A 72,089-nucleotide genomic window follows, 5' to 3' on the forward strand; every position below is an offset into this window, starting at 1 on the left:
CTCACCGAACCACACACAACAATATGTTTTATAACACCAAGTTACTAGTGCGTTTACATATTATCAATGTGCAACCGATTTTCAAGATATAACTCACACATCTCGGTTTCAAGAATATAAGATGTTTTCGTCTCACCAATCACTCGTGATACAATTCATGGAGTGATCCAAGTGAGCGTGGTTTTAATCCAATGCGCAAATCATATTCATAAGCACTCATGAACATTGCAGAAAACATTTGTTTATGTCTAATACTCTTTTAGACAATCCACACACCAATTCACGACAGCCTTCATTCATATCTACTTCCAACATATGAACGACTGTGGCCCGTTCGAATAATTCGATTATTCTTAATAAATTCAATTATTCTGGAAGTCAAAACATGCAAATGTGAAACACAAGAATAATACTAATCCCATATGGCCTCAAACCTTTGAGTATAAATAAAACTCCTTTTATTTATCACCATATCGATTACTCATTATTTGTCGTTTCGGGTAATCAACTTCTTACTTGAATTATTACACTTGTCCCATGCTCTTAGCATGTACACAATGTTTACCTATGGTTCTTACTTTTATGAAGTAGATCAAATTGAACACATTTCCAAACATTCTCATTTCACAACTCCAAATCCTTTTTCATAAGTGTGAGAATATCAAATTCTTATTACTTATAAAATATGCTAGATTCTAACATTCTATGCAATGATCCTTTCGTAATGTCATTGCACCAAAGTCACAAAGACTATTGCCAATGATATTACAAAGTTCTCTATTGGAGATTGTTACAAGACAATTCCTTAGATATGATGTCTCTCACTCAAAGTACATTCCTTTGAACATCCTTTGCATAAAAGTTCCTAATCTTAGACATAGATTTTTTTCAATATTCAATTCCCAATATGGACACGCTTCCATATTTTCCATATGACAACTCATTCTTAATAGAATCTTATCTATTCGTAATGATGTCGATATGGTCCATCCAATATGGAAACATTTCCATAATTTCCATATGACAACTCATAGAATCTTTTCTATGTCGATATGGTCCATCCAATACCATGCTTCCAACTACTCAAAAGGGACTAATCCTCGTCAAACTTTGGATTGTCCTTTGATAGTTGTTTAATTATTTTAGTCAAAACCAATTCTAGTCCCTTTTCCCTCTAAATGCGCTCGACATTTGGAAAATTTTAGAATGGTCAAACATTAAAGCATTTGCAATCGATCCTATACCCGAAGCGTATGGGACACGACGCATAATGTTTTATTTGCTATGTTCTCAAAATTCGAATTGTGAAGAGGAATGCTGTAATCATAATCGAAATTTTAAGAACACACTATGTACCCTTGACTAAATTTATTAACATTTCTCAACGTAATCCTTTAGATTTGAAATGAAGCATAATATTCTCTCCCTTAATTATAGCAAAACAACTTTACAACCCTTACGACTTTGCAAGGTATAACTCTTGTTTTCTATAATTAATATTGCTAACTTGCAATACTTGCAATAATAATCATACAATCATAACATTTATGCTCCCACTATCATGATGATTATTATAAACTTAACACTTATGCTCCCACTAGCTTCGACATGTATTCATAAACATCTTAACTTTCAGAAAAACAATACCTATTGAATTTCATAAGTCCATGTTTCTAATACTTAATGCTTTGATAACCTTTTATCAAGGAATTTTGAACTTATACACCTTTGCCTTAGATAGTTCATATGTGTGTCTAAACAATTAAGACTAACTGCCAAACCTCACAATTCAAATTATGGAAAGGGATACCGTAAGCATAATCGAATTTGAGAATGCAATTTTACAATCACTATCTTCTTAAAATCTTTCTTAGTGAAAGCATTTCCTCATAATCATTTTCATGAAGGAGGAAATCTTATGACACTTAGATTTAAACGGTGTATTTGTTCCTATTCATGTGAATTTGTCAAAACCAAAGTTTACGACAAATTCAAACTCATATGGATCGAACTTTCTTAATCTCGATTTCTTGTCTTATGGTAGCACAGCTGCCCACCATGTCTTCCAAGTAGTTAAGCAGCTCACGTTTTCTTATCAATGTACTTTCCATTGATCAAGGTCCTTGCCTTTTATGCATTCAAATGAGAACTCATAGGACTCACATGCATAATTAACTCGATTGGATTGGCACAGAAACAAAATAATGTCAACACGATAGGTTGTAAACCTCAACTCGTGTGCTAGTGATGATCGATAAGGTTTATTTGATTTGTTCTTGAAACCTTTCAAGACCATTAAGACTCCCACTGACTCCTTGACATATAAGATTCTCTTGTCAAAACATTTCTTGACAAACAAATATTCAAGAGTTAGTGTAGCTTTTATCAAAACTCTTCATAAATTGGTCCTAGTTGGTCTTTGTCTTATCTAAGACATCAGAACTTTCCACATTTGATGAATGTTATAAACCTTCTTAATACTTTTCCACTCAATGTCACAATCTTAACGCTAAGACTTGTTTTGGAACGAAGTATGATTGACTTCTTGATTTAACCATTTCTTCAATCTTTGATTCCTCTTCTAGAACACAGGATTATATGATCACTTATCTTAAATGGCGTATCATCATCATCTCAGTTCCAAGAGACCTTGAAAGAGCTACGATTGTTGATCGGTTCCTGAAGTCATACTTGCAGTTATAGTTATTAGACTTATCCAAGTGGGAGACTGTTAGATATAGTGTCTAAGTCCATAACTATTTTTGGTATGTACTTGACCCGGTTTGGCATGGTCCATTTGGGTTGCATGGCATCATGCCTTTGGATAGGCTAAAATGAGAGAAATAACACTCATGGTTTATTAATATATTATAAGTTCTAATATATTAATAATATTATTTAATTAGTATTGATCAAGAATTAATTTAGAATTAATTAAGTGATCAAGAGGTGACTAATTAAATATATGGGTTGGTTGTGTAAATTATTTATACTTGTATAGTGGGCTAATGCTCCATGGATTATCAAGTTGGGCTAAAACTCATAAGATGCTCCATGGTGGTTATATAACCCATGGGTCATGGAAATGAAAGGTCATGTCAATTAGGGTTTACATGGTGTAATCCAAATTGTAACACGCTATATAAGGACCCTTATGTTCACCAAAATCGGCACGAAAAGCAAGACTGAAGAGGGCTAGCCGATTTCTAGTAGTGTGACATTTCTCTCAAAGTTTATTCCAAGTGTATTTGGTGTTGTGTGAGACATTTGAGGCATCACACTTGGGGTGCTAGGCTCTCAAGGTTTTCCAAGGAATCCAAACTACTACAAGGTATGTTCTCTACCTAACTTTTATATTGAAAAGTTCCCCATGTATGATAGATGGGATTATGAACCTTGGAAATCAATTTTTGCATATATCTTAGTCACACATAAATCCAAGGTTTCTAGGGTTGCATGAACACCTTAGGAGTGTTAGATTGCTCAAAACCCTACTGTGGTATCAGAGCCTAGGCTTGTTTGTTTGATACTTGTTGCAAAATAGCAGAAAAAGTCGAAATTCTTGTTGTCTGCACAGGAGACTCGCCGATTCCATGGGGGGACTCAACGAGTCCAAGCGTATCTGCAACCAACTCGGCGAGTCGGTTCTTGCACTCGACGAGTTGGCTAGGTAGAGTGAATAACACCATAGGGAACATACCTTGTAGTCAAACATAGAATGCTTAAAACCCTACAAAGTCCTGGCTTGGGAAGTGTTTTGCTATGAAGGACCTCAGAGAAGTTGCTTGTATTCTAGGGATAAGGATATTGAGAGACAGGAGTAAAAGACTAATTGGACTTAGTCAGAGTTCCTACTTGGATAAGGTGTTGAAAAGTTTTAACATGATGGATTCCAAGAAAAGTGACTTACCCATCCAAGGCAATACCAAACTGAGTAAAACTCAGAGTCCGAGTACAGAGGCTGAAATAGTTGAGATTATTCGAGTACCATATGCTTCCGCAGTTGGTTCGATCATGTATGCTATGACTTGTACTCGCCTTGATGTGGCATTTGCTTTGAGCATGGTCAGCAGATATCAAGGAAATCCTGGTAAGGCTCACTGGACTGCGGTAAAGAACATTCTCAAGTACCTGCGGAGGACTAAGTATTGATCCCCTCGGTGGGAGTGATGACATGAGAGTAATGTGGTATAGTGACGCCAGCTTTCAGACCATCAGACATAATTTCCGCTCTCAGTCAGGCTGGGTATTTACCCTGAATGGAGGAGCAATAAATGGGAAAAGTTCCAAGCAGGACACTGTAGCTGATTCAACTTGCGAATCAGAGTACATAGCAGCAAGCGAGGCGGCGAAGGATGCAATATGGCTAAAGAACTTCATCGGAGACCTTGGAGTTGTACCAGCTATAAAGGAGCCTATTGAGATTTTCTATGACAGCGATAGTGCGATTCCTTTAGCTAAGGAACCAAGGGATCATGGCAGACCCAGGCACATCGACAAAAAATATCACTTCATAAGACATCGAATAGAAGAAGGGCTCCCTGTAGCAAAGAGGGGATCCTCAGAGGAAAACCCAACAGATCCCCTCATGAAGGGACTGAGTAGGGTTAAGCACTTACAGGATGCGAGGTACATCGGGCTGAAGGACGATTTTAGTTTTAATGACTGTATAGAATTTTAGAAAGTTGTAATAGTTGAAATGTAATTGACATTTGATGATTGAATAAAAGGTGTTTTTTATTTATAAGTAATGTTACTATTTTGTGTAAATCATTTACTATTGTTTCATTTTGCATGTTATGACTTCCAAAATAAATATATTATTCAAACTGTCCACAGCCGATCATACTTTGGAAGTAGGTATTGAGGCGAGACTGTCATGAATTTGGCTTGTAGATTGTCTGAAGTGTATTAGACATAGCAAAGTTTGCTACAACATTCATGAGTGCTCATAAGGTCTGAGTATTGGATTAAACCCACGCTCACTTGAATCACTTCATGGAATTTATCTCGAGTGATCGTGACACGATAATATCATATAAGTCTTCAAACCAAGATATATGAGTTATTGACTATGAGTTGGTTGTACATTGATAGTGCGAAACCGCATTAGTAACTTGATGTTATAAAACACACTATTGTGTATGATTTAACAAGTAGTTAGTACAAGCATATAATGTCGAAGTTTATTTGTTCCTTTTAGTCCTTGGAGGATTAAAAGCGATATCTTGGGCCCCTCGATGATTTTGTTTTGACTTATGTTACGGGCCCGGTCAGAACTCAATTGATGTGTTCGATTAAGTTTTATGTCAAACAAATCGGAAATCGGGAAACAAACAGTCGGACAATTAGTATGACATTGTTCCATGTATTTGTCCAACTGATATCTTGAAAAACATAGGATTATATGATGCCTTGTCTAAATGACATGACAGAATTTGACAGAGGCTTTTAAGAGCTACGATTTCTAGTCGGTTCCTGAACTCGTACTTGCAGCTATAGTTATTAGACTTATCCAAGTGGGAGACTGTTGGATTTAGTGTCTAACCCCATAACTATAATTGGTATGTACTTGACCCGAGAGTAGCATGGTCCATTTGGGTTGCATTTCACCTGAACAATTTGACAGAATGCATTTTTGAGAAGAGGATATTTATGATTTATTAATATATTATAAGTTCTAATATATTAATATGAAATCATATTATTTAATTAGTATTGATCAATAATTCATTTGGAATTAATTTGGTGATCAAAATAGACTAATTAAATGTACGGGGATTGATTTGGTAAATCAATTATTCTTATAGTGTGGACCAATGGTTATTTAGGATGGGTTATAAGTACATGGATAGTCCATGGAGGTTTAACCCATGGAGCCTAAGTAATATGAAAGGTCATGTCCGTTAGGGTTTACATGGATGTAACCCTAGACTTTGCCACACTATAAAAGAAGCCCCTTAGCTCCTAAAATCGACACTAGTGGTTCTAGGAGATCGTAAGAGCCGATTTTTGTGCAAGTCTCTCTCTCTCTCAAGTCTTCCATTGTTGGTGGTGTTTTGTGAAGCATTTGAGGCATCACATTTGGGGCGCTAGGCTCTTAAAGGTCCAAGTTAACAAGCTACAAGAAGAGGTAAGTCATCTAACTAGTTTTTGTTATTCAAGTACCCATGCTTTGTATGTTGGTTAGGACAATGCTTTGGAAAATCAAATTGCATGTATAATTAGAGAAAACATAGATCCAAAGCATTTAGGGTTGCATGTGCACCATAAGGTTGTTAGAGTGCTCAAAACCCATCACATACAATATATATATATATATATATATATATATATATATATAATCATGCTCACACATACAATGATCATAAACAATAGCATACGTTTCAGTTATCGAGCCTCACCCGACATCGAGCCTCGCCCGGTATACATAGCAGCACATAACACATGCAAGGGTCATGCAGACTTCTAGCATCCTAACATAAACAATAAGGGTCGGCATTGGTGCCTTAGACCCGCTAAACTCAGTGAGGAAACTCACCTCGACTGCCGAATCTCACTAAAAAATCCTGGTTGCTGGTCCGACAAATCCCCGAGCTATCAATACCAAAATAACACCCAATTAACATTTAGGTTCCAAACCATATCCAATAATCCATACTCGGGGTAAAAGTACCATTTTACCCCTAACTTTGCTTGGTCCAAGACTAAGGCCCAAAAGCCAATTAATCAACCAAGGCCCAATTATGGCCTAATTTTCCAAATTAGGCCCAAACGCCTTACATGAGCCTTAACCTAAAACCCAGCCATTTTTCCTAGTCCAAAACACTTACACTCGGATGGCCCAATAAGAACTCAAACAACCAAGCCAAAAAGAAAGCCCAAACTCAAAGCCCAACATGCAAAATTTCACCTCGCTGAGTACATGGGGCGTACTCAGCTGTACGCCAAGCGTACATGCAAAAAGACTTGTACGTTGTGCGTACAAACTTGTACGCCCATCGTACATACCCATTAAACCAAATTTCTCTTTAAGCTCTTAATGCTTAAGTCCAAAAGTCTAAATCACAGATCTCAGCCCTAATAAACATCTAGAACCATAAAGTCACTAACTTGGTGACTTTGCATGCCCCATAAAGGCCCAACTTCAAGATATAGCATAATACTTTCACCAAATGGACATAAACTCATGCATGGGGATTCTAAACCCTAAAGGTGCCAACTTTATAGACCTTAAACCTCAGAAACACCAAGAGTGGCAACTCATAGCTCCTGCAGTGGTATTAACAACTATATCTCATTCTTGGGGCCAAAAAGGGACCAAAACTCATATAATAGATCTAAGCCATAAATGAACAAGTTCGTAGCTTTATACCTTAAACAAGTTGGAAATTAAGCAAATAATCAAGATCCACAAGCTCTTCCTTGATCCACCACCTTGCACCAAGCCTCTACTTTTTGAATATGGACCAAAACACACCAAAATGGACACAATGAGCTCAAAACACAAAGGAGATGCTTAGGGCTTTGAATATGAGGCTAAAAGGTCAGAGGAAGTTGAGAAATAAGGGTTTCATGAGCCATAAAGATGATTATATAGTGTCCAACCCCAAAATTAGGGTTTTCATTAAAGCACACATTCGCCCCGCGTGCATGGATGTACGCCTCGTGTACGTGTCCGGAACCCCGTCCAAGCCTCGCATGAGTACGCTAAGCGTACAATGTGGTACGCCCCGCGTACATGCTTTGCAGTTTGTATGCCAAGCGTATCATGTGGTACGCCCCGCGTACAACACAAAGACCAAAATGCAATTAATCAATACACAAGGGGCAATAATGAACATACCAGGATTCCAAGTGTTACATTATATCATCAATACAAAAATGATTTTAAAAATTGAATATAAATAATTTATAAAATAAAAAAATGTTTTATTTTATATGTTTGTAAGCATAAAAAGATAAATGGTTTTGCTTTTGTAAAATGGTTTTGACATTGTATAAATTAAATGTGAATAACAACACCGTGTGCATAGTAGGACATTTTATTTAAGTGAACTATTAACTTTTGATTTTTTCAAAAAGTTAAAAAATTATAAAAGATTTGAAATTATTTTTTACATAAGAATAGATGGTTATTTTTTTAAAATACAACTTTTACCTTTTAAAAATATAAACTAACTTTAATAATCAAGAAATATTAAACAAACCTTTTTAAAACATAAATTAACTTCAAAAATCAAAAAATATTAAACAAACAGGTATTTTTCACTTTTTTGAAGGTGATCGTTTGACTTTTACCCCCTCAAAAAAGTTTTTTTACACAAAATAAAAAAATCAATCCCAAACTCCCGTAAACCAATATGCGTATACAGTAACAATAATCCAAACTCGAAAGCATCAAATTAGACAAAAAAAAATAATGGAGTTTGAATAAACATAAGTAGACAAACTTGAGTCCAATAATTGACTGAATCTCATCTATTGCATAAACATAGAATCACTCAAGAAGAAGAATTCCACAAGAAATTAAAAACTAATTGATTCGTGAGCATCAATTACACATCCGATACACGGTGATATCCGATGAATTTGTATTAAGAGAATCATTCGAGATGAAGAATTCGACAAGAAATTGATAAAAAGTAACTGAATTTGTATTAAGAGGCATCAATTACACATCATATCAATTCAGATTACATAATCTAACTAATAAAAAGCCTACACCCAGAAACGAAAAGATAGCAAATTTCTATCAACCACCAAATCCGTAGAGAGTACGACCTTGGCGCTTCAAAGCATAAACGACATCCATGGCAGTAACAGTTTTCCGGCGAGCATGCTCGGTATATGTGACGGCGTCACGGATGACGTTCTCAAGAAAGATCTTCAAAACTCCACGGGTCTCCTCGTAGATTAACCCACTGATACGCTTAACACCTCCTCGTCTGGCCAGACGGCGGATCGCCGGCTTGGTGATACCTTGGATGTTGTCCCGGAGAACCTTACGATGTCGTTTGGCTCCTCCCTTTCCCAATCCCTTGCCTCCTTTTCCTCTCCCTGACATTTTTTTTCTCTCGCTTTCTCTCTCTAGAAATGAGTTCGATTTTCGCTTGTGTTTGAAACCGGCGTGAGGGTTTCTACTTAAAGGTGGAATATGATCGTATGTTTGTATACATCCGTTGGATGAGATGAAATAAGGGCCATATGAGCCGTACGATTGCAATCCGTGTGATGAGCTATTAGAGCTGTTGATTGGTTCGTTTGACATGTGCTGGATCTAGGTGAGGGTAACTCGGGTCATCCATTGTGCAACGTGCTAAATAAGTGGGTAAGAGTAATTAATATTTTTTTAAAGTGTATTTAAATTGAATAATCGATTAAGGTGTTGTATCATTTTATTTATTGGATTTAACGAGGAAATAATTAGTTTGTGTAGACATATAATGGTGTTTTTTTATTTAATATGTAAACGTAAGCTTAATTGATTTATTATGTTATGTAGTATTTTATTATTTCACGTAAAATGTTTAAAACACTTTTTCGAACTATCCGGGTGTAATATATAAATTTAAAACTAAAATTAGAATATATAAAAAAAATTAACAAACATAAATTAAAAATATAGCAAGGAGTTCAAATGGACAAAAATTACATGTGAATATTTAGAATCGGATTTTGTAATCTTTCTATTGTCAAACCAACCAAACAAAAATATTAGGTGCTTCTAACGAAGGAAATCGTTTGGTAAATAACATTATTTCGGTAGCTCTATATCACTCATGTAGTAATAGGAATGCCCACTATCTTATTAAACATTTTATATATTTCTTTAAATTTAAGAGGTACAACACTTATTGCCTCATGTACAAGTAATTATCCGACACACCTACTAACACATCCGTTTTGATAATTAATATGGGAATTAAACACTATTTCATTTCTCTATTTTTCCCATACTCACAATTATTCACCAAAACCCTAAATCAGTCGTTGTCGCTAAAAACATACCATCGTTCCAGCAACATCACTTATATCACACAACTTTCTTCAATCTCTAGTATCCATCTGTTACCACAACCCTCTTGACGCCTCTGTTACTACCACCCTCCAGACGTCGCGGTTACCACCATCGGTGTCCGCAACCCCCTATGTCGTCGTGCTTCTACCTTATGTTGAGACGAGAAACACTACCCTTATATTGTTGCCAATGTCAGACACCATCACCACCATACATCACACACCATAAACCAGAAAAGCCCTCATCACGAATTAATTCTCACTCCCCCTTTGTCTCATACCACTATCACACCAGCAACGCACCGCCACCCATTTTCCGCCATTGCACCACCAACAGTCATTTATCGACGTCTTTATGCAATATATGTCGTTACACTACTTATCCGTCGACAAACGACCACACAGACGGTCCCTTTTTTTATTCAAAATCTTAAAGATCTTGGTTTGGATTCTAAATTGATGAGACTTTTTTGCAGACAAAAATGCCCCTACGAACTAAATGGTAGAGCCAAGTTGTTAGTCACTTCGGTGTCCTTCAAATCATGAGTGAAGCAGTTCCATCCAGCTACACGGACCCTTACATCGGCTTTGTTAACCAAATTTACCATCCAAAACTGCATGAAATATGAGTGTTTGCTTGAAATCGTTATTTTGAAGAATCTATAAACTTGTTTTGGTTCAACTTATATATGGATTTAAGAATATTACATATTTTGAATTTTTAGTAAGTGTTTTATAGTTCAGTTTGTTTAGATGTGATTAGTGAGGCATAAAGCCCCATATTTGGTACATGAAGATAGCTTATGGTATTGCGATGTGTTTTTTTTTCTTGTTAGTTCTAGATTTTTTTGTTTACCAAAGTAATGTATTTTAAAAAGATATTACCGAAATGGTGCGGTTTAAAAAAAAATATTCCCTCCGTCCCAAAATTATAGTTCATCTTTCTTTTTTGATTTGTCCCAAAATAATAGTCCACTTCTAAAAATAAATTACATTTTTACCAAAATACCTCCCTCATTAGTACTTAACCAACTAAGCATTAAATGCAAAGTAACGACAAAACTGTCATTTTATTATATAAAGTTAGTAGTAATTAATGGTTTTCTTAATCTGTGTATTTTTTGTCTGTGTACAATAATATTGATACGGATGGAGTACCATTTAGGTTAAATTTTATACCAAATCAAAATTAGTAGGTAAAATAAAAAAGAAATGAAATTACTTATCAGGGTTATTAATTTTTCGGTTTGTTTATATCTATGTAACTATTTTTTATACACATCTAGGTAACAAACCTTTTGTAAGTGCTCGTATATGACCATTATAATCATATGTAACATTCTATAGCCGGCCATAATGGTCATATGTAAATACTTTTAAAAAATTTATTACGTGGATGTGTAAAAAAAAAATACTCAGATTTAAAAAACCGAAAATTTAATTACCTTAATATTTTCACTAAAATCAACTTCTCTCGATAACTAAAGAAGGATGTACATACAAAAACGATAATAATAATAATAATAATAATAATAATAATAATAATAATAATAAAAATAAATTCAATAAAATATGTATAGTATAGGAAAGTTGTCATATTAGAATACTTATCAAATCAAATCTAACAATGTTAAATTTATTTACCAAACTAGTTTATAACCCGTGGGAACCACGGTTACAAAATAAATTAAATTTTCATAGTAAAAATTTATAAATTATTTATCAATTACTTTAAATAAATCATTAATTACGAGATATACAAAATTTTTAAGATTATTATAACTTCAAATTTAACATATAATTAGAAAAAGTAAATTTGAATTTTAAAGTGTTGCCTAATATATCTCTTTGACACGTGACATGATATTAATGAAGAGTTGTATTAGAGTGACAAATGTCAAATGAAGATTAAAAATCATTCATTTATTAGAATGTAACAGCCCGGAATTCCACGTATCGTTATATTTATGATTTTTGGGTGTTTTAAGAGGGGACTCGGCGAGTTGGAGCTCAGACTCGCCGAGTAGGATCGCGGATCTGGTCGCGGGTTCGCGACTGGACTCGGCGAGTCCGGATATGGACTTGGCGAGTCCGCGCTGTTTAGCGAAACCCTAACCGTCCAGGTTTGGGACATATATAAGGGGCCTTATGGCCGTCATTGTTCATCCTAGTCCTTTGAGAGAAACCCTAATTCGATTGTGAGCATCTGGAGCAAGGTAGAAGACCATCATTGATCTTGGAAGTGTTATTTTGCAAGAAGGAGGAGACTTGGTTAAGGGAACAACAAGAGAAGCCACATTCTGAGGATTGGGGACACAGAGCAACGTTATTCAGGTAATATTTTCAAGTTGCATTCTTCTATGTTGATGTGTATATGGATTTAGGTTTTATTGAACCCTTTTGTGGCTAGATTGAGTGTTTCCTTAGTCCCCCAAGCGATTGGAACCCTATATTGGGACCCTTGGAAGTCCAGAATGTCCCATGCCTGAGCATTTTGGGAATCAATGGAGGTTTTGGATTAGAATCCTTATGCCTTAGGTCAAAACGTAAATTATGAGTCATGGGGTGTATTATGAGCACCGAAATGAGGGTTTTACGTGATGAACCAGTTTAGGAAGGCCAGACCTGTGAATTGTCGGAGCAGATCTGACCTTAGAAAGCAGTTTGAGCGGTTGCATGGCATGGACTCGCCGAGTCCGATGAACAGACTCGGCGAGTAGCTTGAAGATTGCCTCAGAGTGGTCCTGTCCGGGTTATGAGTTGGATCGGTGAGTCAGGGCGAGTTAGAGAGGGTTAACAGGTGGTCTGAGTCGATCTGGGACTCGCCGAGTTATTCTTCAGACTCGGCGAGTTGAGTCGGGGTGGCCCCGCGATTCTTCTAGGAGGAACTCGTCGAGTCAGGGGGGATACTCGACGTGTAGAAAGGGAATCTTAGAGAATTGGTGAGAACGTGTAGACTCGCCGAGTCGCCCTAGCACTCGCCGAGTCCGGTCAAAGTTGACCGTTGACCGTTGACCAGAGTGGACCTGTGTTGACTTCTTAGGGATAGTCAACATTAGAGATATAAAGTGTTAACTAGGGACATTATGATGTTATAGGAGGATTAGAGCTCGGAGAATCGGGCACGAGGGATTCCCAGGTTGTGAGATATCGAGACACGCGAGGTGAGTCTTCTCACTATACTTTACCTTGAGTAGGTAACCAGAGTTATATGATAGAGTATTTGTATGCTATGTATGTTATGTGTTGCACTGCATTCTTCTATGTGATTTATGTTATGCTTGTTTACAGAGTTAGAACCTGAGGGTTCACAGAGTATGGGTGTACGGACCCACAGAGTTATAGCCTCAAGTGGCTAATATGTGTTATATGGTATTTTGGGGAACTCACTAAGCTTTATGCTTACAGTGTTGGTGTTATTTGTTTCAGGTACTAGTGAGGATCGCGGGAAGGCGCCGGCCTGATCAGTGCACACACGCGGGATTTTTATATTATGTGATCTTGGGGTTTTTATATATGTTATGAAATGAATTACAAACAATGATGTTTATATGAATATTAAATGAAGTTTGTCTTTATTAAATGCGAAAAATTATTTTTAAATTCTTGGTGTTACATAGAACAGGAAGATTTACTACCAGAGGCTAAAAATAATGAAGTTTGCAGTTTATTCTAACTTTTATATTGTTTTTTAGAGAGTGGGAGAGGTTGGTGGCTCGGTATCGAACTCTAATATATATATATATATATATATATATATATATATATATATATATATATATATATATATATATATATATATATAATCAATAGCAATTTGTTACTCTATATGTTAATAGTGTTTTTTTGAATTCATTAAATTTATTTAATGCTAATATGCTATTCAATGTTGTTTTCTTTACCGAAACAAAAACATTTATATCTTCTTAGACCATCTCCAACCCATTTATATTTTTTCCTTCAAAAATAGAGTAAAAATAAGGTAAAAAGTGTTCCTATTTCATTTTTTACCCTATTTTTACCCCTAAAAAGTATATATATTCCTATTATATATTCAATTTTTCCAACTTATATATATTGTCAATCATACCCTTCAACTAATTTGTTTTTAATAAATATGTAATCTATATATTTTTTTTCATTACAATACTATTAAATAAATAAGATTATATTTATAACATCTAATTATAAGCTTTTGTAAAATATGTTACCGTATTTTAAAATTTCAATATGTATTTAAATTTTCATACGAATTTGATAAACAAAAATAAACTTTATATTTATAATTAACTAATATAATTTAATATATAATACAATATTATAAGTATTAAATAATACATTTTAAATTATAATTAGTAGATAAAATAAACTAAAAATGTATAAATATATAAAAAGAATGAGTAAAACTTACAACTCAAAGTTTATCCTCATTTTGGGGAAATGAATAGTATAACACCAAATATGATGTTATACTATTCATTTCCTTCAAAATGGAGGAATAAATAGTAGGGTGAGAATATTAACCGAAAAATCGAACCATAACCAAATTAACCAATATAACTGAATCATTTTAACCGAACCAATACTAAAAGCTATGGTGTGGTTCTAATTTTGATTATTTGAATACATATGGTTCGGTTATTGTTTTCATCTAAAACCGAACCACTATTAACCAAACCGAACCAATAATATTAATATATACTTTTAATATAGTATAATATTAAATACTCCCCGCCCTCTTATCTCATATTTATTGTCCACTTTTGACTTTTGAAGTTTTATTTTTCAAATTTAATCTTAAAAATATTTTTGTTTTTTATATATAATAGTTGATGCAAAATATATTACTTAATTGTGTTTTAAATGTCTTTTCACTTTTATAATTTTTATCAAGTAAATTTATAACATAAATAAAAATACTTAAGGTCAAAGTTGAAGAATAAATACTTTTAAAAGTCAAAAATGAACAATAAATATGGGACGTAAAGAGTATATTATATATAATTATATGAAGAAATAAAAATTTAAAGGTTAATGATTTAGAATTATATATGATAAGTAGTCTTCTACCAATACAATTATATATACACATAATTATTCACTTTTTATAACAATGGACTTTATGTTTTCAATTTTTATAGAGAAGTATTTTTAATTTTATGTCCTCTCGAACCATTATGGTTAAGTACTATTGTAAATATCCCGACTAGGTCCCGATTAATCCCTAGGCGTTACTCAGCCGATTAGAGGGCGCCTATCGATTAATCACTGCATACATAATGAGTGAAAACATTATAAAACGATATAATTTTAACATTTTGAAGAAATTTTATCCCAATGGAAACTATTCGAGGCATGATTAGTGTTGTATTAATCATATTATCCTATTTTGTTATCATATTAGTGATATTTACAAACTTTGATATGATATTAGTCATATTTTTTTTCTAAAATTCAACAAATTAGCAATTAATGGTACCCGATTAATCCCCCGACTAATCTACGCCTAGCCAATTAATCCCTTGACCTCAGTCCACCGACTAGCTAACGTCGAACGATTTTTACAACTTTAATAACCATTAACCGACTGAAATCATTATCCAAAACCAATATCAACCGCTACCCAATGGCTATTGAAATACATTAACCAATTGTAATGGTTATGGTTCGGTTTTGAACAATAAACAAACACAACCGCTTCATACACACCCCTAATAAATAGGGTAGGGTTGGAGAGAAATAGGGAAAGAAAATGGATGAAAAATGGAAAATTGAAGTGGATTGAAGATGCTCTTAAGCTATTTTCGCATATAAGAAGTTATTACTTAGAGGGTGTTTGGTTTTTTATAAACAGTTTATTGATTTATTGGTTATTTAAAAAAACCATTAAGCTTAAAAAATTATTGAATATTGCATAATTGCTTTTTAAACTGAAAATGACAATACTATACGTAATAAACTCTTTTTTTTTTCTTTATTTCTCTTTGCATGTTTTTTTGTAGTTATTTTACAATTATAAAAGACTTCATTTATCTATACCCCTTTCTTGTTTATCCCTACTATTTAATCATCATTCTAATTAATCAGCTTATGATTGCACTTATAATTATTAGTATGTAATGATTAATACTTTTTTATATTTAATTACTAAAATATCTTTTATATTTTAAAATTTATACATAAAACATATTTTATATTTTATTTAGTTTATTTACCAGTAATACATAAATATTAATAATAATCATGATATCGTATCTATAAATCATAAATATTAATAGTAATCATGATTTATGTGATTTATTTTATGTTTGTGTATTAAAAATCTTCAAATATCAATGTATATATGAATTAAAATAAATATAATATTAAAAGGTGTAAATGTAATATTATCAGTATTGATAGAGTGGAATGTAAAATAAAGGATATGAAATTGGTTATGTTATAAACCTTAGCTACTACTCCTTCTTTTCTCTCATCCTCCGATCCCTTTTTTTTCTTATCCTCAAACTGGTGTGTGTTGCTCGCCAATGATGGCAGGAAAACCAGCAACAGCTGACGTTGCTGTTGGTCGTGTGCGGCGGCGGTGAAGCCCGATGGATGATTCAAAATGGTGCACAGGCAGATCCGACAGTGATTCACGATATTCTTTCTCTTTCGCTCGATCTGAATGTTGGTTGGTGGTCGGGATTCTGACGGTAGCCGTAATTGCTCTTATTATGTCTATTTTTCGATCTTAACGGCGATAGCGTTGCCGCCGTTGGTGAGTGGCGGGTGAATGTCGTCGGTGTTAGTTTATTGTTTAAAAGGCTATTTTGTATATTGTTAAGAGTAAATTACATGAATGGTCCTTATGGTTTGGGGTAATTTACACGCTTGGTCCCTAACTAATTTTTTTAACTCGTAAGGTCCCTACTGTTTGTTTTTGTTACGTGCTTAGTCGCTACTATTTATTTTTGTTACACGTTTGATCCTTATCTTACCTAAAAAGACTATTATTTAAATAAGAAAAAATGGTGAAGTAGATAAGGTAAGGTGAGGGGGTGGGATTGAATGTGTGTTTATTTAAATAAATCAAAAAATCAAGGGAAAAATAGTCTTTTTAGGTAAGACAGGGACCAAACGTGTAACAAAAACAAACAGTAGGAACCTTCCGAGTTAAAAAAATAAGTTAGGGACCAAACGCGCAAATTACTTTAAACCATAAGGACTATTCGTGTAATTTACTCTATTGTTAACTAGTTTTTATTTTGATGGTTTATGCCCGAATTAAGTGACGCGCATTTTTCAATATACAATGTACCGGACAGAATGTGATGACATGCATGATATATTTTCAATGTCTTGGAAGTTGTAACAATTTATATTTATTGGTCGAACATATTAAAAAACACAGTTAATGAAGAATTTGAAATCTTTTCATCAGAAAAGTAATAACGAAAGGGATAGGTTTAAAATTTCAGGGATAGGGATAACTTACCCTTATAAAAAAATTTCTTTCATCCTCTCTTTCCATGTATTTTTTTAGTTATTTTACAATTATAAAAAGTTGTTACCATAAAAGTTGATCTTAACATTTTTTTAAAAACACATTTTATCATCACCATAAATCAATAATCAGTTTTGTTCAAAAACACTGAAGTTTAAAAAACAATCCCAAACAGCTATTTTGCTTTTAACAATAACATGTCTTTTTTTTACAAGGATTAACAGAGTCATTATTGCATCCCTTGTTCAATTATTGATTTGATCCTTCCTTTTAAGACAAAATATACAATCTTGTGGTATTTAACTCGATTACAAAAATAACATATCAAAAACACATCAACGAATTCGAGAACGATTACACAAACTGCAACACAGAGTTTCATTGATCAGGTTACAGATCCAGAAAAGTCAAACATACAAATTACTAAATTCTAAGTCCAGATTTGTTTTAAAAAAAATGAGTGATACGTTATATGCAATGACTACATCAAAGAGAAAATACATGATCAGTGAAAGCTATGTAGACCTCTCAACAATTCAATATCTAAATCAATTAACCAAGTATCATCCTACTGCTTTTAGAACCCTAGAAATGATAATACGTTGCTTGATCTGTAAGCAATATTGCATACTCTGATAGAATAATTACACTATTTTCCAGATGCAAATGCCCTAAAAAGTATTCAAATTCAGGACAAAACTAAATTCCATGTGCTAGATATAGATAAATCATTCGAGAAAGAAGAAATTTAAACCATAAATTGACTTGCTATCTGATATTATATTAAGAACTTCAATTACAAGTAATATCACTTCGAATTAAACTCTGGTGTCAAACAAGAACCCTAGAAACCCTAAACTTCTATTAACCACCAAATCCGTAGAGAGTACGGCCTTGGCGCTTCAAAGCATATACGACATCCATGGCGGTGACAGTTTTCCGGCGAGCATGTTCGGTGTATGTGACGGCGTCACGGATGACGTTCTCAAGAAAGATCTTCAAAACTCCACGGGTCTCCTCGTAGATTAAGCCACTGATACGCTTGACACCTCCTCGTCTGGCCAGACGGCGGATCGCCGGCTTGGTGATACCTTGGATGTTGTCCCGGAGAACCTTACGATGTCGTTTAGCTCCTCCCTTTCCCAATCCCTTGCCTCCCTTTCCTCTTCCTGACATTTTTTTATTTTTTTTTTCTCTAAAAATGAAATTGAATTCCGATTGTGATTGTGATTGAAATGTCGTAGATTTGGTAGGGCTTTTGTAAGTAAAGGTGGGAAGGGTATATGTTTTTGTGGCCGTTGGATCCAATAATATACAAGGGATTGTTGGCCGTACGATTGTAATCCGTGTGATCAGCAACAAAACGTTTTGGTTGGTTCGTTTTACTATTGCTTGATCTAGGTAAAGATTATGTCCTGGATAAATTGAAGAGATTTTTTTCACCAATTAACTTCATAAAAGGATAATTGACACAAAAAACATTTTTTTTACATAAAAATTTGATTTTGATATTATGTTTTTTTTTGTGTCAAATTTGACACCGTGTTTTCTAATTTGTTACAATTCTGACCACTTGACCGGTTAACTAGGTTACATGCAGACGTGACATGATAACGTGTAAGTTTGATGACGTGGCATGTTGACATGATATGCTGACATGTCAAAATTAAATTTTTTTCTCACAAAAAACACTAAGTTTTTATTTTTTTCGATTTTGACACTAAGTTTAATTTTTTATTTCAACTTTGACACTATGTTTTTTGTTCCAAAATGAACATTTTTTTTCCAATTTTGTTCAGTGTTGACAATTTTCTATTTGAAATCGTATAAATATTTTTTAATAATTTAAACCGTATAAATATGTTTTTTTTATTTAAAAACCATAGTTTTGTATAAATACATTTTTTTTTACATTCAAACTATATTTTTATGTATAAATATGTATTAGTTATATAAAAATTATATTTTATATTAAATATGCAACTTTAAAATGTGTTTGGAGGTTTGGAGACATGTAGTCGATCAAAACTCGGATATCAAGTTTGCAACCCATCAAATTTTTACATCTTATTAAAAGTTTATGGTTAGTTTGATTCTCATGATATAACTTTTTTTGAATGTAAGAAAAAAACACATTGTATTTAAATAAAAACGTGGTTTTTAAACGAAAAAAAATATGTTTATACGGTTTAAAATGTAATAAAAAAATATATTTACACGGTTTCAAATGGAAAATAAACAAAATTGAACAAAAATTAATAAATGATGTTCGATTGGAACAAAAAAAACATAGTGTCAAAATTGAAATAAAAAATTAAACTTAGTGTCAAAATCGAAAAAAATTGAAAACTTAGTGTTTTTTGTGGGAAAAAAATCAATTTTGACACGTCAGCATATCATGTCAACATGCCACATCATCAAAACTGACACATCATCATGCCACGTCAGCATGTAACCTGGTTAACCGGTCAAATGGTCAGAATTGTAACAAATTAGAAAACACAGTGTCAAAATTGACACAAAAAAAACACGGTGTCAAAATCGAATTTCTATGTAAAAAAAATGTTTTTTGTGCCATTTACCCTTCATAAAATCATAGCTTTACTTTTTTAATAAAAATTGATAAAAGAAACATGATAATTGTTTATATAAAAATATAATAAACCTGAAATCCTTAGATTTTAGTACTTTTGGTTTTTAACCGGTCCTAATAAAAAAATGTATATCTATTGGATTTTATTTTTGATGTATTAACGATAAATGTATAATGTTTTATCGTATAATTTTATTGTATTTTCCTTGTTTGACGGATAAAATGTATGAGGCAGTTTGGTTCGGTTATTGGTTAAAACTGAAACATAACCATTACAATTGGTTATTGTATTTCGATAACCATTGGCAGTGGTTAATATTGGTTTTGGTTAGGGTTTTAGCCGGTTCGGTTTATGAGGTTCAATTTTAGATGAAAACCATAATTGAACCATATGTATTCGGTTAATTAAAATTAAAAACCGCACCATATCTTTTACTAATGGTTTTGTTAAAATGATTTGGTTATATCGGTTAATTTTGTTATGCTTCTGTTTTTTGGTTAACGTGTTCACCCCTAGATTTTATGACAGATAGTGTAATTTTATTGTTATGTTAGTGTAATTAAAATTTTGATCATAAAATAACAATTTACATATTCGGATTGAGGATGTCATTTGAGTCACATACATAAAGGTGTCAGTTCTGTGAAAAATATGATTGGGCATTGGCTTTTTTTTAAGAAAGCTATATCAAACTATGGGTGAGCATAGGCGGGTACCTGACTAAATTTAGTGGAACCAGAACCGCCGGTTCATAAAATGTTAGAACTAAAACCAGAATCGGTTACATCAGTTCCTACAATTTTAGAACCGCTCCCATAACCACCGGAACCGGTTCCGATTCCGGGTACCCGCTTGCTAAAAACTTTTAAACTGTTTTAAGCCAAAGGTAATGGGATTCTTAACATATGCCCATATTTTGAGACCTCACACTCATTGTTTTGAAATTTTTAAAACTTTTTATGTTCACAGCAAGCTCAAATACTCCAACCCGTTTAAAGTTTGCAATTCAAGCCTTATTGTTGTAGTGGGAAATCAATAGGGCGCCTTTTCCTTTATAAGTTAAACAACATTCAAGCATTGTTGCATCAAGCGATATGGGATATTATATCCTACACTTTCAGTTCTCGACTACTCCCTTTACTTTCCTATATTTATGTTATCTAATATTCACAATTTCTGTTGCATTGTTCCATTGCTACTTTAAAGAATTAAAACCAAGACAACTTCATATCTAAGTTTAAAAAAAATGTGAGCGTCATTATCATTCAAATCGGGTATCACAAAAATGTAATGCAATATTACGATAAAGGCCAGTGTAGCTGAACAACTTTGGTGTTGGTTGGGACTGAACTGAAGCCTGAACCAGCTCCCTCGTCTAGGTATCTATCTCAATCTCTCGCCTCCTCGCAGCATCTTGAAGCTCAGCGAGGGTACTACATCGATGGGTAGACATAAACTGACAAATATTCGTCTTGAGCATGCTTAAGTACTGAGTCATCTAAACATGCTCTGAAACAACAAACTCAGGACATAAAAAAGCCCTCTCAGTGAATATCTTGGTGATCTTTGTCACTAACTCGGTCTTCTATCTTGGTATAGCGCCGGTCAAACTCCTCACTCAATGTGATCTTGACCAACCCAAATAGCTATGGAATCACCTCCCTGATCGCCTCTACCAACTCGGCAACAATGATCATGCGGATCTCCTCCTCATGCATACCTGCTCTCCTAGTGCCACCAACACCTGATCCTAAACCTCCAAAAGCCTCCATACTAAGAATATACCAAGGAAATATCAGACATCAAAACATGGTGATCAACACACCAGGCCACACTCCTATTAGTTCCTTAGTAATCTCGATGTTCCTCCTGAATCTCATACGGGTCATGTGCTTTTAGTAGTATGAGCCCATACTACCTTCCACACCTTTCCGTAGTCGATTCATAATTCATCTCAAGGTCATAAGTTAGTGCACTAGATCACTCCTAGGTGTGTTAACACACGCTTCTCCTAAAATTTATAAATAACTTCCTAGGCACTCTTCCTAGTATTATCCTTGCTCTAGCACCACCGGTTACTTTTGTGCATTATTGTTGAACATAATACGAGATCAAACAGACTGTTGAATAATCGACTCAACTCTAAGTCCACAACCAAACAACGAACATGAAGTAAGGCTAAGTCGATCATTCTAAGGCTGTTCAATCCCAACCATATACAACTAATCAACATACACGCAACAATCACAAATCAAGTAATATATATATATATATATATATATATATATATATATATATATATATATATATATACACCAGGCAAGAAACTCCCTATATCATAAAGCATCACATAAATCAGGCATTTCTATCCAACAATTATTAAATAAACCTTACCTTATCCAGTAACATGCTTTCCTAATAGTTCACATATCAAAAACATAAAAACTCAGTACATATAACAAGTATGGGTATTTTGGTAACCGCTCTCTTGTTCGTGCTCTAGTTGACTGTATACACCACATCTTCCTATAAAACCAAAGTTAAGTCAATGTCCATGTTCCTGATCCCAAACCAACAATCAAAAAATAACATGACAAGAGGCCAAGTCCATGTCGCTAACCCAACACTTTTATTATAAATTTGTTTTCAAAGCATTTTATGAAAAATCTCGTATCCTAGTTTGAGATTGGATTCACACAAGTGTTCCTCCAATTCGCTCAAACCAGGGCTCTGATACCAACTTGTAACGTCCCATTTTCTATACCATTTTTTCATTCTATTTAAAGTAAAATTCCCAATTATAAAACCATTTTAAGAAAACCATCTGTTCCCAATTATAATTATTAAAAATCAGAGTATTATAATGAATGCAAAATCCTCAACGTTGCCGATGAGTGTGTACAATATCACCTTCGCCTTCTCATAGCCACCGATGATACATGAAACAATAAACAACTAGTTAAGCATAAAGCTTAGTGATTTTCCCACAAAATACCACATACGATTAACATAAAAGCATGCATAACGGCCCATAACCCCCGGTTTGCATGCCCAATCCCAATCAGTCCTTAGAGTGGAATGCCAACATGCAACGAGTCCAATCAGCCATCGGGCAGGAATACCCAGGTTTTGTTGGCCTACAGCCTCAACGCAACCGTTCTTCCCGATCCCCAGTGCCTACGACTTACAGTTGGCCCACAACGGGTATATTAGCCTACAACACAAAGCAGGACCGCCTCAACCCACTACTACCGTATGTCGACAAATAAATAATTAGGATCAAGTAGGCACATAATATAGGCAAACAAAATGTCACACCCCCAAACCGGAACGGTGGAAACGTTTGGGGGTTGTTAACGTCATGCGTGGTATCATAACAGTTGTATCATAGCAAGCACAGTAAACACAACCAAACATTGAATACATATATGAAAAGGGTTTACACTGTCTTCATACAAAGATTTGTTCTTATCGAAAGTAAAATAGAAAGACGTGACACTAACGCGCCGACTTCTCCAAAACTTCTGGAAGTACCTGTCTACTAATTCTATGAGAATACAAGCAATTTTGAAAGAATATCAGCATAAAGCTGATGAGTTCATAAGCATTTAGTTTTGGTGGGAAAATGTTTCTTTGATCTTTTTGAAAAGTGTTACTCAAGAAAATCCTATATTTTCTTATGAAAAACGTGTTTGAAAGCCCATTCCTTCCATGACTTCCAGATTCATACAAGGTATGTACAATCCAAGGGTCGTGGAATGAATATGAATATTCGTTAGTTGCATGTTAAACAATTTGTTTATGGAAAGCCGAGTTATCCCGAGAAAATCCTATATTTCCCCTAAAAGTTGATGGTTGGTTATCCGTTCTAAACTGAGGTGTACAAGTATCTACCATACTTATATCGATAAACGTAGTTTTCATTTAAAACCCCTGATTACTCCCAGTGAGGTATATTAGCCCTATTACGTAAATAAAACTAATAAAAGAGAACGTGATGAACTAAATCCTGAAGGTACTATTAATACCCACCAGTAATCAAATCGATTATAACTATGAGGTTAGTTCACTTGATTCATTATTACAAAAGTAAATCTCTGCTATCTAGGTTGTGAGTTTTATAACCATAACTGACTGGATATGGCCCGCAACGGACGGTATCCTTTATGACTTTGTCACCCGTAGACCTGTCAGTCCGACTGTAGCTAGCAGCCAGGTGCGGGGTTGTCATTCCCGTATAGATCTATACATAACTCTCACGCTCTCCTTACAGGAGATTATGGTCACAAGTGCTAGTCCTACACTTTGATTCTTGTGGTGAGTGTTACTAAGGACGTGTCTCCAACTTAGACTAAAAAATTTACAAGTAATAACATAGAAAATCCTTTTGTGATTAACGTGAATCATTTATAAAATGATACATTTTGCTACATGATTCATAAGTTCATTGCTCTAGTTTTGAAAACTATTTCTACGAGTTAATTTGTTAATCATTTGGTAAATTGTTTTCCGTGTTAAAAGCATTCTGAAAATATAATTATCTTAAACAAAATAATATACTTTGAGCACAAGTTTCCTTGTACTTTTGCTTATACCCCCCATGAAAACATGAAAAACTCGGAAAAGCGTAGGGGTATGAACTTACATCGGGCGATTTGAATGAAAGATCGATACGGATTGTCGGATGTTCAAGTGAATCCTTGAACGCGATTTGATCCTAATTAACATGTAATGACACATAAAGGAGTCAAATGAAGATATTTCTCTACTAAATGTGATGGAGAACCACTCTAAGAACTTGGGACTACCTACACTAAGTGCTAGAACCTTAAAGGATTGCATAAGGGAGGTGTATGGCCACCTTAAAGGTGTGTACGACCATAAGTGTGCGGCCCAATGGGTGTGCGGTCGTACACTTCTGATGGAAGGTGCTTTTGAGGTGTTTTCAAGGTCCATACTTCCATCCATGAAGTGTTATAGGTCCATACTAAGTTGTAGTACAAGTTTAGGGTCTTAGAAATGAGTTTGTGGTCCTAGGGTGTGTGTGTTGTCGTACACGGGAGTGTGCTGCCGCACACAAGGAGTGTGATACCGCACAAGGGTGTGTGTGATCGTACACAGGTGTGTGTGGTCGTACACCCTACATGATGATGTCCAATAATGCTAATTCTAAGGTGTAGCAAAGCTAGGTTCATGTCCAACTCGAATATAGAAGTCTAACTCTCACTTTGGAGGGTCTTTTAGGTGTGTGAGGCCACCTTATGTGGGTGTGAGGCTACACTCCTTCAAATAGATGATGAACATGACGGGTCTCAATGTTTCAAGGCTTAGATTAAGTGGTTCTTCAAGCACAACAAGCTAAGGGATGGATTACTCGTGTTTTTGAAGCCTTGGGAGGGTTTGTGGTTGAAGAAGCTTGAGAGAAATGGTGTTGTGTGCTACCAAGGTTTTAAATGAATGAAAGGAAAGGGTTCTACCCTTTATATAGGGTGGGTGTGTGGCCATGAGGGGTGTGTACGGCCGTACACCCATGTGTGCGGCCGTACACTCCTCCAAAAGGGGTGTATGGCCCGATTTCGTCACTATATGACTTGCTGATTCGTTCCTAATCTCGACATTGGTTGTACTCAGGTTTAGAAAGCTTAAATGAACTCTTAATCAGTGTTAGGTGTTAAAAGAAACGAGTTTAACTTATATTAACCGACTAGATGTACCAGGTAGAAGTTTCGGGTTGTCACATCATCCCCCCGTTAGAGAGAATTTCATCCCGAAATTCAAGAATAAAGATGTCACTCCTGGACTTGGAAATGTTAGGGGTACTTCTGTTTCCTTGGATTCTCGTCCTCCCAAGTGAAATCAGGTTCCCGCTTGGCATTCCAGCGGACCTTCACTATCAGGACGTGACGTTATTTCACTCGCTTGACTTCTCAATTCGTGTGTCCAATGAAACGTAGACTCTTGTCTAGCTCGATACCGTCAAGTGAAAATCGCAAGTGTTTCATCGGACAGACACTTCTTTGGTCCGACATGAGGAAGACGGGATGAACACTGCTAAGCGCTCGAGGTAACTGGAGTTTGTATACTACGGGACCGATCCTAGAAAGCATCTCAGACGGTCCAACGTACTCTTGGATTTAGCTTGCTACGATTTTCGGAGTGTATCAGGCTTTTCTAGGGTGAGACTTTTAAATGGACAGGGTCACCAACTTGGAATTCCAAGGGTTTTTGTCTCTTATCGGCGTAGCCCTTTCGTACGACCCCTTTTCAGTCGCCTTCGTATGATTTCAGAACTCGTGAGGGTACTGTCGTGGACTTGAGTCTTGACTAGTTGCGTGTCGCCCACCTCAACCCAGCACATAGGGGATCTATACTTACGACCATAGAGGGCTTCGAACGACGCAACCATGATGTTGGAAAGGTCGTCATTGTTGCAAGAAAGTTCCATTAAGGGTAGATGATTGTCCCACGACGTATCTACAATCAGGACCTCACCATAGGACAATATCTTAAACCCTAAGTCCATTAAGTCCTAAATGTGACCAAAACTCAAACATGAGGCTAAGAACACTCAAGCTAAGACCTTTTTCTCACTAGCTCATAAATTCATGACCAAATGGGAACCATATCAAACTCTGGAGTTCCTCATACTTCAAGAGCACTCAAGAATGGGACGAAATCATCAAAAAATGGGCTTAAACATCAAACAAGAAACACAAAGGTCAAGATATGAACTTTATACCTCCAATAACTCATAAATGTGAAGAAGATCTTGGATCCAAGCTTGATCATTGCTTCCTTGCACCAAAATGAACCACCTTCTTCTTCAAGTTTTACCAAATGATGGAAAAAACCTCAAGATGTAGCCACCAAGCTCATTTCCATGGAAGAGAGGCTAGGGTTTCGAGATGAAGGAATGGAGGCTGAAGAAGATGACCTAAAATGGGGGTTAAGATGCTTAAAGATGGATGAAACCCTAATATACTTGGGCTTGGGCCTGAACAGGCGACACACCATGGCCATCCATTGCCACGCCGCGGTGACCCTCAAAAAACGCGTTCAATAATATCACATGTCGTGGGCATCCAAGCCCCACATCGTGGCTGAGGGTCTACTCCAAAAATCCTAATTTGATTCCTCAAGTCTTGCCACACATTCTTTGGAAAACGGGATGTTACATGCGATATAAGCTAAATAGAGATTATGAACACGGTGTAGGTATTCAGGGAGCTGGACAACCATTCGACAACTTCAGTGGATTTATTTTGTTCCATGCTATTTCAGGTGAGTTCTTATGAACTTACTTATCATTCGGACTATGTGATATTGTATGTGAGTTCTCATGAACGTACTTATTATATGGACTATGTGATGTTATATGTAACATCTCAAAAATCATAAAAAAAAAATTAAAAAACAACCCATTTCAACCATAAAGTGTTTACAAAACCATTGTTTTAAAAGTATAAACATCATCAGAGTTTTTCCCAAGACCCAATATCATAAAAATAGGAAGATGTGAATGATCACGCCTTTGCTTTCCCGCGATCATCAGAAGTACCTGAAACAATGAACTAAAACTATAAGCCATAGCTTAGCGAGTTCCCCCAAAGTACCATCACGCAACACATAACAAATACATATCAACATGCTGGGTCTACAGCCTCCTGGTCGGATTACCCCGACCCATAACCTCCTGGTTGGATTACCCTACATATCACGTACTGGGTCCACAACCTTGAGGTTGGATTACACTAGCCGACAACCTCCCGGTTGGAATAGCCTGGCCCATAACCTCCTGGTTGGATTGCCCCGGTCTGTTAATTGACAACACAAAACAGTAGTTTCAACCACAACATAACATGTCGACATATAACAAATAACAAACATATTGAGCAGGCAAATAACCATACAACCAGTGTTCATAACAGTCCTACAAATCTACCAATAAAATGCCTATCAGCAGCTATCACATAATCATATAGGTTTATCGCATACTCCACATATAATCAATCAATATATAACAGGATATCAATAAAATGGGTCAGCCTTGATCCCTTCAACCCGCAAGTACAGTGAGGAAAACTTATCTCACAGTCTGAAAAAGATCATTGAACAGGACACAACTCTGAATATCAGCTCAAACAGTAACATATTCATCAGATAATGACCATTGTCAATAACCACTCAAAATACCCCAAAATACCCTTTGGTCAACTTGGTCAACATTGGTCAAAGTCAAAAAGTTAAATTAGGTTAATACAACTTGAAACACTCTAAATTTTCAGAGCAAATTTTCATTTAAAAAATTTCACACAAAACATAGTTTAACATTTCTCATGCCAAATTTGAAATTTTCCCAAACACAAAACATCATAAATTGTTTGTCAAATATCCCAGAATCCACATAAACACAAATCATCAAGCTGGTGTGTACAATCATGTCGGCGCCTTCCCGCTATCCTCAGATGTACCTGAAACACATTTTACACAAACACGGTAAGCACTAAGCTTAGTGGGTTCCCCAAAATACCACATACACAAATAATTAACTTCTTAGGGCTATGTCTCGATAAGGACCCTCCGGTTATAAGTCTCGGTGAGGACCCTTTGGTCTCACGTCTTGGTATGGACCCTCCGATCATATGTCTCAATGAAGACCCTCCAGTCTCACGACTCGGTATGGACCCTCTGGTCATAACTCAAAATATGCACATGATAATGTAACAACACAAATCACAAAGACATAATTCACAATAACACATATCTCAGTATAAGCAAATAGGACCCTTTGGTTAATAACACGAATAAGACCCTTCGGTTACACATAGATTACCACACAGGTAAGTATAGTGAGAAGACTTGCTTCGCAAGTAAAGCAAGTAAATCCTTCACCCAAACTGTTGGTCTAGTCTCTGCCTAACATATGTCACATATACCTCTAATTAATAATTGACATGAACAACCCTTAAAATGTTAGACCAAGTTCCTCTACTAAACCTCAGGAAGGTAAAAGACCATTTTGCCCCTCAAAAGTCCACATCTTGACCAAAACCCCAAAAGTAAAAGAAAGTCAACGCTCAGCGCGTACACTTGGCGTACATCCGTCTAAGTTGGGCGTACAACTATTTTGGATATTCAGATTTTTGGATTGATTTTAAGTTAAACCGAATTATTTTTAGATTTCGGATTGGTTTTGGTTTATAAAATAATAACCGAATAGTCCATAAAAACTGAATAACAACTTATTATTTATTTTTAATATCTATATTTAATCATTTAAAAATTTATAAAATTATACTTTTAATTATTATAAATTTTCAACCAGTATAGTACCTTACTATGTCATTCTTATCAAAAGTTTTTTATCAACGAAATGTCTTAATAGTTGTTTATAAATTATATTTCATAACTAAAAAGTTTTATTTAGTTACTTTTAAAGAGTTGACTAATACTTAATTTATTCATTATTAAAATGTATTGCCTTTTAAAAACCGCATTGTAAAAACCGATCTAACCGAACTATTATTTGGTTGGATCGGATGAGATTTGAATTTAGTTTGAACTATTCGGATCCGTGTTTTCAAAACTGAAATCCATTTAGATTTAGGGGATGTTTGGATAGGGAAAAAATAGGCCGTTTATTAGTTATTGCTTAATCCCACCGCAATAAGCAAATTTAATTGTTTGGATAGGAGTCTATAAAAATCAGCTTATTGCGGTAGGAATAAGCAAACTAAGCTGATTTTAATAAGCAAGAAGGTGAATGCTTATTGCTTATTGCTTGTTTTACTCAAAGCTGTTTTGTTTGCCAAACACTTAAAATGTTTATTGCTTATTGCTTATTCCCACCGCAATAAGTAAATAAACAATAAGCTAATAACTAATTATCCTAGCACCCCCTTACTTGATCGTATCGGATCAAACCGATCCATCCAAACGAACACTCCTAGATATAATAAGTTTCTCCATAAAACTATATATATATATATATATATATATATATATATATATATATATATATATATATATATATATATATATATATATATATATATATTATGGAGGGAAAATGACTTCTAAGGGTAACGAAGTATTAGACTTGTACAAAAAATACCATTGAACTTTTTCTTTGTACACATATCACCAATCAACTATAGCTTCTGTACACATATGACCATTAAACTTCACATTTGTTCAAAAAATACCATTATGTTACCGGTAATAGTAGGTTACCAGCCATGTAACATGCCGTGTGGCTGCTGACGTAGGTTTTATTATATATTATGTACACATTATACCATTAAACTATTTTTTGTACACATTATACCATTAAACTTTTTTTTGTGTACATTTTACCGTTAAACTTTTTGTACACATTTTACCATTAATCTTATATAATTTATTCAAAAAATATCAATTCAAAAAATACATATTTTTACATAAAATGGGTTTTCCATCACCTATTGTAACTCCCTAATTTTGTAAGGTTTGGGGGAAACCGTTTGTTTTTTACAATGATACTAAGGACTTTTTTTTACAATTACATTGTAATTTATGTTGGTCATACATCAATTGAAACCCACAAGGTTTGAACTTGTGACTTTTATCTGGAGCGGCAAAGAAATACTCAATTGTTCATTATTTTAGCTAATGTCTAATAAACATATTCTTATAAGTCATTTTCTTAGGAAACTACGTTTGAGGCATACTTATAAACTCATGAAACATTTTGTACATGTTCCCTTACTATAATCTCCCATCTTCTTGATTAAGGTTGATAATTAAAAAAGTGCATTAAAATTATGTGGTTGTTTACCGATAGGAAAATGACTTATAATGATAAGTTACTAAAATTTAGAAAATCAGTAAAATCCACATCAGGTGATGGGAAACCTACTTTTATGTAATAATATGTATTTTTTGAAATGATATTTTTTTCAATAAATTATATAACATTAATGGTAAATGTGTACAAAAAAAAGTTTAATGGTATAATGTGTACAAAAAAAAGTTTAATGGTATATTGTGTACATAATAAACAGTAAAATCCACGTCAGCAGCCACATGACATGCCACGTAGCATGCTACGTGGCTAATGACCTATTATTACCTGTAATATAATGGTATTTTTTGAACAAATATGAAGTTTAATGGTCATATATGTACAAAAGTTATAGTTGATTGGTGATGTGTGTACCAAAAAAAATTCAATGGTATTTTTTGTATAAATCTAATACTTTGTTAACCTTACAAGTCATACATTTTTCCCATATTATGGATGGTGTGCAGTGAGGCCACCACAGCATGACCACCGAGAGCCTTGGGTGTTTGTTCAAAACAAATTTCATTTTGCTTTCTGCTAAATTGAGGAAGGAGCTAGTTTTTTTGTTTCATTTTGATCCATTATTTTTCTTCGGTTTCTAGTACACTTAGAAAAAGGTAAACAATATTGGTTACTTTGGTTTCAAAAAAAGGGCTTTGATGTGTTTATCACTTTATTTGATAATTTCTAGCATCTTTTCGAATATAATTTTCATGTACTCAAAACCAAAATTAATGGCTAACGCTTCCGGAAATCACAAGAAGTTAATTTTCCACAGCAATCTTGCAAACCTTGAAAACGAATTACCATATCGAATTTGTGCACAGATGAGCAAATCACTCAGTAAGTTCACAACATTGTCTGAGTTTTCAAATAAAAGCTATAACCTGGATTACAACTTCAATGCAACTACATGAATTACAACACTCTTGTCAAATAGTTCAACAGTTTTACCGATGCACGTGTAAAAGCTCTGCTAAATCGAAATGTAAACAAACTGAAGATTAATTGTGGCTTAGCCCTAAATCAAATACAGATTCCAGTCACTGAATTAGAGGTATCAAAGACAAATGTCATGTATTGCATAAGCATATAATCATACAGAAAAAATGAATTGGAATATTGGATAAGTGATATTGTATTAATAGCTTCAATTACAAGTAATACCACTTCGGATTACAGATAAGCCAACAAAGCAACAAGAACCCTAGAAAGTAGAAACCGTAAAATTCTCTTAACCACCAAATCCGTAGAGAGTACGGCCTTGGCGCTTCAAAGCGTAAACAACATCCATGGCGGTGACAGTTTTCCGGCGAGCGTGTTCGGTGTATGTGACGGCGTCACGGATGACGTTCTCAAGAAAGATCTTCAAAACACCACGGGTCTCCTCGTATATTAACCCACTGATACGCTTGACACCTCCTCGTCTGGCTAGACGGCGGATCGCCGGCTTGGTGATGCCTTGGATGTTGTCCCGGAGAACCTTACGATGACGTTTGGCTCCACCCTTTCCCAATCCCTTGCCTCCTTTTCCTCTTCCTGACATGTTTTCTCTCTACTTTTCTCTCGTTAGAAATGAATTTGATTTTTGTTTGTGTTTGCGCTTAAAATGGATTTGAGGATTTATAGAATATTGGGGTTTGAGTTTGAAAGGAAGTATGTATTCGTCCGTTGGATTAGATTAAATAGGAAGCATAGATAGCCGCAGGATTATAATCTGTGTGATGATAAATAAGACGCTTTGATTGGTTAGCTTTAACAGTGTTGGATCCAGGTTAGGGTAGTCCAGGTCATCTGTGGAATAGTAAATTAATTTATATGTTTAATTTACAAAGAACAATGAATCAATATATAGTCATTTTTTTAATTATATTTTTTTAAATAGTTAAAGAATTTAAAATTTTGTGTGTATATATATATATATATATATATATATATATATATATATATATATATATATATATATATATATATATATATATATATATATGTAAAAGTATAACAAAATTAATTTTTTTTAAATGGAAAATCTAATCTTCTTAACGGAAAAAATGTTGAAATTTATGACCGTTTTTATCCAAACATTTTCGAAAAAATGTTCGGTTTTACTTTTTTACCGTTGGTAACAGGTTTTACATGTTACCATTATATTAAATTCGTAAAAAAAACCCCTTAAGTTTATCATTTTTTCCGTTTTTACCCTTAAATTTATAATTTTTTTTACACTTTACCGTAAGTATATTTTTTCATAATATACATATTCATGCAGAAAAATCGTATTTATATATGAAAAAATATTTAATTAAATATTGTATTTATATTTTTTTAATGATATATATATATATATATATATATATATATATATATATATATATTTTGTTTGTGTGTGTTTGTGTGCTTTTGCATGGTTATATCATTTAAAAAGATAAATAATATTTTTAGAATTATGAATATGTGTTTTATAGATATAGTTTTTAGAAGTGTAAATACATATTTTTACATTTTTATTTATTAATATGTATCTATACTTCTAAAAATATATGTATATACTTATATAAACATGTTTATGAATGAACAAGTTTTTTTATTGATATGTATATTTGTAAATACATAAAAATACGTATTTATAGTTCTAAAAACATATTAATTTGTTTTTTTACATCTTAAATGGTTTATCCAAGAAAAAAACCCATACACACATGATATATATATATATATATATATATATATATATATATATATATATATATAATTAACATTAAAAAAATGCAAATACACTATTTAATTAAAAAAATTTCGTTTATAAATATGATTTTTCTGCTTGAATACGTATAATATGAAAAAAAAAATGGGGTAAAAGTGTTAAAAAAAAAACTATAAACTTAAGGGTAAAAACGTATAAAAAATTATAAACTTAAGGGTTTTTTTTTGCGAAGTTAATATAATGGTAACCTGTTATCACCGGTAAAAAGGTAAAACCGTACATTTTTTGGAAAATGTTATGGTAAAAACGGACATAAAATTTAACTTTGGGCAAAACAAAAAAAAAAACCCTGAAAACTTGAGGGGTTTTATGACATTAGCCCAAAAAACATAAATAAATATTGTATTTTAAACAAGTTTCACCGTAAAATCAAAGTTTATTTTACAACAACATATGAGTCCTAAGTCAAAGTTCATTTCATGAAGGTTCACAATAAATTAAGATGTTTCACAACAGATTTTACGATATGTCATATAGTTTAGGATGGGGGAGTCGTGGTGCACTTCTTGAGATCTAGTTCCATTTGTCATTGTTTTTTGTGTAAGGGCATTAGGGCGCAGAGATGGAGAGAGTGACATTTTAGGAGGAGAGATAGAGTAGAGAGACTAGGTAACGGGGTGCAAAACTTATTTGATATTTTGTCATGCCACACACACGGAGCAATATTTGTCAAGATCCACTCCCAACCTTGTAGTAAAATACATAAATTGTCCGTGTGATTTGGTTTAAACATATTGGTTTTGTCCTTATAAATAAATTTTCATTCGGACGATCCGTGTGGTTTGGTTTTGTTTCAATTTTGATCCATAAAACATGAAATTACTAAGTTTCCTTTTATTGATTCCTTTGAAATTTTATTTTATTTTTCTGTTTATTAGAATAAATGTTAATATAATATTTTGAAAAGTCACACCCTTGCCCTTTTGTAACATCTCAATGTTTAGGTACTTCTAAGTTCATCCATATAATTATATTTCATGTCAAATTGGTCCCTAAGTCCAAGAATTATGTTTTGAAGCCCTAGTGGCAATTTTGTAAATTGGGCAGGAGGACTACGCCAAGCGTAGACGACAAGACGCGCCCTAGTACGTTGAGCGTACACTTATGCACGCGGGGCATACTAATTTCAGGAGGAAACCCTAATTTTTAGGGTTTGGGTGGTATTTAAGCAACATTATGGCTCATTTCTCCCCACCTTTTCAACCCCTACATCCTTTGAAACGTATTTGCAAGCCATATCCCCCTTAGTGTGTTTTAAGGTTGAGAGGGAAATCAGGTTAAGCTTTTGGAGTCATTAGTGTCGGGATTTCAGGAAGCGTTCATCTAGTCTCTAGTGGTTGTGCGACCTTTGGAGTGGGCTGGTGACTGATAGCTAGCAAGATTAGGAATTGGTAGTTAGCGTGTCTATCATGTTAGGGAGGAAGGAATGGAAATCCTCCAATTTTCGCGTGCCGTGAAGACTTAGTCGAAGCAAAGTGGGGGAGAAACGATCATGTACTCAGAAGCAGAAGCAGTTTTGAAAATGGGATAAGTTCCGCAATCTTGTTAGGGAGAAAGATGCCCCAAGCGGCAGTATGAATTGAGGATAATGTGAATTTGAAGTTCGAAAAATTTGCCAATAGTGAGATCACATTCTCGGGATGTCTGATAGCAGGTTTCAGAAAAATTAGGTTGGGAATTTTAGTCAGGACATGAGTACAACTTGGGGTACTAGATCGTGCCTGTATACACGATTATGGGGGGTGTTTAAATTAGTAGTCAGTGAAAGACTGTGGTCACGTGGAAAGTGTTGTAAGACTGTGGCCTGTGGGATAGTCGTAGCATTCACTAGTAGCCAGTCGGCGAGGGAGGTGTTGTAAGACTGCGGGTTAGCCGTAGCATTAATCAGTGGCCAAATAGCATGAGAAGTGTGGCAAGATTGCGGGGTGTCCCAAGTGTAACATCCCGAAATTCAGGTACAACTATTTAACCCTTCTCTTTTGCCAAGTTGTCAAGATTAGCCCTTGAGTGGAAAGTGTAGCAAATGAGTACGTTGGGCGTACTGGGGAGTACGCTGCGCGTACTCATGCGCTTCATTTAGACGCGGACTCGCCTAGGTACGCTGGGCGTAGCGGGTCCAAATGCAAACCCTAATTTTTGGCTTGTGTACTATATAAGGAATGTTAAGGCTTTATCCTCAACCACCATATCAGAGAGTGAAACCCTAAGAGAGCATTTCATTCGTCCTAAAGCTTGTGTGTGAGTGTTTTGAGCTAAAAGTGACTTTGTGTGTTAGTGAAGAAGAAGGAGAGGAGCTTGTGGAGGTTTGGGTTTGAAGTGCAAGTTTAGATCTGAGTTCTTCAGAGGGAGGAGCTTCAATTAGAGGTAAAAAGCCCATAACTTTCCTCTTTATTTTGGTTTGGTGTTGCATGGACCATTTCTAGGGTTAAAGTCCCAAAGGTGGAGACTTTATGAGCATAAGGGACTCCATGGACCTAGATTTGTCCCATTTCAGTGATATATGTGTTGTAGATCCATAAAAATTCCAACTTGGTCGTTGTTATGGAGTCATGCTTGAGTTATGAGCTTTTTAGTGTTGTAAATGGAATGTTATGGGTGTTGGTGACCTTTACAACCATGCAAAGGCTTAAAGTCACCAACTTTATGGATTAAGAGGTTTAGGGGTGGTCAGATCTGAAAGTTGGACGTGGGTCTTAACCGTTTAAGACCCCAAAAGCTAAGGAGTCTGAAAATGGGAGTTAAGCGGGGTGTAATCCCAATACGCGTAGCATAGGGGGTCGCGTTCCCCGTTTTTGTGAGGTTTCCGGGTACGCCCAACGTACAAGTGTGGTACGTGCAGCGTAACCCGGAGAGTTGACTTTTGGTTGACTTTTAGGGTTTGGTCAATATTATGGTCATTGAGCCATGAGAGGGGTAAATGGTCTTTTACCCTTCTGAGAGTGATAAGAGAGGGATTAGTCTAGCCTTCAGAGTTGTATTGATTAGAGTGCTTATTCCATGTGATTAGGCGGAGGCTAGACCAGATTCTTACCGAGTTACCCGAGGTGAGTCTTTTCACTATACTTTACCTAGAGTGGTAATTAGAGTTATATGACAGAGTATATTGTATGTTATTTATGTGATTGTGATGCACTGCATTATTTCTATGTGATTCATGTCGTGTATGTTTCAGAGTTTACAAAGTTAGAACCGAAAGGTTCACAGAGTTAGAACCGGAAGGTTCACAGAGTTAGGACCAGAGGGTCCATAGAGTCAGGACCGGAGGGTCCACGGAGTTATAGCCTCGAGTGGCTATTATGTGTTATATGTGGTATTTTGGGGAACTCACTAAGCATTTATGCTTACAGTGTGGTGTTATGTGTTTCAGGTACCAGTGAGGATCGCGGGAAGGCGTCGACATGATCAGTACACACATGAGGAGTTTTTATACATTATGATCTTGGGTTGTGTTTCCATGGATTGATATATGTGATACAATGACATTTTTATAATATTTATTAATGAAAGTGTGATTTTAAAATGTGAAAAATTGTTTGAAATTTTTGGTGTTACAAGTTGGTATCGGAGTCTTGGTTTGAGGGATTCATGTGCACCTTCGGGCGTATTTGAACTCAAATTGAGGATTTGAGAGATTTTTCAAAATAAAATAACAAAATTTTCTCAACAAGTAAAAAGTTTTTGAAAAGAGCAGAGCAGAGTAGTGTGTACGATCAGCCAGCTCCCAAACGGTGATTTCCTAAAATACATTTATATTATGTATTATGAGATATGAGATAATATGTTATGCATGCTAGAGTAGGCTAGGTATTCTTATTAGGGATAGAGTTGTCTGATTTGTGATGCCTTAGCCTAGGGGTTTTGCTACTAGGAGATGCTTGAGAGTGAGTAGATAGCAACGGGGAGCTTATTAGAGATCTGCTAGAGAGTAGAGTACTTGGGACTTGGGATCCTAGGAGGAGGACTTGGGGTGAATATTGATTCGGTGTGGACGGTAGTATTGGTCCCGTACTACCGAAGGCACCAGATCAGTGCACAGCCCAAGTAAGAATCCTTAGGGTACCAAGGATCGAGTAGGAATGGGATATCGAGTGTGAGTACACTCGAGCGAGTCTCTGCTATTTTGTGTTGTATTTCAGAGAGACATCATGGTTGGGATGCGCCACACACCTGAGAGCAGTGGTGTTAGCCATGAGGAGATTTGCAGGTTGATTCACGAGGAGGTGGTTGCTTCCATCCGAGCCGAGATACCAGAGATGTTTGGGTCTTTCAAGACCACCCTTATCGAGACTTTTGACGAGCGTTACGCTACTCTTACTGATGCTGCTGTTGCTGCGGCCACCACAACCGTTGCTGCTGCAAGGCCACAAAGGGGGTGACTTGTTGCTGTACCGAGAGTTCAGCAACATGAAGCCACCAGAGTTTGATGGGACGCAGGATCCGATCCCTGCGATGAGATGGATTTCTGATATTGAGGGTTGCTTCTATACGTGTTCTCGTCCAGAGCATCTGAGAGTTCGGTTCGTACTGAACCAGCTTCGCTTGGGGGCGAAGGATTGGTGGAAGTTTGTGACAACGCACTATTCTTCTGCAGAGCTTACCGTGGTGACCTGGGAGAGGTTCACCGCTATGCTTCGTGATGAGTACGTTCCCCCGATGGAAAGGGAACGTTTGGCCCAGGAGCTCTTGACCCTCAAGCAAGGTACCGAGTCTGTTACAGTGATCACCAGGATGTTCCATGAGGGGCGATGTTCTGCCCTGAGCACGTGTCTTCCGAGCAGGCACGCATGAGTCGATATTTGAGCATCTTAAAGAGAGACATCCACGAGTTCGTGGCAGACTCGTCGTACCGGACATCTGCCGAGCTTCGGGCAAATGCCCGAAAGAGGGAGATTGAGCTCGAGACCCAGGCCAGGGAGGAGGCTGATGGGTTTTGGTCCTAAGAACATCCTATGTGCTCATACAAACCCTAACACTTGGATCTAGGTTTCTCTATTGTACATGGAAGTTATCCAAGACTATAAACCCTAATTCTAGCATATAAGTAATCATATTAACATGAGAATAGGTTTATAATATTACCTTGATTGTTATGTAGCAATAACAATCAAATTCCTCCTTGTATTGACTTTAGAAAGCATAGAGTCACAATTGTCACTCCTTTAATGGTTCACAAACACCATAAGCAAGAGGATGAAGAGGAGAGAGGATGGAGGCTGCCCAAAAACGTCTACAAACCCTAGAATAAGTCATAGCCACGTTTTTGGTCATAAGGGATCTCTTTATATAGGAGGCAATTAGGGTTATCTAACAAGGAAACCCTAATTTGGATGCTTAAGCCCTAAGCAACCCATGGAGCCCTTTCCTTAAGGCCTTGGACGATTTCATATGGGCTTCCCCCATAGAATTTGTCCACCTTATAATATAAGGCAATCCATGGCCCAAATTGCAATTATCTTATAATTACAATTCCAGTCTCTTAAGTTTAATTATTCTCTTTTAGTCACAAAACTAATTACTAATTAATTATTGACTAATATTAATTAAACAATATGATTTCTCCTTTAATATATTATTCTCATAATATATTAATAAATCATATTTAATCCTTTCTCTCCATAATTCATCCTATCAAGTTGCTTTGGTGAAGGCAACCCAAAAGGACCATGCACCATCGGGTCAAGTACATACCAAAATAGTTATGGACTTAGACACTAATCCCACAGTCTCCCACTTGGATAAGTCTAATAACTATTATACGTATGACTTTAGATCCTGATCTGCAATCGTAGCTTTCCAAAGCCGCTGTCAACTCTGATCCTATCAGATACGCGTGTCCTTAGATAAGGGATCATATATTCCTCCATTCTAGATATCATATGAGATATGATTTCAAATCATTCTCTTTGTACTATATCTCGATTCCCGATTTATGACGACTGACTAATTGAACAAATCAAATTAGCCCTAGCCCGACCGAGCATTTACGTTTGTCATCACAAAATCATCGAGGGGCCCAAAGATATCGCTTTTATCCTACTTTGGATAAAAGGAACGTATAAACTTTGATACAATGCTTGCTTGCACTCACTCACCAAATCACACACAACAATATGTTTTATAACACCAAGTTACTAGTGCGTTTACATATTATCAATGTGCAACCGATTTGCAAGATACAACTCACACATCTCGGTTTCAAGAATATAAGATGTTATCGTCTCACCAATCACTCGTGATACAATTCATGGAGTGATCCAAGTGAGCGTGGGTTTAATCCAATGCTCAAATCATATTCATAAGCACTCATGAACGTTGCAGCAAACATTTGCTTATGTCTAATACTCTTTCAGACAATCCACACACCAATTCACGACAGTCTTCATTCATATCTACTTCCAACATATGAACGACTGTGGCCCGTTCGAATAATTCGATTATTCTTAATAAATTCAATTATTCTGGAAGCTAAAACATGCAAATGTGAAACACAAGAATAATACTAATCCCATATGGCCTCAAACCTTTGAGTACAAATAAAACTTCTTTTATTTATCACCATATCGATTACTCATTATTTGTCGTTTCGGGTAATCAACTTCTTACTTGAATTATTACACTTGTCCCATGCTCTTAGCATGCACACAATGTTTACCTATGGTTCTTACTTTTGTGAAACAGATCAAATTGAACACATTTCCAATCATTCTCATTTCACAACTCCAAATCCTTTTTCATAAGCGTGAGAATATCAAATTCTTGTTACTTATAAAATATGCTAGATTCTATGTAACATCCCCCCTCTGAAACGTATCACAATATTGTCCGCTTTGGGCCATTCGGCACGAGGACTTCCCAGGGGGTCACCCATCGTGGTACTACTCCCGCCCGAGCACGCTTAACTGCAGAGTTCTTATGGGATCTGCTGCCCTCACGGCTTTAAAACACGTTGTTATAGGGAAAGTATCCACACCCCTTATAAGGAATGCTTAGTTCTCCTTCCCAGCTGATGTGGGATCAGATCTAACCCACTTTAACCCCCCCATTATAGGGTTCGACGTCCCCGTCGAACACATCGACCCGTGCCCTGGCTCTGATACCATTTGTAACATCCCCCTCTAGCACGTATCACAATATTGTCCGCTTTGGGAAGTCCTCATGCCGAGTGGCCCAAAGTGGACAATATTGTGATACGTGCTAGAGGGGGATGTTACATTCTAACATTCTATGCAATGATCCTTTTGTAATGTCACTGCACCAAAGTCACAAAGACTATTGCCAATGATATTACAAAGTCCTCTATCGGACATTGTTACAAGACAATTCCTTAGATATGATGTCTCTTACTCAAAGTACATTCCTTTGAACATCCTTTTGCATAAATGTTTCTAATCTAGACATAGATTTTCAATATTCAATTCCCAATATGGACACGCTTCCATATTTTCCATATGACAACTCATTCTTAATAGAATCTTATCTATTCGTAATGATGTCGATATGGTCCATCCTGTATGGAAAATATCATTTGTAATGATATTTTCCATAATTTCCATATGACAACTCATTCTTAATAGAATCTTTTCTATTCATAATAATGTCGATATGGTCCATCCAATACCATGCTTCCAACTACTCACAAGCGACCAATCCTCGTCAAACTTTGGATTATCCTTTGATAGTTGTTTAATTATTTTAGTCAAAACCAATTCTAGTCCCTTTTCCCTCTAAATGTGCTCGACATTTGGAAAATTTTAGAATGGTCAAACATTAAAGCATTTGCAATCGATCCTATACCTGAAGCGTATGGGACACGACGCATGATGTTTTATTTGCTATGTTCTCAAAATTCGAATTGTGAAGAGGAATGCCGTAATCATAATCGAAATTTTAAGAACACAGTATGTACCCTTGACTAAATTTATTAACATTTCTCAACCTAATCCTTTAGATTTGAAATGAAGCATAATATTCTCTCCCTTAATTATAGCAAAACAACTTTACAACCCTTACGACTTTGCAAGGTATAACTCTTGTTTTCTATAATTAATATTGCCAACTTGCAATACGTGCCTTAATAATCATACAATCATAACATTTATGCTCCCACTATCATGATGATTATTATAAAACATAACACTTATGCTCCCACTAGCTTCGACATGTATTCATAAACATTTTAACTTCCAGAAAAACAATACCTATTGAATTTCTTAAGTCCATGTTTCTAATACTTAATGCTTTGATAATATTTTATCAAGGCCTCTTAAACTTATACACCTTTGCCTTAGATAGTTTATATGTGTGTCTAAACATTTAAGACTAATTTCCAAACCTCACAATTCAAATTATGGAAAGGGATACCGTAACCATAATCAAATTCGAAAATGCAATTTTACAATCACTATCTTCTTAAAATCTTTTTTAGTGAAAGTATTTCCTCACAATCATTTTCATGAAGGAGGAAATCTTATGACACTTAGATTTAAACGGTGTATGTGTTCCTATCCATGTGAATTTGTTAAAACCAAAGTTTACGACAAATTCAAACTTATATGGATCGAACTTCCTTGATCTCGATTTCTTGCCTTATGGTAGCACAGCTGCCCACCATGTCTTCCAAGTAGTTAAGCAGCTCACCTTTTGCTATCAATGTACCTTTCATTGATCAAGATCCTTGCCTTTTATGCATTCAAATGAGAACTCATAGGACTCACATGCATAATTAACTCAACTGGAACAACACATAAACAAAATATTGTCAACACGATATGTTGTAAACCTCAACTCGTGTGCTAGTGATGATCGATAAGGTCTATTTGATTTGTTCTTGAAACCTTTCAAGACCATTAAGACTCCTACTGACTCCTTGACATATAAGATTCTCTTGTCAACAACCATTTCTTGACAAACAAATATTCAAGAGTTAGTGTAGCTTTTATCAAACACTTCATAAATTGGTCCTAGTTGGTCTTTGTCTTATCCAAGACATCACAAATTTCCACATTTGATGAATGTTACAAACCTTCTTAATACTTTTCACTCAATGTCACAATCTTAACTTTAAGACTTGTTATTAGAACGAAGTATGATTGACTTCTTGATTTAACCATTTCTTCAATCCTTGATTCCTCTTCTTAAACATACAATTGTACCAAGACTCACTTAGAGGATCAATTGAGATATGGTTCTTAATCATTAAGACCTATCATAAAGCATAAAAGCTACTCTCCCTTCTTCTTAGAATGGAAAAACTTTTATCTTTCTGCCTACTTGATTCTTCTTATTCGTTTTGCTATTGATTTAAACTTTTTCAATCAATTCATAATTACACTTAATCTTGTAAGTATAATCATATTTACTAAACCTTTAGTGAATCATGACGAATATCATTGTTACTCTTATGGTGGACTTGATCAACACGCAACTTTGTGTACTTAATCTCCTAATCCTTCACTTGACACTTTGTCAATGAATTAGTCTAATTTCCAAATATGAACTTTCTCATTCATCATGCAACCAAGTTGCGTGATTCCAAATTTCTGTCCAATTGAAACTTGGGTGATGAGAAACTCTCCCTATTTGGTAAATTCTCGACTTTCCATAAATAACATAATAAGAACCAAATTTATTATTGTTAATAATAGAAACATTTTAACATCAATTTTTCATACACGCCATTGCAAGGATAAATAAATAAAATTTAAAATCAAAATTTATTCTATTGCGGAAAAAATTGTCCTTACAATGCAATTCATTGAAAAACTATGCTAATACATCTTTCTTAGCAATCTAATTCTAACTCTAAGTAGTAGCTCAAGAATCTAATCTTCGAGAAATGCGATCGAAATCCATTCCTTCACGGTTAGATTCTGCTCACTTCTTCCCTTAAGCTTCCTTTCTTTTCTTCGATCCTACAAAACATCAATTGTAATCTTATCACATTATGTATTAAGGATCTAGAATAAAAGCTTAAAAGAGTTAGTTAATGGATTTTACCTATATTAGAGTCATATGTTTCGACTCTCCCATCTCTTAGGTAAATGGGGCAGCTTCGTCTCCAATGCCCTTTCTCTTGGCAATAAAAGCAAGTTGACTCTTTTGGAACATGACACGAAACTACTTCAGACATTGCCTTTCTCTTATGATCAAACTTTTCGATCATAGCATGTCTTTCGTTGCCATTGTCTATATCCATAGAGGTCTTGAAGGCAGATTCACCAATCAACTTTGCTTTTCTATTGCGCCAAACCATTGCTGATTCAGCAGCAATAAGCATATAGGTGAGATCTATAAGGGTCACGTCGCGGTTTATCATATAGTACTCTCTTAAGAACTCACTATATGAGTTAGGAAGTGACTGAAGAACCCAATCAACAGCCAACAGATCCCATCATTCTTAACTTATCAATGTGTGACTTCATCCCTAGGACGTGTGCACACACCGACTTTCCTTCTTTATGTTTACTTGCTAAAAGGGCTTGAGTGATCTTGAACTTTTCAAGCCTTTGAACTTGTGGGTTAGGGAGAATAATTGGAGGAGGTGGAGGAAGTGAAACATGATTTCTTGTTCCTTGATCGAATCGTGGAATATCATCTTCATGTGGAATGCTTGTTCCACGGGATTTGGGAAGACCATAGTTGTCGAACTTTGACATCTACAAAACAAGAGAAAAACGAATTCAAGTTAGTTGATTGATTGAGTCCTTAGTAAATCACTCAAATGAGATACTAAGGCTAGGACCCAACACAATATTCTACAACTCGGGAGAGGGATGCCGTAACCCAAATTGCAGAACATTTGAAGGTAAGTGAATGACGATTCACTAATTTCCACCATGAAAAACGAAAAAAAAAATTAAGTTTTAAATCTATGAAAACTCCTAGATCCTATGAGATTCATTGAACATTTCAATGGCATGTATAAATCTCGATATGCCCCTCTAGTTCGTGACTGGGATGCCGAGGATCATAAAGCGGGTGTGAATAACCATGCAAATTTACATGGTGCCCTCACATGTTACAATCACCTATTCGATGTGCCGGTAAACCACACACGCTCCATCGGACTATGACAAACATTGAGTCACCCTTTGCTACCTTTGCTTAGATCCATTCAGTGTGCCGGTTAACCACACACGCTCCACTAACGTCTTCGCAAAGGCACAAAGTGTAATTTCATGAAATTGCATCAATTCACTTTTGTCTAAAGTAACTAAGATAAAGAATTTTATGAAAACATTTAGCTACTTTTGTACTTTATTATACTTATAATGGAAGGTTTTGTCCTATCCTACCCGTTCGGCTAACGACCCTCCACTAGTCAAGAGTGCGGTGGGTAAGAGTGGATATCCATTCAATCGCCATTTTATAGGCAATTTCCTTAAACACCCCTTATAGACCAGCTTCGTGAATGAGGCCTACTAACGGTAAGACTGACTTTTACTTATACATATGTATAATGTTAGACTTTTAATGTTATATATAGTATAGGGTGTATTTTACACTTTTAAAATATTAGGTGGTCAAATTTAACAATTATACTTTTAATTCAATAAAATTTTAAACCAAAAACTTTATCGATTTATTAAACCTCTTTTAATTATACACCTTAATTAATTAATAAAACCATAAGGGTGTGATTTGAACTTTTTCAAAACAATACTAGGGTTTTAGAATTTAACATTCCTAATTAAACTTTTAATCAACTTTTAAATTCCAAAGCTTGACGGCAAGTTTTGAAACATTTCAAAACATTAGGGTTTAGAATTTAAATATACATCAAAATTAAACTATTAATCAAGATTTAAATTCCAAAACTTGAGGGCAAGTTTTGAAACCTTTTTCAAAACATTAGGGTTTCAACTATTTAAATTTCAAAACAACAAAACTTTTTGGGTTCAAATTTAAACTATAAAACCTAAAAGGGAAAATATGAAACATTTCATAACATAAGGATCAAATAACAAATAATCTAAATTAACATTTAATCACATAATTATCCATATTTGATTTATTTAATGATTTTTTGCAAAACAATTTACCAATTTAATCAAAATAATTAATCAATTATCACATAAGGAAACAAATATTTTATTAATTGATAAATATCTTCAATTAGATCAAGAATATAGTCAAATATATCATAAAATCAGATTTATATTGATCTAATGTGATAAGGTAACAATCCATAAGCAAAAACAGCAAGAAATTGCGAAATATGCTCCATCTGACGAGTTGACTCGTCGAGTCTGCATGGACTCGGCGAGTCCAGCCTCCAGAAACCAAAAAATCGAATTTTTCAAACAAATGAAGCATCAATACAATAGAAACCAGTCTAGGCTCTGATACCACTGATGGGTTTTGGTCCTAAGAACATCCTATGTGCTCATACAAACCCTAACGCTTGGATCTTGGTTTCTCTATTGTACATGCAAGTTATCCAAGACTATAAACCCTAATTCTAGCATATAAGTAATCATATTAACATGAGAATAGGTTTATAATATTACCTTGATTTTTATGTAGCAATAACAATCAAATTCCTCCTTGTATTGACTTTAGAAAGCATAGAGTCACAATTGTCACTCCTCTAATGGTTCACAAACACCATAAGCAAGAGGATGAAGAGGAGAGAGGATGGAGGCTGCCCAAAAACATCTACAAACCGTAGAATAAGTCTTAGCCACGTTTTTGGTCATAAGGGATCTCTTTATATAGGAGGCAATTAGGGTTATCTAACAAGGAAACCCTAATTTGGATGCTTAAGCCCTAAGCAACCCATGGAGCCCTTTCCTTAAGGCCTTGGACGATTTCATATGGGCTTCCCCCATAGAATTTGTCCACCTTATAATATAAGGCAATCCATGGCCCAAATTGCAATTATCTTATAATTACAATTCCAGTCTCTTAAGTTTAATTATTCTCTTTTAGTCACAAAACTAATTACTAATTAATTATTGACTAATATTAATTAAACAATATGATTTCTCCTTTAATATATTATTCTCATAATATATTAATAAATCATATTTAATCCTTTCTCTCCATAATTCATCCTATCAAGTTGCTTTGGTGAAGGCAACCCAAAAGGACCATGCACCATCGGGTCAAGTACATACCAAAATAGTTATGGACTTAGACACTAATCCAACAGAGGCGGAGTCTCAGGGGAGGGGTCGGCGACCGACACAGTCCCAGCCGGCAGCCAAGCGGGCCAAGCCCGCTGATTCGAGATCAGGGAACCAGAAGGGCCGCACTTGTGACAAGTGCGACAAGAGTCATGAGGGGGTTTGTAGAGCAGGGTCTTGCTACAAGTGTGGAAAGGAACGACACATGGCCAAGCATTGCTCTAAGGGGTTTGCAGTCTGTTTTCACTGTAACCAGACCAGACATCGGAAGGCCGAGTGTCCACAGTTGCGGGGGTCAGCATAGGGAGCATCACACGGATCTGCCCTGCTGCCATACGAGCTACAGAGAGTCGTCCAGTGAAGGTTGAGGCACCGAAGGCTCGCGGGAGAGCCCTCCAGTTGACAACGGAGGAGGTCTGCGCAGCGCCTGATGTTGTGGCTGGTATGTATTCTTTCATCTATTTATTTTGAGTTGTGGTGTTATGCTTATATTATGTTATGCGTAGGTACATTTCTTGTTAGTTCTATACCTGCTTTGGTGTTATTTGACTCGGGTGCGGGTCGGTCTTTTGTGTCGTTAGCCTTTAATCAGCACATCAGTATCTTTCGAGAGGCGTTGAGTTGGCCTTTGTGAGTTTCCATAGCTGACAAGAGAGCGGTGTATTCCAATGATGTGATTCGAGGATGTGTACTCGAGATCTTCGGCGTTGAGTTTCCGATTGATCTGGTCCTGATTGCGATGGGAGATATCTGTGTCATCGTGGGCATGGACTGGTTGAGCAGGTTTGGAGCGGTTATCGACTGCGAGCGATAGCTGGTGGCCATACGATACCCTAGTGGGGTAGTTCTTACGGTTTATGGCGAGGGTACCCGTTCTGGGTCAGCATTTTGTTCGGCCGCTAGAGCGAGGCAGAGCCTACAGCAGGGTTGTAGCGGGTTTGTGGCTTATGTGGTGGATACGAGAGTAGATGTAGAGAGACCGAGGTCAGTCGATGAGGTCCCGATAGTGCGTGAGTTCCCAGATGTTTTTCCCGAGGACTTGCTGGGAGTGCCTCCCGAGAGGCAGGTTGTGTTTCGTATCGATTTGGTCCCGGAGGCAGCGCCCTATCGCCTTGCGCCACCAGAGATGTAGGAATTATCCTCATAGCTGCAGGAGCTGCTGGGGAAGGGGTTTATTCAGCCGAGTAGCTCACCGTGGGGAGCGTCGATCCTTCTTGTCAAGAAGAAGGATGGTTCACACCGGATGTGCACTGATTACCGGGAGTTGAACAAGCTGACGGGCAAGCTTGGGCCTCGGTATATTGGGTCGTTCAGGGTTACCATGAGGGTAGGCAGATTAGCATATCGTTTGGAGCTACCTGCGGAGTTGATCCAGATTCATGATACCTTCCACGTGTCTCGGCTAAGGAAGTGTATAGCCGACGAGTCGACAGTGGTGTTGTTGGAGGATATCCAGGTGCACACGAGTCTGAATTATGTTGAGAGACCAATCGCGATATTGGACCGGAAGATCAAGGTTCTGAGGAACAAGGAGGTGCCTCTGGTTCAGGTCCAGTGGCAACATCGGAGGGGGTCCGAGCTGACTTGGGAGCCAGAGTCCGAGATGCGGGAGCAGCATCCAGAGTTATTTTCAGCATGAGACTTCGAGGGCAAAGTCTCGTTCTAGTGGGGGAGAATTGTAACATCCCGAAATTCAGGCACAACTATTTAACCCTTCTCTTTTGCCAAGTTGTCAAGATTAGCCCTTGAGTGGAAAGTGTAGAAAATGAGTACGTTGGGCGTACTGGGGAGTACGCTGCGCGTACTCATGCGCTTAATTTGGATGCGGACTCGCCTAGGTACGTTGGGCGTACCCAGGGTTACACGGGGCGTAGCGGGTCCAGATGCAAACCCTAATTTTTGGCTTGTGCACTATATAAGGAATGTTAAGGCTTTATCCTCGGCCACCATATCAGAGAGTGAAACCCTAAGAGAGCATTTCCTTCGTCGTAAAACTTGTGTGTGAGTGTTTTGAGCTAAAAGTGCCTTTGTGTGTTAGTGAAGAAGAAGGAGAGGAGCTTGTGGAGGCTTGGGTTTGAAGTGCAAGTTTGGATCTGAGTTCTTTAGAGGGAGGAGCTTCAATTAGAGGTAAAAAGCCCAGAACTTTCCTCTTTATTTTGGTTTGGTGTTGCATGGACCATTTCTAGGGTTAAAGTCCCAAAGGTGGAGACTTTATGAGCATAAGGGACTCCATGGACCTAGATTTGTCCCATTTCAGTGATATATGTGTTGTAGATCCATAAAAATTCCAACTTGGTCGTTGTTATGGAGTCATGCTTGAGTTATGAGCTTTTTAGTGTTGTAAATGGAATGTTATGGGTGTTGGTGACCTTTACAACCATGCAAAGGCTTAAAGTCACCAACTTTATGGATTAAGAGGTTTAGGGGTGGTCAGATCTGAAAGTTGGACGTGGGTCTTAACCGTTTAAGACCCCAAAAGCTAAGGAGTCTGAAAATGGGAGTTAAGCGGGGTGTAATCCCAATACGCGTAGCATAGGGGGTCGCGTTCCCCGTTTTTGTGAGGTTTCCGGGTACGCCCAACGTACAAGTGTGGTACGTGCAGCGTAACCCGGAGAGTTGACTTTTGGTTGACTTTTAGGGTTTGGTCAATATTATGGTCATTGAGCCATGAGAGGGGTAAAATGGTCTTTTACCCTTCTGAGAGTGCTAAGAGAGGGATTAGTCTATCCTTGAGAGTTGTATTGATTAGAGTGGTTATTCCATGTGATTAGGCGGAGGCTAAACTAGATTCTTACCGAGTTCGAGATTTACCGAGTTACCCGATGTAAGTCTTATCACTATACTTTACCTAGAGTGGTAATTAGAGTTATATGACAAAGTATCTTGTATGTTATTTATGTGATTGTGATGCACTGCATTATTTCTATGTGATTCATGCCGTGTATGTTTCAAAGTTTACAGAGTTAGAACCGGAAGGTTCACAGAGTTAGAACCGGAAGGTTCACAGAGTTAGGACCAGAGGGTCCACAGAGTCAGGACCGGAAGGTCCACGGAGTTATAGCCTCGAGTGGCTATTATGTGTTATATGTGGTATTTTGGGGAACTCACTAAACATTTATGCTTACAGTGTGGTGTTATGTGTTTCAGGTACCAGTGAGGATTGCGGCAAGACACCGACATGATCAGTACACACATGAGGAGTTTTTATACATTATGATCTTGGGATGTGTTTCCATGGATTGATATGTGATACAATGACATTTTTATAATATTTATGAATGAAAGTGTGTTTTTAAAATGTGAAAAATTGTTTGAAAATTTCGGTGTTACACCAAGACTTCAAATCAGCGATTGGTAGGTCGGCAAGACTGTGCGGGAGAGGGAGATTTGTTTGGAGCACATTGTGAAGAGAAGGTCAGATCATATGCATACCTTGGAGGGTCCCGGGAATAGACCCAAGACTTCAGATCATCGATTGGTAGGTCGGCAGGGCCGAAGTCAGTGCAACACGTGCGGGAAACTGCACGAGGGAGTGTGTCATTCCAGAGATTCAGGCTGCTATAACTGTGGCAGGGATGGTCACGTCAACAGGGACTGCCCATAGGGGGCAAGCCCATTATGTTTTCACTGCAATCAGGTGGGCCACAAGAAGGCCGACGATGAGGGGAGGAACAGGGAGTGCAACTGCCCCGACTACTTTGATTTGTGATTTTGGGAAAAACTCTGATATTAAACATGTTTTGAAAACTAAATTGTAAAAAATGATGATTGTGGATTGGTTTTAAAAAGTTTAAATTTTTCATGAATTTTGTAGATGTTACACCTTTCACACAAATCCTAGCTCAACCTTACGCTTTCGTCGGCTTATTCCACCATCATAAGGACCATTCTATACCATCTCCAAAGATATTGATTCCCCTTCACCCTCACCCTTTCACGAAAATCCTATCTCATTTTTCAACCTTTGACTGACGTTTCACAGACTATGCCAAGTTAAACCATTCCACAAGGATCGTCCGAGTAAATTTATTTTTATAGAGACAACTTACATATTGAACCAAACCAAAACAAATGGTTTTATGAATAAAGTACCCATTTTCAAATGTGTAAAATTAATTAAAGAAAAACTAAAAACTAAAAGCTCATAAAAACTATTTGAATTATCTTTTAGATTTAGAGTTTTTTTGTTTTAATAAAAAACTAAAAGATTTTGCTAATATTTTTTACTGAGTTTTTTTTAATCTAAAAGTTAAACGCTTTTAAAAATATACATGTCAAACACACCCAACTGCCATAAACAATTATAAAAAGTAAATCGAAAATAATATTATTAGTGTAAGAATATTAATGAACAAAATAACTTTATTGTTACAAAAATACTAATAAACTTTTTTATTTGAAATTCTTTAATAAAAAAAGTTCAAATGTGTATTATTGTGAATGCTTTAAACATAATAAACTATGTTTATTTTAAAGATATTAATGAAAATTTTCAATTGAACTTTTTAGGGAAAACTCTTCGTCATTACGAGGTTTGTTAATAAACTTTTTTCATTTGAAATTCTTTAGTGAAAAACTTTATTAAATGTTCTTTTATTGACAATGCTTTAAACATGCTAAGTAATGTTTAACTTGGTCACCCTTGCGGGTTTGTTAGGTTAAAAAGGGTCGTGACATTCCATGTCTCCAACATTTGTTATCATATAGACATCACGTAGAATGTTGCCATTTCATGTCTCTATTAGAGAGTGGTGTCATCTAATGCCATCGAATCATAAGAGAAGAGAGGGATGCTAGTAACACATTGAATAAAGGAAAATTATGCATGATCATGCAGATGCCGATCAATTCACGACTATTAATGATGTGGTTATTGCAGGGAGATGTATCGGTGGCAATCAAAGCCACGACCGATGCTGAAGGACTATAGGGAGTGGTGTCGACACCATTGAGCTCCAACTCAGCATTCTTCGCCTCCACCTCACTTTGTCGAGGGAATTTGCCAAATAGCCAAAAAACAAGCAAAAGGAGAGAAAGAAGAAGAAAGAGTACTGGTGAAAGAGGTGAAAGAGTATGGTGTGCAACAAGGCCACCTCATAGCCATGGGTGTTTGTGAAGATTTCAAAACAAGCGTCATTTTACTTTCTGCTAAATCAATATGTTATTTTTTGTATCATTTTGATGCATTATTGTTCTTGGGTTTCCGGTCCACCGACAAAAAGATATACAATATTGGTTACTTCGGCATAACAACTCGGATTTTTGAAAGTCAATGTGTTTATTACTTTATTTGGTAATTTCCAACTATTAGTGTGAATCTAAACCGAGTTAAAATCACGTGATTGTCTTAGGGTTATTTTAGTCACTTTATGTTTGATTTAGTAAAAACCATGAACGACACTAACTTGATTAGTGGGTAGAAGTTCTAATTTTTTTAGGATAGTTTTTAGCTATGTATTTATTTCCTTCTATTGTTGAATGATGGAAGAGAAATTCATAAGTGCTCCGTTTTTCTTTTTCCTCTTTTCTCTCATATACAATAGCAACACAACATATCATATTGTTTTGCTTTAGCCTATTTGTTCAATCCCATTTGGTTGAACAGGTCGGAAGGGTATGATCCTACACCCTAGTATAAGAGCTAACCAGGATCAGCTATGGTGTGTTCAAGTTCTGATGTAGCGTTAATGGCTCATAGTGGTGTTGACAGATGAAGGTTCGGCTGTGGTGGTTCGATCCCATAGATGGCAGCAAACGACTGTCAAGGAAGAAAACAAACAGCAAGGGTGATCACGTTTGGTGATTAGAAGAAAGAAGCGGCAGAAACTTGTCATATGTTAGCAGGCAAGAACGAAGAAACAAGCATCAAAGAGCAATCACCTTTGATTGAGAAAGAAGTTTGGTAGAAAAGTTTAGATTAAGAGGGAGAATGTTAGTGTTAATTCAAACCAAGTCAAAATCATGTGATTGTCTTAGAAGTTCCAAATTTTTTTATGATAGTTTTAGCTATTTATTTGTTTCCTCTATTGCTGAATAATGGAGGAGAAATTCTTAAAGTGCTCAGTTTTTCAGCTTCCTCTTTTCTCTCGTATACAGTAACAACACAGCATATCAAAGAAAAATAATGGTTAATGCTTCCACAAAGCACAATGGAATACAAATTATAGGTAATATTCTACAGCTATCTTGCAAACCTAAATAGCAAATTTCCTTGCTGAATTTGTAAACAGATTGAACGACCCAGTCATTAAATTAACACCCTTTAAGTTATCACATCCAACAAAAACTTCACACCCTTTAAGTTATCAAATAAAAGGTGTGATGCGGATAACAATTTCAATGTACATACACGCATTCTGCAAAATACTAGAAACACAAATTTCTTACGTTTGAAATTTTAGGCAGACAGAAGAGAAGTGTGATTAACAGATTACCCAACTTTCTGGTCAAGTGATTCTAACAGTTTTCCTGAAGCATACATAAACCTCTAAATCAAATACAGATTCTAGCCACTGAATTAGAGGTGAAAAAAAGACAAATATCATGTATTGCATAAGCATATAATCATACAGAAAAGATGAATTGGATAAGTGATATTGTATTAATAGCTTCAATTACAGGTAATACCACTTCCGATTACAGATAACAAAACAAAGAAAACCTCGGTGCCAAACGAGAGAAACCGCAAAATTCTATTAACCACCAAATCCGTAAAGAGTACGGCCTTGGCGCTTCAAAGCATAAACGACATCCATAGCGGTAACAGTTTTCCGGCGAGCATGTTCTGTGTATGTGACAGCGTCACGGATGACATTTTCAAGAAAAATCTTCAAAACTCCACGGGTCTCCTCGTAGATTAACCCACTGATACGCTTGACACCTCCTCGTCTGGCCAGACGGCGGATCGCCGGCTTGGTGATACCCTGAATGTTGTCCCGGAGAACCTTACGATGACGTTTGGCTCCACCCTTTCCCAATCCCTTGCCTCCTTTTCCTCTTCCTGACATGTTTTCTCTCTACTTTTCTCTCGTTAGAAATGAATTTGATTTTTGTTTGTGTTTGCGCTTAAAATGGATTTGAGGATTTATAGAATATTGGGGTTTGAGTTTGAAAGGAAGTATGTATTCGTCCGTTGGATTAGATTAAATAGGAAGCATAGATAGCCGCAGGATTATAATCTGTGTGATGATAAACAAGACGCTTTGATTGGTTTGCTTTAACAGTGAAGTTAGAATAGTCCAGGTCATCTGTGGAACAGTGTTAAATTAATTTATATGTGCAATTTACAAAGAACAATGATATAGTCATTTTTTTTAATTAGTATTTTTTTAAATAGTTACAGAATTTAAATTTTTTTGTATATATATGTAAAATTGTGATATAATTAAATTTTTTTAAACAGAAAATCTAATATTCTTAAACAATATAAATAAGTAAAAAAACATAAATATGGTATTTTAAAAAGAATACATAACATGAGGTTTAATTAAATATTTTTAGTGTAAAAATACATATAATATTATAAAAAAAAACAATTAGTTCTCTAAGGAAATCTTAGTGCATTCTTATGACTAAGAAGAGGGATCTTGAATTGTTGAAATGGTTAAATCAAGAAGATGAGTCATACTTCGTTCCAATACAAGTCTTAGAGTCATACTCCAAGATTGTAATTTGAGTGACATGTCTTAAAGAAGGTTTAAAACACTTATCAAATGTAAGAGTAAAGGTTTTCTACTCTTGTACATTTGAAATTGGTAAGTTGTGATGTTTTGGATAAAACAAAGACCAACTTAGGCCAATTGGGTAAAGTGTTTTTCTTGATTAGAATCTGCACTATCTCTTGGATGTTTGACAAGGGAGTCTTATATGTCAAGAGGACAGTGGGAGTCTTAAAGGTCTTGAAAGTCTCAAGAAATAATCAAGAATAAAACCTGAAGTTCTTCACTAGCACACGACTTGAGGTTTATAACCTATCGTGTTGACATATCTGTGCCCATTCCAGTTAAAGTTGGCTTTGCATATGAGTTCTTAGAGTTCTCAGTTTGTTGCATAACAACTTGGAAGCAATGGCAGGCCCTTGAGCTGCCAGGTGGCAAGAAGTTAAGATTGAGTTCAATCCATATGGTTTTGGATTTGTCATTATCTTTGTCTTGTGATTATGGTTTGACAAATTCATATGGGTAGGAACTCATACACCATATAAATCTAAGTGTCATAAGGTTTCTCTCCGATTCATGAAAATGATGGTGAGGAAACGCTTTCACTAAGTAGATTTTACGAAGATATCAATTGTGTTATTTGCATTTTCAAAAGTCGTTAGTGGAGCGCGTGTGGTTAACCGGCACACTAACATGGACTTGTGAGAAATGGCAAATGCCTAAGCAATTGAGACCATGATTACGGTATCCCTTTTCATGGTTCTTGAAATTGCTTAGACACACAGGTGAGCTATCTACGGAAAGGGTGTGTGAATCTAAATTTCAGACTGTCCAGCTGATTTCTAAGTACATGTCAAAGCTAGTGGGAGCATAAGTGTTATGCTAATAATCATCATGTTAGTGGGAGCATGATAATTATGATAAGTATTGCAAGTTAGCAATGTTAATTATAGAAAACAAAAGTTTCAATTGGGAAAAAGTTGTTTTGCTATAATTAAGGGAGAGGAAATTATGCTTCATCTCAAATCTATAAGCTTAGATCGTGAGGTTTTAATCATTTAGTCAAGGATATATATGAATTTCATGTTGGAATGGCTCAACATAAGGAAATTCTGTATATAGGTCCATTATTTGCGTTCTAAAATTCGATTATGATTACGGCATCCCTTTTCATAATCTGAATTATGAGAACTTGGCAAATTGAAATGGAAATATTATAGCAAAAGACTGGTTTAGTCTTTATGTAAGACATCATGAATCGTGTCCCATATGCTTCGGATATAGGATCGATTACATGTGCTATATTCATCCGTTCTAAAATTTTCCAAATGCCTGGGGCATTAAGAAGGGAAAAGGTTTAGAACTGGATATGACTAAAAGGATTAAACAATTGTCGAGGACAATCTAAGGTTTACCAAAGATTGGTTGCTCAAGGACAGTTGGAAGTATAGTGATAATTCTGGAAGGACCATATTGAAATAATCTGTAAGGAGGCAAATCTTGTTCAGAAGTGATAGTCAAAATGGAATCTGGAAATGTTTCAAAGTTAGAATTTTTCAATCTGTTTAAGATTAGGAAACTTAATGCAAGAAGGATGTTCCCAAGGAGCTGATCTCCTTTGGAATGGTCTGTAATGGTTGTTGTCAAGTCCTTCTGACTTTGTGCATAATCATTACAAGAGGTTCAATGCATGTAAGTTTAGAATCTAACAGATTTCAGTAAATGGCATGAATTTGGAATTCTTGCATTTGCAGTAAGGATTTGGGAGTGTGAAAAGAGAATCATTGAAGTTATGTTCAATTGATCTAGTTCACAAAGTAAAGATCATAGACAAACATAGTATGCATACTTGGTGTGTGGCATGACTAGTGTTTAGAAAAACATAGTGTACATGCTTGGAGCATGGGACAACTATTGTTTTAAATTCAAGAATAAAGTTGATAGCTGAAACAGTATACAATGAATAATGTGCAATCATATGGTGATAAATAAAAGGTGTTTTATTTATGTTCATAGGTTTTGATACCATACTGGATTCAATTATTAGTGTGTTTCACTTTGCATGTTTTGACTTCCCGAATAAACTGGGTTATTCTTCCGGAATGACTAAGTTATTCAAACCATCCACAGTTGGTCATATGTTGGAAGTAGATATGAATTAAGACTGTCATGGGTTGGCTTGTAGAGGTCTAAGGTGTTGGACAAAGGGCTACAACACTCATGAGTGCTCATAAGTTCTGAGTATTGGATTCAACCCGCGCTCATTGGAATCACTTCATGGATTTTATCACGAGTGATCATGAGACGATAATATCTTATATTCTTCAAACCTAGAGATATGAGTTGTTACTATGAGTTGGTTGTACATTGATTGCACGAAAACGCATTTGGTAACTCGGTGCTATAAAACGTGCCTTTGTGTATGATTCAACAAGTAGTAGAACAAGCCATATGAGTCGAAGTTTATCCATTCCTTTTACCTTCGGGATAAAAGCGATATCTGTGGGCCCCTCGATGATTTGATGATGACAAATGGAAGTGCTCGGCCGGGCCAGGACTGATTTGATTTGTTCAATTAGTCAGTCGTCATAAATCGGAAATCGGGAAACAACAAATGGACAGAGAGAATGATTATAATCCATGTCTCAGTCCATATGATATCTAGAATGGAGGAATATATGATCCCTTATCTAATGGACAAGTTCGTTGACAAGATCAGAGTTCGACAACGACTTTAAGAGCTACGATTGCTAGTTAGGTTTGAAGTCATACGCAATAATAGTTTTAGACTTATCCAAGTGGGAGACTGTTGGATTAATGTCTAAGTCCATAACTATATTTGGTATGTACTTAACCCGACCCGGCATGGTCCATTTGGGTTGCACTTCACCGACACAATTTATATGGATAATCTTTTGAGAATAGTATGTTTATGATTAATATTAATATATTATAAGTTCTAATATATTAATATGGAATCATATTATTTAATTAGTATTGATCAAGAATTAATTTATAATTAATTAAGTGATCAAAAGGAACTAATTAAATATGGACTCTTATATATATGGAATGGGCCAAGTTCATTTAGGTTGGGCTAAGCTTTGATGGATAGTCCATGGAGTGTTTAACCCATGGATCCTAGGAAATGAAAGGCCATGGGTATTAGGGTTTAACCCTAATCCTCCACACTATATAAAGATGTCCTTGGTTGGTGAAATTGGCACTAGTGTGGATACACTAAGAGGGCTAGCCGATTTTACTAAGAGAGAACCAAGTATTCATATTCTCTAAAGTCTTCCAAGGTGTCTTGGTGATTTGTGATTCCACTTGAGGCTTCCACGCTATTGGGGCTAAGCTCTTAAAGCTTGAAGACATCAAGCTACATCAAAAGGTATGTCCTCTAACTAGTACTTTGTAGATTAAGAACATCATAATATGCTAGTTAGGATTAAAGCCTTGGAAAGTTCTTATTTGCATGTATAATAGAGAAAACATAGATCCAAGGTATTTAGGGTTGCATGTACACTTAGGAAGTGTTAGAATGCTCAAAACCCAACAATTGGGCCGTGTGAGGACCCATTTATTATTGGGCTTTGGTGGGGCCAAAGGGCTTAGGGTATTAATGGGCTGTTAGGTGGTCTATCTTTAGACCCAATGAGTAAGAGGTTGGACTTAGCTCATAATTGAGATTTATTGTGGGTTTGGCACAGAGTTAGAGTCCGGTACGTAGCAGCAGTGATTATAGGAGTTGTTCTTCATCCGATGTGAGTCTTCTCACTATACTTTACCTAGAGTTGTAATTAGAGTTATGTGACAGAGCATTTTGTATGTTATTTTTATGATGTGATACACTGCATTATTTCTATGTGATTTATGTTGTGTATGTTCCAGAGTTTACAAAGTTAGAACCAAAAGGTTCACAGAGTTAGGACCAGAGGGTCCACAGAGTTATAGTCTCGAGTGGCTAATATGTGTTATATGTGGTATTTTGGGGAATTCACTAAGCTTCGTGCTTACCGTGTTATGTGTTTCAGGTTTTCTTATTTGGATCGCGGGACGACATGTCACACCCCCGAACCAGACGGCGGAAACGTCCGAGGGCTGTTGTGACTCAATTGAATACCATCACAGTGAATATACATGAAACATAACATCATTCATCACCATGCATTGAAACAGTACAACTGGTAGTGTTTACATTTAGTATATTGTTTCATAACATTACATTCCCAAAAGGTAGATTGTTCGATATTAGTTAAACAAACAACAAGACATCACTGAGTACATTTTTCCCTTCGATTTACCTGTTACATGAGAATACAAGTATTTTGAAAAACGTCAACATATGAAATGTTGGTGAGTTCATAAGTAATGTTTGAAATATAATGTTTTGTATTGTTTTGAAAACCACCAGAAAATCCGATATTTTCTGAAAAGAGTATCGTGTAAAAAGTGTGAAGATCCGTAAGTATGCTTGTTTGTTTCTATAAATGAAAAAAAAAATTGTTAGACCTGGTATGCATCTTGTAGGTGTATGAATTGAAAACCCTAGGAAAACCTGATGTTTTCCTAATACTTTGAATTACGCGTTTTATATTTTGTTATACCGTTGTGACGTGTGTATTCGATAATTCCAGGTGACATTGGATTAATTATGGGTTGTGATTTGTTATAAACACGCATTAATGAAAACGACTAGTTTACGACTATACAAACGATCCCTTAGGCGTCGTCTGTACTATTCACTTAATCCAACCACCCTAACTTCTCATAGCCCCATAACCGAGGAGAAAAGAGGGCGCGAAGCCCCCGCTATTTCCATAAGTCGTTCAAGGCTATCGTGAATGCGAAAGGCCCTTGGCCCGAATCGCATTGGTGAATTCTTGACTTTGCTAGCAGTACCAAAAGACCCTTGGGGTCCAACAGCACAAAAGCCAGTGAAAGTCCTTTTACATGGATTTAGGTCATATAAGACCCAACAACATGTAAGCGAGTTTCCTTCGGGCCTAAAGATCATGTCATTGGGCTAGCTAGGCCCAACAAACACGATTTGAAACTTTCGGGCCCAAAGATGGTGTATCGACGTCTGGTGAATTCCCGCGTGTGTATTGACTTCCCGTAATTTCAGCGTGTGTATTGTAGTATCGTCGTGTATAGATTTTTGATTCATTATTGATTCGAGACCGAATCAATTCGTTTGGTGAATTCTCGACTTTACTAGCAGTACCAGAGGACCCTTGGGGCCCAACAGCACAAAGCCTGTAAAGGTCCTTTTACACGTAATTAGGTCATAAAAGACCCAACTACATGTAAGCGAGTTTCCTTCGGGCCTAAAGATCATGTCATTGGGCTAGCTAGGCCCAACAAACATGATTTGAAACTTTCGGGCCCAAAGATGGTGTATCGACGTATGGTGTATTCCCACATGTGTATTTGACTTCCCGAAATTTCCGCGTGTGTATTGAAGTATTGTCGTGTTATTAATTTCGGATTCGTTATTGATTCGAGACCGAATCAATTCGTTTGATAACGATTTTGGTGTTGAAGTTGTATTATATTTCACCGATAGTCGAGGTACTAGTATTTCATCATGTCGGGTTTATTGTTTAAAACATTAGAAATTTACTTTTTGCAGCCCCTTTTCTTTTGGATAAATTTACACTTTTGACCCTTTGTATAAAAGAATTTCTATTTTAGTCCTTAAACCATTTTTCTTGACACTTTAGTATCAAAACTTGTAGAAAAGGTATTTTTCAGCTCAAAGTTATTTGAAAAACAGTTTTAGTCCCTCAAAATGAAGTTTTCTCGGCTGAAACCTTTATTTTCGCAATCTTTACACTTTTGGCCCAAAATAGAAATTTTTTGCATCTTTGGTCCCTTTTAAATATGAAAAGTATTTTTAACCCTTGAAAAGGACTTGGAGCACTAGTAGTCCCCTGTTTTACAGAAAAGTACAGTTTCAGCCCCTCTAATTTGAAAATCTCGCAATTTGGGCTTTATTGGGCCGAAAAGTTCATTTTTTTGGCCCATTATGCTTAAAAATTCACATTTTAATCCTTCAAAAGAGTAAATTTCCAGAAAATACACTCTTGAAACTGTTTTGACTCATCTCAACCATCAGAATTTGTATTTTGTCATTTTGGGCCCTTTAACTTAATATTTTTAACATTTAAAGTCCAAAGATGAGATTTTAGCCCAAAGAAGTTCATATTAACCAACTTGGTTATTTTTCTAGAGTTGATTTGTATGAAATAATGTAATTTATACTTATTTCATTCAACATAATGTAGATCTCGGTTTTGAGTTCTTTTTTACTAGATCCAACACCATAATCACTTAAGAACATGTAAATAAACACAAAAATCACACAAAGCATACATAAACTCATAAATCTACACATTTGCTTGTATTCTCCCCCCACAAAACATATAAAAACCGAAAAATAGGGGGTATGAAGCTCACCTTGTTTGAAGATTTCGGATTTTGATGACTAAATGAAGAGATTTTTGGGTCTTAGCACACCTTTGTTGTGGATCTCGAGTTTATGAAGCTTCTAAGGTGTGATCATGGAATAAAACCATGTGAGAAGGAGTTTTTCATGTTAAGATGAAAGAATATACTTTTGTTTGACAATAACTTACCAAGTTAGAGAAAAACTTGCAATGATCCTCTTGATTCACACTTGTATTACTCGAAATTTTGAAGGGAAAAAGGTGAGTAAATTTCCTTGAGTTTGAGAGTAAAATGGAAGAGATCTTTGAAAGTTAAATGATGGTGGTGGTGGCCGAGAGTATGAAGAATAGGGAAAGAAGGAGATTATGTAGAAGTGTGGTAGCATGGAAGCATGGGATTTATTGTTACATGGTGGGTAATGTGCCTAGAGATCCTATAGTCCATAATGAGGTGTCTTTGTATGAATTAGTTAGATTTATTCATTTTTTTTATATAAGTTGGGCCTAGAATGGGCTTGACAAAATGATAGAATGGTTTTGGGCTCCTTTCTTGACTTGGTTTGAAGTTATGAAGCTCAAAAAAAAGAAAATTTTCGGCCCATTGGGCCCTTAAGTGTGTTCACGGCCCAATGTAGATCAAAGGGAGGAATTATCGGCCCAATAAGGTCCAATAAAGAATTCATAGTCCATAACGAATTTGAACATGAATTTCTAGGGTTTCCAACCCTTAGTTGAACATATGAGATGTATTTGAATGAGTATGAAGTAGAGTATTCACTTAGAGTACAAGTTATTACACTAGGTGAATGATTGTATAAGAGTAGAATTTCCTAGCAAAATGCTAGTTGTGACACGGCACCGGCTTGATTGTACACACCAGAGAAAGAGTTAAGAGGATCCTGGATTATCATTTTATTAAACATGGAGTTATGTTTTTATGATTTAATAATGATGTTTTGTGAAATATGTACCGAGAATTATAATTTTTCAAAAGAAAATTTGTTTTGAAATTTACGGTGTTAAAAAATAATATTCACATGTCAATTCTTAGATTTTTCAAATTTTAAAATTGAAAAGCCACATAATATTTATATATTCATATATGTAAAATATTAATGTCATAAATATTATATTAAATTGTAATTAATACATTTCTTTATTTCTTATTTGAAAATTTTGTTTGAAAAAATATTTATTGTTTACACTTCAATATTTAATTTCTTTTTAATTCATCCCGTGTAATACACGGGTTTTACACCTAGTTTATTATAAACTTGTGTTTGTCGCACAACATTTGATAACTTTTGTGAGCTTTTAGCTTTTGGATTTTTAGAGTTTTTTTTCATTTGGTTTTTATGTGATTTTTATATTTTTAAGAATAACAATTGTTTTTTACATAGACTTTTGCACAATTAAAAACTAAGTCTCCGATTAGTTTTGTCATACATGTTTTAAATGCAAACATGTCTATTTATCATATAAGACGTCTTGTAAATAAAATGTATCATTTTTTTTAACAACTAAATCATCGAAGCTCTTTTAAAAAATTAAAAACTACGGTGTTTTGGCTATCAGAGCCGTATCAGGAACCAGATTAATCCGGAACTCAATCTGCCTTTCCGGAGGCACCCTATGAAAATTGTCATTTACCTACCTTCAAATATTATGCAATTGGATTACGGCATCCCTATTCGTAATTGTAGAATATTGTGTTGGGTCTAGCCTTAATATTTTCATATTGGGTGTAATATTAAGGATTTTTCATCTAATCTAAACTTTGTTCTTCTTCTTTTTCAGATGTCTAACCCAAACAATGCTTCCACACCAATTCCTTTAGGCTCTTTCTCCCTAACGAACCTTTGTGGGAGGGTATTTTTTATGGCTCGAATTTCAATGATTGGATTCGTAACATCAGAATGGCTATTTGTTATGAGGACAAAGAATATGTCTTTGATAAAGAGCTAAATGAGATTGATGTCACCACTGCTAATCCTGAACAAATCATTGAACACACCACTCATGAGAGGGATGCGACAAAGGTGTCGTGTCTTATGATTGCAACCATGACTGTTGAGCTGCAAAAGTCATACGAGGACTACTATACCTATGAAATGTATCATGATTTGATGGAAAGATACCATCAAAGTGCTCAGCAGGAAAGGTATGAGATCATTGCCTCCATGATCACAACCAAAATGAAGGATGGTGAACCCATCACGGCCCAGTTGCAGAAGATGCAGAGATATGTGGATCGCTTGCTGAAATTGAATGTCAATTTTGATGAAGAGTTGGTCATATATATAATTCTACGCTCCTTACCTTCTTGTTATGATCAGTTTCGTATGACCTATCATATGAACAAGGAGGAGGTCACTCTTAGCAAGCTCCAAGACCTTTTAAGGACTGCAGAAAGCAACCTTAAAGGCAAATCGGTTGTGTCTACTCCTACTACTACTTCTGCCTCTGTTCTGGCAATAGGACATGGTTGACAATGTACCAGGTCGCAAGACAGTCGAGTGCAAATGGATCTTCAAGAAGAAGACCGACATGGATGGTAATGTACACACTTATAAGGCGCGACGGGTTGCAAAGGGATTTTCTCAAACTCCAGGAGTTGATTATGATGAGACCTTTTCACCAGTAGCGAAGATTAAGTCTATTAGGGTTATGTTAGCCATTGTTGCATTTCATGTTTATGAAATATGGCAAATGGATGCCAAAACCGCTTTCCTCAATGGAAAGTTGGCTGAGGATGTTTACATGAGTAAGCTAGAGGGTTTTGTCAGTACAAAGTACCATAATAGAGTGTGTAAGCTTGGGAAATCCATCTATGGATTAAAGCAAGCACCTCGCAGATGGAACCTTTGCTTCAATGAGAAGGTCAAAGAGTTTGGCTTTTCGAGGAGTGAAGATGTATCTTGTGTATATGTCAAGGCTAGTGGTGTTGGGTTTTGAGCAATCTAACACTCCTAAGTGTACATGCAACCCTAAATACCTTGGATCTATGTTTTCTCTATTATACATGCAAATATCAACTTTCCAAGGTATTGTTCTATTCTAGCATACAAAACTTTGAATAACGCAAGTTAGAATAACATACTTTTTGTTGGTGCTTGTCTTCATGAAGCTTGAGTTCCTAGTGCCCCAAGTGTGACACCTCAAATGGTTCACACAACACCATAAGCACTTGGAATAACTTAGAGAGAAATTAGAACACTTCAAGAATCGGCTTGCCCTCTATGCATATCATACTCCAGATTTTCCCAAGAAAGAGATCATTATATAGTGTGTTACAACTAGGGTAGACCCTAATTGTCATGGCTATCCATTTCCATGGATCCATGGGTTCAAATATACCATGGAGCATCCAATGGGTTTTAGCCCAACTTGATAATCCATGGAGCATTAGCCCACTATATAAGTATGGATGATTTACACAATCAACCCATATATTTAATTAGTCTTCTTTTGATCACATAATTAATTCTAAATTAATTATTGATCAATACTAATTAAATAATCTTATTAGTATATTAGAACTTATAATATATTAATAAACCTTAAGTGTTGTTTCTCTCATTTTAGTTTATCTAAGTGCGTGATTCCATGCAACCCAAATGGACCATGCCGGGTCGGGTCAAGTCTTACCAATTATAGTTATGGACTTAGACATTAATCCAACAGTATCCCACTTGGATAAGTCTAAAACTATTATTTCAAGTATGACTTCAGAACCCGACTAGCAATCGTAGCTCTCAAAAGCTTCTGTCGATCTCTGACCTTGTCGATGAACTCTGACCTCTGTCAACGACTTGTCCATTAGATAAGTGATCATATATTCCTCCATTCTAGATATCATATGGACTGAGGCATGGATTATAATCATTCTCTCTGTCCATTTGTTGTTTCCCAATTTCTGATTTATGACGACTGACTAATTGAAGAATTTTTGGAGCATCAAAGTTAAAGTATGAAGTTCAAAGATCAAAAATTCTGAAGAAATTCAAAAGTTGAAGATACCCAAAAATTAAAGATCAAATGTCAAAGAAGTGAAAAATTCGAAAAGAGCTCCATAGTGGTATCATAAATTGTAATTGTCTAGATTATGTATGTTTGGGTTGATCAACCAAAAATACCTTGAGGTTAGGAGGTTTTCTGCGGATGGATTCGGAGGGATGCATAAAATGAGCATTGTTCGAAAAAAGTGAGCGAATGTTTATGAGGATTGTGAGTATTTAGAGTATGGGGGGTTCCTTAGGAAAAATTTTAGACACAAATGCATGCGTTGCGGTCTTGGCATAATGGCTGGGTTCGATTGGGATTGTCTTATGTAATATTAGTGTACTAAAATTCAGTTTTGCTTGGGGGCAAGCAAAAGTCAAGTGTGGGGTATTTTGATATGGACATATTTAGTCATAAAAATCATGCATGATCTTAATACTTTACGTTAATTTTATCTCAAATAATGAACCAAAGGTGCTTAATTAGCTTAAATATTTCATTTTCAGCAATAAAGATATGCTCGGAAGGAAAAGGAAGCGGAACTAGCGATTGGAAGCTTGGATCTTGGATTTTGAAGAAAGAAGGATGTTGCTGGACAACTTGACCCCTTGTCAGTGTTTTGGCCATACCTCATGAACCGTAACTCCGATTGACGAGATTCAAAATGTTCTGAAAACTAGACACAATTTCGGACGACTTTCGTGTTTTGAGAAAATGCTGATTCCAAACGTACTCGGCGAGTAGGCCATCAACTCGCTGAGTTGGTCAGAAGTTTCGCGATTCTTGACTTTGCCTTGCTGTACATGGGATTTTAAGTGACGAGTAGGTCACTGGACTCGCCGAGTAGCCTCTGTTTTGTGAAAATCTATATAAAGGGACTTTCAGATCGATACCCTAGGATATAGAGAAACCCTTGGAGGCCAATTGTCGACTAAAGGTGCTGCTGGAGCGTGGGAAGCAAGGGAATCAACCCTACATTCAATTTTAAGGAGAATCAAGGCAAAATCAAGTTTACTCTTTACCTAATCTCTTGTTTGAACTATGTTTTTACCAATTGATTTCGTTTTTGAGCTTGTTTCTGCTGTAATCATGAGCTAAAAACTCATAACTTCTGTTTAGGTAGATGAATTTGTGAACATGGATTGATTATTTGATTAGGATTAATTTTAATTGGTGATTATGTTTTATTAAGCTTGTTAAAGAACCTTATGTGTTAACAATAACTATTCTTCTGTTAATAAATTAGTAATTAAGTTGTATGAACATCTCTTAGTTGCTAATTTCATATGATTTACGTGACCACACAGTTGTATGTCTAGGAATAACAAATGTGAAACTATAATTAACTTGAAGATAGGTAAGTTAATGTGTGAGCTTGTGTGATACACCATCAACAAGAGGTTAATTGAATCACCAATTTGATTAGCTAATTACAAGTCTTTCTAAACCCGAATCAACAAACTAGGAAATTCAATAATTTAGACAACTGGCCATTGCTTGAATTAATATGTTTTCTAAGGATTAGCTATAGCGAATGTGAATCTAATCACTTTAGTCGGTAACCAATGAAGAATTAATCCGATATATTTACCATAAAATCACCCATGGGAACAAATGATTCGAACCTAAACAAAAGGCCTTTTTAATCATTGAATTTAGTTGATCTTTGTTTTCTTAGCTATTAGTTGCTTAGTTTGCGTGTTAGTAAAGTATTTAAGTTTCTAGTCTTGCAAAACTAGAGAAAACTCTTTTTTTTACTTGTTTTATTTAGATAATATTAGCATTTATTTTAATTGTTTACCGTTCCCTGTGTTCGATACCCTACTTGCTTGAACTATATTACTAATCGATAGGTACACTGCCTTTCGTGTGTTTATTTTGTGTCTAAGTTAGTAGAATTAAAACTAGTTTGTTTCACACACATCACCTAATTATTCTGGAAGTCAAAACATGCAAAATGAAACACAAAATAATACTAGTCCTATATGGCCTCAACACTTTGAGCGTAAATAAAACACCTTTTATCTAAGCACCATATTGATCACTCATTATTCATGTTTCGATTAATCAACTTAATACTTGAATTGAAACAGTAGTGATGCCATGCTCCAAGCATGCATAATATGTTTCTCTAAACAATAGTTATGTCATACTCCAAGTATGCATACTATGTTTACATATGGTCATCTCTTTGTGAAATGTATATCAATTGAACATGACTTCAATGATTCTCATTTCACAATCCCAATCCTTATTGTAAATGTAAGAATACCAAGTTCTTGTCATTTACCGTAATCTATGCAATGATCCTCTTGTAATGATATTCACACAAGTCACAAAGACTTGGCAACAAAAATTACAAAGTATTCCAATGGAAAGCAATTCCATGGAGATGAAGTCTCAAATTCAAAGTACATTCCTTTGAACATCCTTCTTTGCATTAAGTTCTTTAATCTTACACAGATTCAAAGAATAACTTCCACTTATGGAAACAATTCCATATTCCCATCTTGACCATCACTTTTGAACAAGAGTTGCCTCTTTCCAAAATATGTCAATATGATCCTTACTCTATACTTCCAATTGTCCATGAGTAACCAAACTTTGGAAAACCCCAAATTGTTCTCGACAATTTCTTAATCATCTTTGTCATATCCAGTTCTAATCCCTTTTCCCTTCTTAACGCCCTAAGCATTAGGAAAATTTAGAATGGATGAATATTATAACACATGCAATCGATCCTATATCCGAAGCATATGGGATACGATTCATGCTATAAAATTTTTATTTTCCATGTTCTCATAATTCGAACTACGAAGAGGGATGCCGTAATCATAATCGAATTTTGAGAAAACAACATATATAGAAATTCCTTATGTTGAACCATTCCAACCTAACATTCATATATATTCTTGACTAAAGTTGATTAAAATCTCAATCTAAGCTTGTAGAATTGGAATGAAGTATTGATATGGGCTTATTTAGTCATAGAAATCATTCATTATCTTATTAATTATTGTTGATATTATATCATTTAATGGACAAAAGATACTTAATTAGCTTAATATTTCAATTTCAGCAATAAAAGACATGCTCGGGTGAAAAAGGAATAGGATTTGAGTGATTGGAAGCTTGGAGATCGAAGACTGAAGAAAGAAGGATGTTGCTGGACAGTTTGACCCATCGTTAGTGTTTTCTCCATATCTCATGAAACGTAACTCCAATTGACGAGATTCAAAATGTTCTGAAAACTAGACACAATTTTGGATGACTTTCGTGTTTTGAGAAAATGTTGATTCCAAGTAAACTCGACGAGTTTTTACCAAAAACTCGACGAGTTGGTTGGAATATTCTCGATTTAAGGATGCCTTGCCGTACACGTTGTATATGCGGATTATCGAAAAACCTCGACGAGTTTTTGGTGAAAACTCGTCGAGTTGACGCTGTTTTCAAAATTTATATATAAAAACTCTTCTCATTCGAACCCTAACTTTTTGTGGAGGCTAGTTGCGACTTTTGAAGATTAGAAGGGTTCTTGGAGCTGCTATTTTCGAGATTGTAACCTAAGAAACAATTTAGAAGAGAATCAAAGGCAAATAATCACTCTTCTTTTTTTAATCTTTGTTTTGAACCATGTTTGAATCATTAGATTTTGATTTTAGGTTATTACTTGCTTTAGATATGAGCTAAAAGCTTTTTACTTCTGTTTGGATGAGATAATCTTATGAGTATGGTTTGATTGAGTGGTTGAATTGATATTAATTTGGTTATTCATCTTGTTAAGCTTATTACAGATCCTTATGTATTGATGATAAATGTTTTTAGTTAACAAATAAGTGATTGAGTTGCATGAATATCTTCTTGATTACTTGATTCATATAGTTTTATGAATATAAGATTGCATGCCTAGGAATAGTGAATATGAAACTAGGGTTAACTATAAAATATGTAAATCAATGTGTGAGCATGTGTGATGAACAACCATACATGAATTGATTGAATTAAACCAATTTGATTAATTATTATTATAAGTCTTACTTGATACGAACTGAACACTAGGAAACTTGTTAATTTAGTCACTTGATCACTGTTTGAATTAACTTGTCTACTAAAGGATTGGTAATAATGAACATGAACCCAATCACATTAGGAATCGGTAACCATTGACATATTAATTCATTGCACCTGCCACGAAATCAACCATAGGAATAAGTGAATCGAATCTAAGCAAAAGTCTCTTTTATCATTGAATCTAGTTGTCCTTTCTTGTTCTTCTTAGTTGTTAATTGTCTTTGTTTGAAAGTTAATTGATTGATTAAGTTTCTAGTCTTGCAAAACTAGAGAAACCCCCTCTTTTATTAATTGTTTTTAATTAGGTAATACTAGTACTTAATTTGATTGTTACCGTTCCCTGTGTTCGATACCCTACTTGCTTAAACTATACTATTAATCGATAGGTTCACTGCCTTTCGTGTGTTTAATTTGTGTTTGAAGTAATAGGATTAAAACTAGTGCGTTTTACACACATCAAGTTTTTGGCGCCGTTGCCGGGGAACGGTTCTAATAGTTAATTTTATTTTCTAGTGTTATCGATCCTTTGTGTGAGATTTATCTCATATAAAGTTACACGTTTTCTATTTTAATTTTTATTCATATTATTATGTATTTTCCAAGTCTCGATGCTTTTGATGCTTTTCTTGAGGAAGTAGCACAGGAAATTGAGCAAGAAGATGAAGAATATGACTCAGATGAAGATTTGATGAAATTTGGAAGATGGTTAGATAACATCTTGTCTAACGAACAAGAGAAATCTGAGTCACAAGAGCTAGAGTTAAAAGATGAAGAATTTAATCCAGAAAGAAATTTGGAGGAGCTGGAAAGATTGCTAGCAGAAGGGTCAGATGAAGAACAAGAACAAGCTGAGTTGCAGGAACCAAGCCGTGGTTTGACCATTATCACGACATGGCCACCTATTTTCCCAGTTTGTGTTTCGAAGGATGGGGTGACGATTCCAACTTTGGAGAAAGTTCTGAAATGCGATCCATTTCTGATTAGTATCCAACCGGTCCCAACCCTTATCAAGATTCTTGGGTTTTATATATTCAAGCTCGTTTGGCCAATTATAGACACAAAGAGCCAAATTTTACAAATTGGTCCACCAAAGAAGATATTCAATGCAACAGATGGATTGGCATTGAGTTTATTGGAAGTTTATTAAGTTGAGAGTCCAACTAAAGACTCGCACAAAAAGAAGATGGATTGGCATTGAGTTTATTGGAAGTTTATTAAGTTGAGAGTCCAGCTAAAGACTCGCACAAAAAGAAGCGCTTGCGGGAGGCAACACGTCATTAGAGTTTGCTTTTCTTTTTCTTTTTGAACTTCTAGTATATTAGGGTAGTGTAGGATTTTAATTTAATGATTGTTTTCCTTTTTATTATTTGGTTTTTGATTTTGATCTTTGCAGAAGTTAGGGCGAGAATCGATCAAATTGTTAAAGCGTGAGGAATAAATGTGAGATCGAGTCTAAAACGAGAAGAGTGGGAGAATTGAGTCTAATTACGAGTCCGGTGAATAAATGGCTGAAAGGATGAACTTTTACTGAAGAAAAATGAGGGGGAATATTGCTGTAATCATTCCCTTAAAATCCAGAAACGAAACTGAAGTTGGAGTATATTTTGTTCACTCAGTGCATAAAACTCCTCGAGTTCCCTATATAAACTCGACGAGTTCTTTTGGAAAAACCCGACTGTGCCAGTTTCAGCGACCCAACTCGACGAGTTTCTCTCTCTTACCTTTGAGTTGGTGATTTGATTACATTCTACGAAGGCAATTGGCTATGCTATCATTCTTTATTTCCGAGCATTTCCAAGATCTTTTTCCTCTATATTTTGGAGCGTAACCATACGAGATTTGACACCCAAGGCATGGATGAGCTGTTCCCATGTCCAAAGTCAGCTGAAGAAGGAGCTCAAAAGAAGAATATCAACCTCGCAACTTCTATCCCAGGGGATTCTGTTCCAATTCTCTCTTTACTTTTATGTTCTATATCATGCATAACATGCAATGGGGACATTGCATAAATTAAGTGTGGGGTAGGGGGTTGATTACATTAGTTATATTAGAATCCTAGGTTTAATTTTTAAAAATTTGCATAAAAATTGCTAGGGCCTAATTTAGAAAATTTTGGGAAAGCAATTAGTATTCCATGCTAGTATTGTGTTTGATGATTTTATGAGGACCCAAATGTTTAGTTGAGCCAATATACGTTATAGTGCATTTGTGGCCCCCTTTATTCTAGTGAAATCATGGGACAAAAACACAACCTCGCTTAGTTTGAGGATCGCAATATGTTTAGCATCATGTACTTGAAATGTATCCAGGAAAGCTCAAGTAGTCATTGCACACGAGACTAATGCCTTTAACCAATAAAGGATGAAGTTAAATTCCCTTGCTTAAGCATATGTTTTTCTAGGTTTTTAGTTTTGAGTGGAAAAAGTGCGTTGAAAAAAGAAAAAAAAAGAAGAAAAGAAAAGAAAAAAAAAGTTGCAAAAAAAAAGAGTGATGAAATGTTTGAATAAAGAATCTACAAAGCTATGAAGACAAAGAAGAGTATCATGAAGAAAAGCTACAACGTATAGAAGATTCAATCAAAAGTAGTATTTATTTTTATTGTAATTTTCTTTTCTAGGTTATTTTATCGTATGTATGCTTGGGGATTTAACCAAAAATGACTTGAGGTTAAGAAAGTTTTCTGAGGATGGATTCGGAGGGATGCATAAAATGAGCGTTGTTCAAAAGAAGTGGGCGAGTGTTTATGAGGATTGTAAGTATTTAGAATTGAGGGGGGGTCCTTAGGAAAAATTTTAGACACAAATACATGCGTTGCGGTCTTGGCATAATGGTTGGGTTTAATTGGGATTGTCTTATGTGATATTAGCGTGCTAAAATTCGGTTTTGCTTGGGGGCAAGCAAAAGTCAAGTGTGGGGTATTTTGATATGGGCTTATTTAGTCATAGAAACCATTCATTATCTTATTAATTATTGTTGATATTATATCATTTAATGGACAAAAGGTACCTAATTAGCTTAATATTTCAATTTTAGCAATAAAAGACATGCTCAGGTGAAAAAGGAAGAGGATTTGAGTGATTGGAAGCTTGG

At 35.6% G+C, this 72,089-nt stretch overlaps 4 protein-coding genes across 4 annotated transcripts; all 4 read right to left on the bottom strand.

The window, feature by feature from the left end:
- Positions 1-8,635: 8,635 nt before the first annotated feature.
- LOC145053558 (histone H4) lies at positions 8,636-9,130 on the bottom strand. Its single transcript, XM_079001620.1, has one exon. It carries the CDS (start codon positions 9,065-9,067, stop codon positions 8,756-8,758), a length of 312 nt encoding a protein of 103 aa, XP_078857746.1. The 5' UTR covers positions 9,068-9,130; the 3' UTR covers positions 8,636-8,755.
- Positions 9,131-18,253: 9,123 nt separating this feature from the next.
- On the bottom strand, positions 18,254-18,745 carry LOC145053559 (histone H4). Its single transcript, XM_079001621.1, has one exon. It carries the CDS (start codon positions 18,680-18,682, stop codon positions 18,371-18,373), a length of 312 nt encoding a protein of 103 aa, XP_078857747.1. The 5' UTR covers positions 18,683-18,745; the 3' UTR covers positions 18,254-18,370.
- Positions 18,746-32,044: 13,299 nt separating this feature from the next.
- LOC145053560 (histone H4) lies at positions 32,045-32,536 on the bottom strand. Its single transcript, XM_079001622.1, has one exon. The coding sequence runs from the start codon at positions 32,466-32,468 to the stop codon at positions 32,157-32,159; it is 312 nt and encodes a 103-aa protein (XP_078857748.1). The 5' UTR covers positions 32,469-32,536; the 3' UTR covers positions 32,045-32,156.
- Positions 32,537-53,395: 20,859 nt separating this feature from the next.
- LOC145053562 (histone H4) lies at positions 53,396-53,885 on the bottom strand. Its single transcript, XM_079001623.1, has one exon. The coding sequence runs from the start codon at positions 53,818-53,820 to the stop codon at positions 53,509-53,511; it is 312 nt and encodes a 103-aa protein (XP_078857749.1). The 5' UTR covers positions 53,821-53,885; the 3' UTR covers positions 53,396-53,508.
- Between the last annotated feature and the right edge of the window lie 18,204 nt (positions 53,886-72,089).

Source organism: Lactuca serriola, chromosome 5 (genome assembly GCF_051521515.1).
Source record: "Lactuca serriola cultivar US96UC23 chromosome 5, Lser_US96UC23_V15, whole genome shotgun sequence".
Taxonomy (NCBI): Eukaryota; Viridiplantae; Streptophyta; class Magnoliopsida; order Asterales; family Asteraceae; genus Lactuca; species Lactuca serriola.

Bases quoted from the DNA above. Each gene is read 5' to 3' on its own strand.
- LOC145053558 (XM_079001620.1), bottom strand. From the start codon at position 9,067: ATGTCAGGGAGAGGAAAAGGAGGCAAGGGATTGGGAAAGGGAGGAGCC.
- LOC145053559 (XM_079001621.1), bottom strand. From the start codon at position 18,682: ATGTCAGGAAGAGGAAAGGGAGGCAAGGGATTGGGAAAGGGAGGAGCT.
- LOC145053560 (XM_079001622.1), bottom strand. From the start codon at position 32,468: ATGTCAGGAAGAGGAAAAGGAGGCAAGGGATTGGGAAAGGGTGGAGCC.
- LOC145053562 (XM_079001623.1), bottom strand. From the start codon at position 53,820: ATGTCAGGAAGAGGAAAAGGAGGCAAGGGATTGGGAAAGGGTGGAGCC.